This window comes from Dendropsophus ebraccatus, chromosome 2 (assembly GCF_027789765.1).
Source record: "Dendropsophus ebraccatus isolate aDenEbr1 chromosome 2, aDenEbr1.pat, whole genome shotgun sequence".
NCBI lineage: Eukaryota > Metazoa > Chordata > Amphibia > Anura > Hylidae > Dendropsophus > Dendropsophus ebraccatus.
Window position 1 is genome coordinate 93,389,532 of NC_091455.1, and position 68,872 is coordinate 93,458,403.

General features: G+C 44.2%; 2 protein-coding genes across 4 annotated transcripts; one reads left to right on the forward strand and one right to left on the reverse strand.

Moving 5' to 3' along the window:
* Positions 1–228: 228 nt before the first annotated feature.
* On the reverse strand, positions 229–17,832 carry SIRT5 (sirtuin 5). Of its 3 annotated transcripts, none has more exons than XM_069957997.1 (9): positions 16,975–17,832; positions 10,198–10,327; positions 8,661–8,794; positions 6,742–6,967; positions 4,219–4,306; positions 3,986–4,039; positions 3,274–3,397; positions 2,975–3,090; positions 229–913 (listed from the first exon to the last, which is right to left on the reverse strand). In XM_069957997.1, exons 2-9 carry the CDS (start codon positions 10,307–10,309, stop codon positions 838–840), a joined length of 930 nt encoding a protein of 309 aa, XP_069814098.1. In that variant the 5' UTR covers positions 10,310–10,327; positions 16,975–17,832; the 3' UTR covers positions 229–837. The 3 variants fall into 3 exon arrangements, with proteins under 3 accessions (XP_069814098.1, XP_069814097.1, XP_069814099.1); XM_069957996.1 differs by lacking the exon at positions 16,975–17,832 and adding an exon at positions 11,607–11,687; XM_069957998.1 differs by lacking the exon at positions 16,975–17,832 and adding an exon at positions 11,177–11,292.
* A 171-nt stretch (positions 17,833–18,003) lies between these two features.
* GFOD1 (Gfo/Idh/MocA-like oxidoreductase domain containing 1) lies at positions 18,004–59,322 on the forward strand. The gene is made up of 2 exons (XM_069957999.1): positions 18,004–18,472; positions 56,019–59,322. The coding sequence occupies exons 1-2, from the start codon at positions 18,220–18,222 to the stop codon at positions 56,936–56,938; spliced, it is 1,173 nt and encodes a 390-aa protein (XP_069814100.1). The 5' UTR covers positions 18,004–18,219; the 3' UTR covers positions 56,939–59,322.
* Positions 59,323–68,872: the final 9,550 nt, after the last annotated feature.

Below are 68,872 nucleotides of genomic sequence, written 5' to 3' on the forward strand. Positions count from 1 at the left end.
TGTATTAGTACTTGATATTCCATTATTCTATTGGGGGGAGGGAAGAGGTATAGCTTATTCTGTAACAGGTTATCGGTCTCCTGTTTTGAGTGAATATGTATAAAATGACCGATCATGATGTAGTGTCTCTAGTATACATAGCATTTCAAAGAACCCCAACCTTGCCTTTGAAAGGCAGACAGATGACTAGACACAAAGCTTATTAGTGACTATAAAATAACACTCAGATACGTTCATTGTAACTTTTATTAGCTTCAGAAATCATTTCCCAGCTGTAATAGTAATAAAATAAAGCAATTTTTATCATTGGTTCCCAAAATACGGGTGAAGTGTCTTTGCTACTTGTCATTTTCATTGTAACAGTTAAATGCCACGATGGATAAAAGGTAATACAGCAGAAACAACATCTGGAAATACTCCAATCCTCACCATGACTGATGCATAATGTGTCTCAGGAGACAGACATGTGACAAATATACCACTGTATCTGTAACACCAAGAACATACCAGGTTGATACAAGGAACAAGGTAAAATGCAATGAGTGTCAATGGGCAAGGACTATGATATAAACAAAGACACAGCATGGAACACTTACATCTGATCAGTCTCTGGATGCCCTCTGGATCAACCATGAATTACATTTTAGGACTCTTGTACACTATCATGTTTTTGGTGTAATATAACATCCATAATACTGGACTACACTGGAAACATGATCAGGACCAGACAAATGGGCAAGTTATTCTGGATTATTCCGCCACTTTGCAATCCTCATGTGTTCACACACACACCAACTTTACATTGACAACCATTTTGCTCTGCTGTGTAACTCAGATTTAAGAGATAATCTCGGATTCATGCCGAGCAAGTGCAGGAGGCAACGTTGTTCCACACGGTCCTTGGAAGTGAAACCTAAACAGACAAAATACTTGTAGATTAAGGTGTAGGCCATAATATTTGGATATGTCAAAAGCTATAGTAAAGCCAAACATACACATTAGATAACCCAAACCACCTATTTCAAGTGTCTTGGACAAATATATACCCCCCAACACACCCAATCATTTATTCCCAGGGAAAGACTAGTGCCAGTAAGGGTTTGGTACCAGCTTTTTCCCCTCTACCGACTGAAATAAACCTATTGCTCTGCTGTGAACAGTCTGAGGTGTGTGGCCATCTTATAAGCCCTATTCACATCAAGTTTTTCATCTACAGTTAGGGCCCTATTCCACCAGACGATTATCGTTCAGATTATCATTAAATCGTTCGAATCTAAACGATAATCGTTCGGTTGAAATGCAGTTACGATTACCAACCGAACGAGAAATCGTTGATTGCTTTATAAAGGGCCCTATTCCACCGGACGATTATCGTTCGCATAATCGTTAACGATTAACAATCTCAAACAACCGCTATTGCGAAAGACCTAAAAACGTTCTTTTTTCTTCGCTATTGCGTTCGTATCTACTGCGAACGACCGAACGATGTCTTATTTAATGCGATTTATGAAGAGAGGTCAGCTCACCATGTAGACTCGTGCAGAGCAGGCAAATTATCCCAATGGAAGCAGGTGGATATGAAGCGGGCCGCACCCGGCAAGTAGACAATAGTAAACGTAGAAGGTCCACAGCTTCCAAAAAAAGTAGATTCTTTATTTCAGCATATAAAAAGTACAAGGAATAAAAATGCAGGCCTACATGTTTCGGGGAGAATACCCCTTGATCACGGCATCAACATACACAGTGGTTTAGTGAGTATATATGCTCATATCTAAACACGCCCAAGTGACGTGTTTAGATATGAGCATATATACACTCACTAAACCACTGTGTATGTTGATGCCGTGATCAAGGGGTATTCTCCCCGAAACATGTAGGCCTGCATTTTTATTCCTTGTACTTTTTATATGCTGAAATAAAGAATCTACTTTTTTTGGAAGCTGTGGACCTTCTACGTTTCTTATTTAATGCGAACGAGCAACAATAAAAATAGGTCCAGATCTTATAAAGCGATCAACGATTTCTCGTTCGGTCGTTAATCGTTAACTGCATTTCAACCAAACGATTATCGTTTAGATTCGAACGATTTAACGATAATCTGAACGATAATCGTCCGGTGGAATAGGGCCCTAAGACCTGGACCTATTTTTATCGTTGCTCGTTCGCAAAACGTTCGCATTGAATAAGACGTTGTTCAATCGTTCACAGTAGATGCGAACGTAATAGCGAAGAAAACGAAGAAAAAACTATCGCAAATACGATCATAAGTAACGATTATCGTTCCATGGAAATGAGTAAACGTTTTCAGGTCTTTCGCAATAGAGGTCGTTTGAGATCGTTAACGATTATGTGAACGATAATCGTCCGGTGAAATAGGGCCCTTAGTGTGTATACCAGGTAAACATCACACAGCCGGATGGAGGCCAAAAACTGTCTTTTTGCCTCCACTGGGATGGTATGTCAGTATGCTGTGTATTAATTAGCATAGTATACTGCTCTAATAGACGTATAGGATCTTGCAGAAATAGATATTCACGGATGGAGATATTAAACTATGGACAATGCTACTACATTCAACACAAGCATCAATGTAATGTACAGATAAAGAACTTTTCACAATGTATTAACAGATACCCTCTCACCCATCCTGATAGACTATCATAACATCGATTTAATAGATAGGTCATATGATCTATGGCACACTTCTCAGCCTTCCCTTTAACATACTCTATATGTTAGCTTTGGGAGCTTTTTCCTGTATATGCACTAAATAGTCACAAAAAAAAAAAAAAAATTTAAAGCGGTCAAAAGATTTGATTGGTCAGGATTTAGATGCTGTGACCCTTACCACTTAATAAAATTAACAAGAAGCACTCATCTATGCTCAGGATGGATACTTATACTATAGAAATTCTGTTACAGATAACCTATGGAACTTTATTTTGTTTATTAATACAAGACAACTGTTTCGTACATGAAGCCCATAGTTGCTGGGGTGCTTTCCATGTTGAATTCAGCTACAGGTACCCCTCTTGCAGCCACTTGTGGTGCAAACATGGCAGCAGGATAGACAACTGAAGACGTTCCAACCTGTTCAAGAACATGTGATTGGCAATCAGTACATCAGACAACCAATACTTTCATTTTATAACATAAGCTGCATGTAGCATACGCAGGAAAAGCAGATTGTACCAAACCTCTTGCACATTGCCACACATGCTTTTATTATAGAGCTATATACCAGATCTATTATTTAGCTGTTGTAATACGTACCACCAAGCATAAGTCACAGATTTCCAACTCTTTTTCTACCTCTGCTAGAAGATTGGAATCCAAGGTCTCTCCAAACCATACCACATTAGGTCGTAAGAGGCCATTGCAACCATTTTCTTTACATCTGCAAACAAATGTAAAGTTTTTCAGACTAGAAGAGAAACTAAAAGTAAATGTGCAGGTTAAGGAATCCTAATTTACTGATAGAGGCTAATAGTGGATGTTACACTGAGGATTATAACACCATTAATATGGGCCCCTATATGTAAATTCTGTGTACTGTTTAATTAATATGCAAGTTGCATTTTTCAGTGCACTGGGCGAGTTCCTCTTCTCCTAAGTGCACTGATACGACCATCCTCTTATCACGCCTCCTCGTCAGTACTAATTCTATTCTTCTACAGTGGCCTTGAGTTAAGTCTTACTTTACTCACACACTGAGAACATGTCTGTCTGCACACTAGCTTTTAGAGGAAATGACACATGACTAGAGATGAGCAAAGCAGTGGCTGCTGAAGTTGGATAAAGCCCTAAGGCTATGTGGAAAACATGGATATAGTCATTGGCTGTATCCATGTTTTCCAGACAACCTTAGAGCTTTATCCAAGTTCAGCAGCCCCCGCTAATCAAATGCCAAACGTTCGGGTTCGGATGGACTCGAACCCGAACCCGGTTTGCTCATCTCTACACATGACTTCACGTAAGCCCTTACCGTGGTAGATCCTCTACTGGAATAGCAGCATCTTGTACTTCTGGATCAGGTGCTCTAAGTGCAAATAAACATTATCAATAAGAGTTATTAACACTGGCCACATGCTAGCCACACTTATACGTAACCAGCCCCAGCAAAAAATCTACTTAATAAAATAGTAAAAAAAAACAAAAAAAAACAAAACACACAAACAAGTAATACTACATATGTTTACAATATATATAAAAAGTTACCCCTTTCCTTCAAGGGCAGGGCACACAGGGCTCTTGTAGTTTTCTTTTACACTGCCGCAAGTGGTACATCGGGTCTTAAATAAGCTACCTGAAAAAAGCCAAATTCATCTTTACGTAGTGCACTTTTTAAAACACACCATGATGACATGGTAGCAGTGTAATACAGTGATGCCAAGTTAATGTATGTCTCAGTGGATTTATAGCAAAGTTGGGACTGTATTAACTTGATTTGTGTTTACTAATTAAAGCCAGACCCTGGAACACGTTCTTTTTTCGAATCGGTTTCTATTTTATGATTATAGTGTTATTTTATTTTTAGTACATTATTATTCAGGCAGCCATTTTGCCTGGTCTGTTTTTACCATGTTATTGACATGCTTTCAGTCAAGTCTCCTGAACATTGACCCAGGATAGGGGCCAAGTATGAGATCGCAGGTGGTCCAACCATCTACAGGGAATCTCTAGAACAGAGCCCCAGCTCCTTTGTTATGAATGGAGCTGCAGTTCAGTGCGTGACCCCCAGTTCCATTAATTCTCTATGGTGCCCCCAGAGGGAGAGCCGGGAACAGCATTCGGCTCTTTCCAGTGCTGACCTAAAGATTCCAAAAGGGGGCACTAAGATCAGACCCTCCACAATCTCATACTTGTCCTATCTTCTACTTGCTTACATAATATGGAATGTCATGATTATAAAAAGTGGCTGTAAACAACTGTTTATTCCAAGTGGTTGTGGAGTCAAGAATGATCATGCAATAAACCAGGGATGGGGAACCTTCGGCCCTCCAGCTGTTGCAAAATTACAATTCCCATCATGCCTGGACAGCCGAAGCTGCAATAAACAGACAGAGCATTCTACGCTGTGTGGTTGATTTCTCTAATTTGTATTTTCTATACATCTAACTAGCACCCTGATATATACTGCGTGCAGAGTCATAATACTGCTGTAAACACTACTGACCACAGTATATAGGCAGTCAGACATGACTAAAGTGCTCTCTGACCACCCTGGTCCCTGCAGGCGATGTCAGCTGTATAACACAGCCGACACTATACATAAAGCAGGCAGTTTCAAAGCCATATTTTTCCTGTGCATATAATACATGGTGGGATGGCGCTCATGGGTTAAGGAAGAATCCAAACAATTTACAAAGAGCCAATGAAATAAAACTTATCCTCATGTTTATTGCTTCTCTTCTGTCCTTTATCAACAATGCAAAGCACAAAACTAAAATAGAAAAGCAGTATATAATTCTCCTAGAAGGAAGCCTTTTTCCTCCTCTATCTGCTCCTTCTAATGCTAGTACACACGAGCCAAGACACGGAAGAGGAGGGGGCCGAGTTTAAGCTGTCCATACACAAGATAACAAGATACAGCTTAGCTGAAAAGGATGACTTGGGCTAACCATCTTTCATAAATGATGTGAATGATGATTTGCTACGACTGATGGTGGATTAATGTCTGCCAAAAATGTGATCAGGTACAATGCATTTTTTTTGGCCATGGTTGGCTATAAAAAAAAAAAGTATGGAATGATCCAAATTGAGCTGATTATATATTTTTTTAGGCAGGCTTATACACTAAACAATTGTCGGACTTATGGTGCGTTTACACAGGCAGATTTATCTGACAGATTTTGGAAACTAAAGCCAGGATTTGAAAAGAGGAGAAATCTTAGGGGGAGATTTATCAAACATGGTGTAAAGTGAAACTGGCCCAGTTGCCCCTAGCAACCAATCAGCTTCCACCTTTCATTTTCAAAACAGTCTGTGAGGAATGAAAGGTGGAATCTGATTGGTTGCTAGGGGCAACTGAGCCAGTATCACTTCACACCATGTTTGATAAATCTCCCCCTAAGTCTTTCCTTTATGACCCGTTCCATGGTTTTGATCTGTTCCAGGCTTTGGCTTCAAAAATCTGTCAGATAAATCTGCCTGTGTAAAAGCACCATTACTTGGCTGAGTACCGACCATCATTCAGGCCGATTATGATTTAGTTTAATAGGATTTGTTGAAGGCCACGATCAACAGACATGCACAATTCTCAGCTGATCGTGGTCTTTCAACAAATCCTATTAAACTAAATCATTATCAGCCTAAATAAATCCCAATTTGTGAAGTGAAGGTCTGCTGTGCGCCGCTCCGTGTAATAGAAGCTGCAGCAGCAGACCATTGACTTAAATGGGCTTATCTAAGGATTGTATGGGCGGCTCCTCCGCTGCTCCCGCTCGCTATCTGTGCCTGTAAAAACACAGGCAGCAAGCAGGGAACGAGGGGGAAGCATGAGCTGAGCTAACTTGCCCCGGATTATTTGCCCGTGTCATTAGGCCTTATGATATAATCAAAAGATTTTGCTGGTGAAAGTGCCTATTTAATTACTGTGATCTGCCAGTTTAGTCTGACAAGTTGCTGGTGAATTGTTTATATGACTGATCATAGAGACATGTCCCATGTATATTAGAACATAATGGCTTAGTAAATATGATGTAGTTATTTCAGCACAGACAATACTGACTTCCATCCTACCATGAATTTCATACAGATTGCGTGTTCCTGCCTTGCGATGCAGCTCATCAATATTTTGTGTTATCACCACCACTTTCCTCCCCTGTTTGCTGAGCCGAGATTCACACTCTGCGATGGCCAGGTGTGCTGGGTTTGGGCTTTTTGTCAGCATCACTTCTCTACGGTAGTGATAAAATTCCCATACACGCGATGGATTCCGGGCAAAAGCTTCAGGTGTTGCCAAGTGCTATAAAAACAATGCGGTACAGAACAATATAAAGAAAACATTATTCACACAGTAAAAGGTCCTATTATACCAAGAGGTTATCTGCAAAATCAGGCGAATATATCTCCCCATGCAATAGAGCCAGCGATTAGCCAACCTGAAGATCATTGTCATGAAAGGAAAGACTGGTATAATCAACTTTACTCACATGGTACAAAAATGGTGAATCCAAAATTTTATCTACAGTTGGTTGTATAATAGGTTCACCATAACCTACATTTTCCAGCAGAATACAAGTCAAGGACATTACACTACAGGTTGCCAAAAATCTGCAACCTAACAATATTCTTTAAGCTGGAGAGAAAAGTCCTATCAGCAGTCAGGACAAACGTTTAGTCCCAAGAGGAATGGCACATGTAATCTTATTTTACAAATAAAAAACCTTCTTAAATGGTGGATGCTGCAGGTAGGACTGGGTGACGTCACAGGGGCGCATCTAAAGTTTTGATTGTACAGAGTCTTGCTGCTGAAACCCCCACTGATCAGGAAAAGTTGTGAAAAACATGCCGTAGCACATTTCATGCCCGGTCTGCAGCAATGTCTGTCCAGGGTACGTTTACACAGAGATTTATCTGACAGATATTTGAAGCCAAAGCCAGGAATGGATTTGAAAAGAGGGGAAATCTCAGTCTTATCTTTATGACCTGTTCTCTGTTTATAGTCTGTTCCTGGCTTTGGTTTCAAAGATCTGTCAGATAAATCTCTCTGTGTAAACACAGCCTTATGCTGCGTTACATGGAACAATTATCGTTCAAATTTTCACAATAACGATCGCATTTGAGCGAAAATCAACTAGTGTAAACACAGCGAACGATCAAGCGATGAGCGAGAAATTGTTCACTTTGATCTTTCAACATGTTCTCAAACCGTCGTTGGTCGTTCGATAAAAATTCGCAGATCGCATTGTGTTAAAAACCTTTCACCGATCCGCCCTATGTGTGAGATGGGCTTAAGTGATCTTAAAACGATCACAATAACAAATTTTCCAAATAATATATTGTTCCATCTAAACGCTGATCGTTATTAAAAACACATTGTTACTTCAAAATCGTTAATAGTTGGATTGGGCGAATTATCGCTCCGTGTATTGAGGCAGATCATTAACAGCGGGGAAGTAAAGCTTACTAGTGCCTCTCTTCCTGCTTGTTCCCCTCATCAGTAGGGGTCGCAGCAGGTGCATACTCAGTTTTTCAATGGTGTTATATAACACCTACTACATTATCAGTACTTGGTCATCTGCGGTCCTAGGTAACACCACATACAACACAGTGAATATTCTGAGTACAGATAATATAGTATGGATTACTTGCAGTCCTATGTAACACCAGGGCCGCTTGTAGCACTTGGCAGGGGATACAAACACCCAGGCGCTGAATATGTGCAGGCTGCGGGGAGGTGCCTCTGTCAGGCTAGCTGGCAAAAGCACCCCTATTTTTTTAACTGGAAAAGCATCCATAGACCTTCTAGTCCCCTCCAGCCTGTTTGCAACCCTAGAGGTGATCAGAAAGGTGAAATAGAAAAAAAGAGGGAGCATGGCAATGTGCATAACACCTATTGACTTTAATAGAAATTGCACAAACTTCATAGCCCTGTGAGCTATGCTGCATACATAGCTTCTGAAGACCCCCAACTGCAGTTGATGAAAAACACTTACCTGTGCTTGCCATTTCCTCCAGAATCCCCCAGCACCCCTGAAGGTAGGGACGCCACTCTCTGCGCTGACACCAGCTCCGGTTATTACAGCTATATGCTTTGCCTTAGCAAAAGCTTCGCGAAAGTCTGCCAAATCTGACACACAGGGAAAATGATGTGGGTGGTTCATACGTTTTACATCAATCACACACGGAATGATATGGTGCGTTTACACAGACAGATTTACCTGACAGATTTTGATGCCAAAGCAAGAAGTGGATTTGAAAAGAGAACAAATTTCAGTCTTTCCTTTATGACCTGTTCCCTGTTTATAGTCTGTTCCTGGCTTTGGCTTAAATTATCTGTCAGATAAATCTCTGTGTAAACACACAAATATGCTTCTTTACACCTTAAAAACAAGCAATATTCTAGCCACTTAATAGTTTCATTTATAGTCTATCCTTAGGGTGCGTTTACACAGAAAGATTTATCTGACAGATTTTGGAAGCCAAAGCCAGGAATGGATTTAAAAAGAGGATAGATCCCAGTCTTTCCTTTATGACCTGATCCCTGTTTATAGTCTGCTCCTGGTTTTGGCTTCAAAGATCTGTCAGATAAATCTGTCTGTGTAAACGCACCATTACAATTCAACTGCAGAAAAAAGGGCTGAAAAAGGACCCCCAGTTTCATTTTATGACCATAAAAGTTTGGCTGTAAAATTCATACATGTGAGGGCCTTTTATTATCGAGTCCAAGAGAACTGTGTGTGTGAACATAGCCTTATCATCTGAGACATATGCCTGCGCTTTACACGTAAATGAAGGGAACATTTAGACAATCATACTACCTTATACGACCAGCATAAAATAAGGTTAGTATATTATTGCAGCAAGTAAGACAAAAATGTACATGTATGATAGAAAAAACATTGTAATAAATTTTAAATAGAGATAAGCAAACCTTGAGCATGCTGGGGTCCATTCAAACACAAATGTGCAGATTTGCCAGTGGCTGAAGAAATTGGATGCGGCTCTAGGGAGTCCTGGAAAACAGACACAACCTATGGCCTGTGGCTGTGTCCAGGTTTTCCAGGAGTCCCTAGAGTGGCATCCAACTTCTCCAGACACAGGGAGTTCGGCCTCATTCACACATCAAAAATGCATCAGTAGTGCTCCAAGCTTTATGGACCACTACATAGGAGACAGCTATCTGTGCTACAAATTCAGGTCTGCACTTTTTTTTGTGGCACGGACCATGCCATTAAAATCTATTGGCCCTATGTTCTGTCCGCAACTGTGGAAAGAACCACAGACGTGTAAATAGGGCCTTATAAGACGAGTGTTCTGAGAAATTGCAGAACCCATACACTTTCATGAAGTTTGCTCAACACTACAGGGGAGACAGCTAGCACCAAGATGTATTATGGGAAGAAGGAAAGTCGTCATAATGCAGTATAATGCTCTGGGCATATATGTATTGCGCACACGGTTAAATAAAGATGCATAAATAAGAATAGATCTGCAGCAATATTTGTCTGTCTTGCACCATCAAACACTTACTAGAGCTAGGACGTGTCATGACCACATTTATCCCCTTCTGACGTGATGCGGGTTTCAACCCACAGTAAACATGGGTTACCAGCCTTCGGGTGTGCGACGGAAGAAAAATCATTAGGAGCAGCTAGTGCAGCTGAAATACAAAGCATGGAAATAATATGCATCAGTCACAGCATTAGGAAGGAGCACAAATAGATCATCAAAATCTCTATATCTATAGGTAAATGGTAATGAGGGCACATATGATGGGAGGAATAAGAGGTGTGGAAGATAAACATTCAGCTTCAATCTCTGACACTATCTTGAGCAGGTGGTGATGGATTCAGCATCTCACCATCATACAGGAGAAGGATGAATACAGGAGGCGGCTGCAGGGGCGCTCTGATGTGAGTCACAGGCTGGAGACGTGCGATTCCAGCCGTCGCACTCCATAAAGTGCTATGTGAGCACAGAGCAATCTGCTGACAATGGGGCTCCCCCTGCCCACATCCCTCCGCCAAAGCCTGCCTGGCACACAACTGGCGGGGTTTCATTATAAAAGGTATAAAGATACAGGACAGGTCTACAGTCTACGCTTCTCTAGTAAGGAGATCAGTATAGTGTCAGCAGCAGGCTTGGTATACAGCATTTATTCCAGGTCACAAACACAGGGACATATAGATGTGTATGAAGAACTGAGCCAGCTCCATGTGTCCTCCCACTATTAACCCTTCTTATCCAGGAAAGCTGGATAGAAACACGTCATATGGATACACGTCATATACGGATACACGTCATATACGGATACACGTCATATACGGATACACGTCATATACGGATACACGTCATATACGGATACACGTCATACTAAGGGTCACAAAGCTGCGCCTGGATCCCCTTATTGGTGTAGTAGAGGGGTATATAACCGTGCCCACCGCTTCCCCACATACTGAGGGGCATTATAGGGTGGATAGAGGACACCCACAGGGAAGACTCTCCTTACATCTGCCCATGTAGAGTTGGGAACAATGTGATGCCCTCACACCGAGTACAGGTTGACAATTTAACCTTCAAAAGTCCCCCCAAATAAATAGTGGAACTCCCCTCTAAGGCAGTGCATGGCTTCAGTAAGCTGACTTCCTTATAGCAGACGGTAGCCATAGCCACTGCATGCCCGGGTGACAGGCACCATACCCCAGTGTAGGCAGGCGCAGTGTCCCCGCACAGCAGAGCGGAGTGTGCCGCCAGCCCGGACCGTGCACGCCCGCCACCATGACGGAGCCCCGGCGGGACGCGTACAGGACGGGCTGCACATAGGCAGTCCTCCGGCTGTCCGCACACAAGGAGCACACTGCTCCGCACCGTTCTGCACTCAGAGCCCCGGGACATTGTCTCCCACGCCGGGAAGCCCCGTCCTAGGCAGGAACTGTTACCTGCTGGGCAGCCAGGCCTGCAGCAACTTCAATAACCAACTGTGAGGAGGTACAGCTCACAGCGCCACCTACTGTACAGTGAGGAGAATGCAGCCAAATAGGAACAGGAACCAGAGATTAGCACACAGATAACCCCCTGCTTCCAGGGAAACCCACGGATTCCGACTTTCCTGAAGGTCATGTTCACATTGCGCTAAATTTATTCTAAATTGTCTGATTATAAGAGTGTAGCAGTCAGAGCGCAGTATGCGGAGCCCAGGTACACATATTGTACCCATTCATTGGTCCCCCACATCTACGGAGCCCTGCTGGCACATAGGCTGTCATAGTGGGGGCACAGCACAGCGCCTTCATTATAAGTGCATATAAGACCCATGACTTACATACCTAGAGAATCTGATATCCTGTCCTCAGTGACTACTAGGCTCTAGCATTAATCTATGTAAGTCCTCAGGATAACCTCCTGCACTGACTACACAAGCTGCTGTATTTGGCGCAGAACTAAGGGACCTTTTACACACACAGATATCTGACATATTTATCTGACATATTTTTAAAGCCAAAGCCAAGAACAGAATATACAGAGAGCAGGTCACAAAGGAAAGATCTCTCCTCCTTTTAAAAACATTCTTGGCTTTGGCTTCAAAAATCTGTGAGATAAATCTCTGTGTGTGAAAAGACCCTAACACTGGAGACATTGGGAGAGATTTTTTGAAGGGTGTGAAATATAGACTGGCGCAAACTGCCCCCAGTGACCAATCACAGCTCAGCTTTCAGCGCTGGTAAAATGAAAGCTGAGCTGTGATTGGTTGTTGGCAGTTTGCAGCAGTCTATATTTTCCACCCTTCGATAAATCTCCCCCATTGTCCCAAAATTCCCTGATGAACCCATGGACACACATTGGGGGAAATGCATCAAACATGGAACTAAGCTCTGTCTCTAAAAGAAGTCATAAAAGCAACATAGACACAGACTCTACTGTTATCAGTGTGCCTAAAGCCCCTATTACACAGGGCGACTGTAAGGAGCTGTCAGCGCTCGTTTGCTCCTTGTTCCCCGCTTGCTGCCGCCGCTATTACGTGCGGAGGGGTGCGCGGGGGGGGGGGGGGTGTCCTCGTGATCGCTGATCGTCCAGGCAGCCCATAGCATATGGCAGCGATCTGCTGCCGTCGCTCCTGTTCCGCGGAGCGACGCCAGCAGTTCAAAGACAAACAACTACAACGATCAGCCAATGTCGTTCATGTCGGCTGATCATTGTGCTCTATTACACATGGCGATTATCGTCCGTAACGGCCGATAATTGTTCCATGTAAAATGGCCTTAAGTCCTTTGACTGTCCTGCCTACATGTACAGCTATATAAGTGACTTGCACCAAGGGTGACAGAATCTCTCTTTCTTCTGTACGAAAACTCCGTCTTGCTCTATGCTATACTGACTCTCCTACACAATCTGATGGTCTTCCAGAGATGGGGATATTCTGTCTGGTGTAGAGGACACCCAACACAGCAGCTACCTCTTACAATAGGCAGGGTATAACAGGGTCATAACAATTAAAGGGGTACCCCGGGCTGGAGGGCTTTTTTTCACTATGGCCGGGGAGGAGGTGGCTGAAGGCAACGACATCCACTCCCTCCCCGGCTATAGAAAAATAAGCCCTCCAGCCAGGGGTACCCCTTTAAGGACCCTACCTACCTTTGTAGCCTGTTTTGAGTAACCTTTTTTAACTCCTTTTTCTAGGGACGCTTGTTTGTAAATAATAAACTTGTCTCAATAAACAGTTTTCCTGATCCTGTGTCTACCACGGATTTCGCTCCTCTCTACTATACTGTACATAGACAATATCCCTTATATAGTGACCATACAGTGATAGATAGAAGTGCTACTTTCTCTGCAAACTGTACAAATGAGGACAGTGACTCACAGGTGACATCTTCTCTAATCAAAGTTGTTTACTTTTCTATCCAGCACAAGCCCCAACTCTTCAGAATCTGAAGAGTTGGGAAACACTTTAGGTTCCATGCTCCAGGACATATAGTAGGTAGGTCTCCTCTGTGCCCCCATGGAGTTTTAAAGTGTCGGGGACTGCTGCCGGATCAGAGGTGAATTCTATGCTGCGGGCAGAAGATCAGGTCTACATGGCTACGAACACACATGAGACTGTAATGCACCATAGCACTCCCATATAGTAGTTGGGCCCCCTCTGTGCATCCATATAGTAGTTAGGCCTCTTTGTGTATCCATACAGTAGTCAGGTCCTGTCTCTGCATCCATATAGTAGTTAGGCCTCTTTGTGTATGCATACAGTAGTTAGGTCCTGTCTCCGCATCCATATAGTAGTTAGGCCTCTTTGTGTATGCATACAGTAGTTAGGTCCTGTCTCTGCATCCATATAGTAGTTAGGCCTCTGTGTATCCATACAGTAGTTAGGTCCTGTCTCTGCATCCATATAGTAGTTAGGCCTCTTTGTGTATGCATACAGTAGTTAGGTCCTGTCTCTGCATCCATATAGTAGTTAGGCCTCTTTTGTGTATGCATACAGTAGTTAGGTCCTGTCTCTGCATCCATATAGTAGTTAGGCCTCTTTGTGTATGCATACAGTAGTTAGGTCCTGTCTCTGCATCCATATAGTAGTTAGGCCTCTTTGTGTATCCATACAGTAGTTGGGTCTCTCTGTGCAGGAAGGTCCCCTGTAGATAGTTTCTTAGCAACCCCCCTCCTTGGTAGTTAGTCCTCCCTCCAGTAGGTAGTATCCTGATGATACATCAGGAAATATATAGGAGTTGTTGTCACGGGCGGCATCTCCTGATTCATCCCTTACAGGCTAAAAGGCTTACAGGCCCAAAAACAATCAGTATTCAGATCTTATAAGGGAATCCTGCATACAGGCATTCCCAGACATTCACTTTTATAATATAGATAAAAGGGTGAAAAATATATCTATGGCCCATTTTATTGAGAGGCATGAAAGTAATAGGAACTTGTTTCAATTTCATGTGGTAAAGCAGATTCATAGACCACCACCACGGGGCAACATGAGACGCTTCTAGAAAGGCCTTCTGGATTTTTCACTTGGAAACTAAAGTGCCCAGAGATTTAGGGCTTATACCCACGTTCCGCACATCAAAGACTTGCTGTTCCATGGAATATGGGAATAAGCCCTAAATTTTACACCGTGAAATCATGTTTCATTACTGAAAAGTCTGAACTAGTCAGTACTAAGGGAAACAGCTATTTGGTATTTGTGTTAACTAAGCCATTTATGTAGGTGTTTTATACTACAATAGGTGGCAGCGGGGCCAGGCTGGTGAAATTGTATAAGTGATGTACTTGACTATGAATCAGGGATGTGATCATGTATGCATACACCTGTACAGGGGTGTATTACCAGATGTTGTGTGACAACACCTCATATAATGCCTGATACATCATAGGAAATGTAGCAATGACTAAGACAGCATAGCCGCAATTTAAACACTCTGGGTTTTCTATATTGATATTCAGATCAATATTTTTACATAAATTGCACAATGAACATGAGAATTTTTACATGATGCTCCCTAGATGACCTGTCTTTTTATGATCTGTGACAGAGGCCCCTATGGCATACAGCAGCAGGTTCCATTCATTTCTATGGCCTGAACAGATTTGCTGTTCTATTTAAAACAGCAGGGCCCTGTTCCCAAGCTCACAGGGGATCTTAACAGTTGGACCCACCACAATCTGATCTGTGGATTGAGGATAAATTCTTTTAACTAGAATGCCCCTTTAGGCACACCAATTCTTAAAAAGTCATCCCTTGTTCCATCCTCCTTGACCATCTTATTTCTCCTCTTTGCCTCTTCAACTCCTTGAAAAACATGTCTACCTTGAATTGCCCTCACACTTTTCATCCAACTCACTTTTCGACCACCAAGAATTAAAGTGGTCAAAATGATTGCTGACCACCAAAGCTTCTGTACTCTGTCCTTCTCTGTGACCTATCCTTCTCCTTGGTCTTTGGCGCAGTCGATCGTTCCTTCCTCCAGCTTGGCATCACAGGCTCTCCTGGATCTCCTCCTACCTCTTCAACCACACATTCAGCCATGACGGTATGTCATGATTTCTCCTGCGCTTCCCCCATACTCTGGAGCTCACTACCCCAATATATAAAATACAATAAATGCAAAGCTACAGTGATGTGATAGTAATGGAATATCCATGGACTATGAACCTCCCTTAGAAAGTGCAAACAACTATATCCACTAGATGAACAATATCACCAGTCATCAGGAAGAAGATATTACTGTAACAAAACAATGTCTGTCATGACCATGGTGAAACACCCCTGAAATGAAACCAGACCAAATGTGAATCGGCACTCAAAGGCAACTTCATCACCAGGCTTGCAGTGTGTTCAGCCATCAGTATAAAGTGTATCTGGCTCTGTGGGACTCCACCGACATCATCTGGTAGGGGTTGGTCATGGTGGAATTTCACTGACCTACTGTATTTGTTGTCTGAGAGAGCTGTCTGGCTGCAGCTTACCCCTCCCCATAGAGAATGCAAGTACTGCAAGAATGGTCCTGCATGATAGATTTTTTCACCCGACCCTATTGTTCTCAGAGGGATAAGCCAGGGCCAGGGCTGTTTTGCTGTGGCTAATGCCCCTATTCCACGAGTCGTTTGAAGGAGCAAACGAGCGCTATTAGCGCTCGTTTGCTCCTCGTTCCCCGCTCGCTGCCGCCGCTATTCAACGCGGCTGCAGCGAGCGGGTGAGTGCGGGAGGGGGCGGCGGGGAGCTGCCCGGGGGATCGCTGATCGTCCAGGCAGCCCATAGGATACAGCAACGTCTGCTGCCGACGCTCCTATTCAACGGAGCGACGGCAGCAGATCGCTGCTATATCAGTCGCTTGTTTTTCAACATGTTGAAAAACAAGCGACTGCAACGATCAGCCGACATGAACGATGTCGGCTGATCGTTGCACTCTATTCCACGGGACGAATATCGTTCGTAGCGGTCGATATCGGCCGAATACGAACGATATTGCTCCTCTAAACGACCCGTGGAATAGGGCCTTTACCCCTCCACATAGAACTGATGATCCTGACAGTGACATTGATGGGGTCCATCATGGAGGCTCTGACCACCTACTGGCTACTATGTGCCATGTGGGATTGGTGCTCTTCAGGTATTGTGTAAGTGAATAGAGGACTATGGAAATGTGGGTCTTTCCTTTGCTGGGTAAGATGCTTGAGAAAGGCCCATGTTGAATAATATAGGGCCGAAACGCGTTGCAATAAAAGATCATTTAGTTATTACGCCATCTACTCTTTGGATGACTTCTGGATGCACCGCCGTGTGCAAATTGTGTATACTCCTGCGCTTACCGTATTCTGGTGTGGATTTGATCCTTGGTCCTGTAGTCGGTTGACTACACATCTGCCTTTGCTGGGTAAGGGCATAGTGGCCGGGGTCAGCGGGTGTGTACAGGCCTGTCTCTGCTGCTGCATGGTAATGTGGTGTAGCTGAGCTGTCATAGTGTACAGGCCTGTCTCTGCTGCTGCATGGTAATGTGGTGTAGCTGAGCTGTCATAGTGTACAGGCCTGTCTCTGCTGCTGCATGGTAATGTGGTGTAGCTGAGCTGTCATAGTGTACAGGCCTGTCTCTGCTGCTGCATGGTAATGTGGTGTAGCTGAGCTGTCATAGTGTACAGGCCTGTCTCTGCTGCTGCATGGTAATGTGGTGTAGCTGAGCTGTCATAGTGTACAGGCCTGTCTCTGCTGCTGCATGGTAATGTGGTGTAGCTGAGCTGTCATAGTGTACAGGCCTGTCTCCGCTGCTGCATGGTAATGTGGTGTAGCTGAGCTGTCATAGTGTACAGGCCTGTCTCTGCTGCTGCATGGTAATGTGGTGTAGCTGAGCTGTCATAGTGTCCAGGCCTGTCTCTGCTGCTGCATGGTAATGTGGTGTAGCTGAGCTGTCATAGTGTACAGGCCTGTCTCTGCTGCTGCATGGTAATGTGGTGTAGCTGAGCTGTCATAGTGTACAGGCCTGTCTCTGCTGCTGCATGGTAATGTGGTGTAGCTGAGCTGTCATAGTGTACAGGCCTGTCTCTGCTGCTGCATGGTAATGTGGTGTAGCTGAGCTGTCATAGTGTCCAGGCAGAGCTGATACAGACACACCCAGGTGAATCCCCCCACACACACAGACAGACACCACCACTGTGTGGCTGCAGGATCCAGGCGGCCTGTGGACCAATCCAGACATCCTGCTTGAGTCCCGCCATGGCGCTGCAGGGGTTAAGGAGCAGTCACCTTAGCAATAGCCAATGGCGGGCACAGCTGGGGAGGGGGCGGTGCAGGAACACACTGACATTAGGTGACAGCAGCTGACTCCGCCCCCATAGTGTACTGGGGACCATGGCAGGAGGAGGATAAAGCGCTACCATACTGGCCTCACATTGCCCTCTCCCCTGGCATTGCCCTCCTGTGAGAGGGGAGGCGAGAGCCGGGCCCCTGCAGCCGGAGAGGTGAGCAGTGCAGGCAGCAGGCATCGCTGATCCCGGCTGTACCATGCCATTGTGCCCTGCTGGAGGAGGAGGAGAGCTGTGTCGTCTCCAGCAGCAGCAGCCATGCTGCCCGGGGTCGGGGTGTTCGGCACCAGCCTGACGTCCAGGGTGATCATCCCTCTGCTGCAGGACGAGGGCTTCTCGGTGAGGGCGCTATGGGGCAGGACGCAGGAGGAGGCGGAGGAGCTGGCCAAGGAGATGAGCGTCCCCTTCTACACCAGCCGCATCGACGACGTCTTACTGCACCAAGACGTGGACCTGGTGTGCATCAACCTGCCGCCGCCTCTCACCAAGCAGATCGCGGTCAAGACCCTAGGTGAGCCCGGTGCCCAGCTGCATCACCCCGCCTGTGTGCCCTGCAGGCCGGGCATCACTGCATGAGGGTGGCCCAGCTGGGGGAGAGGTCATAGGGGGCCACCACAGTGGGAGATGGACTGTGAGGAGTCAGGGCAATGGCAGCTGTCACATGGCAGGATGGGAGGTCACAGCCTGTGTACACCATGTGCTGATGTCACAGCCTGTATACACTATGCGCTGATGTCACAGCCTGTGTACACCATGTGCTGATGTCACTGCCTGTGTATACACCATGTGCTGATGTCACAGCCTGTATACATCATGCGCTGATGTCACAGCCTGTATACACCATGCGCTGATGTCACAGCCTGTATACACCATGCGCTGATGTCACAGCCTGTATACACCATGCGCTGATGTCACAGCCTGTATACACCATGCGCTGATGTCACAGCCTGTATACACCATGCGCTGATGTCACAGCCTGTGTATACCATGTTCTGATGTCACTGCCTGTGTATACACCATGTGCTGATGTCACAGCCTGTGTACACCATGTGCTGATGTCACAGCCTGTGTACACCATGTGCTGATGTCACAGCCTGTGTACACCATGTGCTGATGTCACAGCCTGTGTATACACCATGTGCTGATGTCACAGCCTGTATACACCATGTGCTGATGTCACAGCCTGTGTATACCATGTGCTGATGTCACAGCCTGTATACACCATGTGCTGATGTCACAGCCTGTGTATACACCATGTGCTGATGTCACAGCCTGTGTATACACCATGTGCTGATGTCACAGCCTGTATACACCATGTGCTGATGTCACAGCCTGTATACACCATGTGCTGATGTCACAGCCTGTGTATACACCATGTGCTGATGTCACAGCCTGTATACACAATGTGCTGATGTCACAGTTTCACTTTACACCATGTTTGATAAATCTGATAAATCGGTGTCTGGATGCAGAATGAGAGTTGTAGTCCTAGAGGTATATGACCTTCACCTGGAATATTTCACCTCAAAAGGCTATATGCAGGCGTCAGACATCTTGTAGGTATCGAAAGGCAGGAAAGTATGACTGAGCATGTCAAAACCCAGAGACCCAAATCTTCAGGTCCAACTTCCCCACCATCTCTGGATCACTGGTTACATTGGCGCCCTTTCTGAGAGCCCAATCCCATACATCAGATGGGTTTCCTCCAGTGGGGTAGTAAGATGCCAGAGGGACACTGAAGCCAGGACTGATCCCAGTTTTATAAGGACCCCTTTCTGACCTCTTGTGACCTCTCGTGTGGACTGGACCAGACGCCAAATAGAAGAAAGCATCTTAAAGCATTTTTCTATGCAGTTCTGAACTTTTTATTAGGAGGGTTGAAAAGGCCAGATGACAACTGATGCAATTTTGCTTCATTTGTGGCATCAGATGTGCTTACATTTGTAGAAAAACATGAGCATATGTGTTCACACAATGTATTTATTCAATTATTAACAACCGTTGTTATTTAAATAAATACATTGCATCTACTTTGATACACACTGTATACACTCCAGCCGGGATCCCTTGCGGCTGCACCGAAAACTGACTTGTCAGTTTTGTGCGGCTGCATTTTATTGAATAGCTGGCGCACAAGACTGAAAGAGAAGACAATGTAAAGTGCAGCTCCAGCCACACTTTACGTTGTTGAAACGTGGGCACACCAGAATGCACCTGCATTCCAAATCAGAAGAAGTGAAGTTCATCTGGATGGTACTGCAGTACAGGCAAGGATGAACTTCACTGACAGTGTCTGTTCTGTGACACGGCCGGGTCACAGAACGGCTGCTGGCTTACATAGTGTGAACCTGGTCTAAATGAGCATGTTACATGTGTATTTCTGCATCTCGATTATGGACACAAGCAGGGCCGTCTTACCCATTGGGCAGGGTAGGCGGCTGCCCGGGGGCCCTTGCGTCCTAGGGGGCCCCTGCCCTCTGGGACACACCTGTATTTTTTGCTTTATAAGACGCACTTATAAAACTAAGTGCGTCCTATAAAGAGAAGACGGCTTCCAAGCAGTGCTGAGCACCGCAAGAAAGCCGTCCTGCCCGCCCCCTGTATTGCCGCTCACTGTGCATATGCATAGTGAGCGGCCCTGAGCGACCCCCTCCGCCCGCCCCTTCTATCGCTTCTTAGCTGAGCCGATCAGAAGCCCAGGAAAGTGCAATGAGCAGCACTTTCCTGGGCTTCTGATCGGCTCAGCTGAGAAGCGATAGAAGGGGCGGGCGGTCCAGGAACTCACCCGTCCGCCGGCCCCAGCAGCTGATGTCTCCCGTCAGCGCATCACTCCCGTCATCCTCCGGGAACAGGCAGCGGGGTACAGAGACTCTGCCTGTGTCCTGGATGTGTCATGCAGCAGGTCACTTCCGGCACAGGCAGTCTCTCTGTACCCCGCTGCCTGTGCCGGAGGATGTCGGGAGTGCGCGCTGCCGGGAGAGGAGCTGCTGGGGCCGGCGGAAGGGTGAGTAACTGGTTTGTTGTTTTGGGGGTCACTGGCTACTATGGGGGCACTGGCTACTATGGGGGGCACTGGCTACTATGGGGGCACTGGCTACTATGGGGGACACTGGCTACTATGGGGGGCACTGGCTACTATGGGGGGCACTGGCTACTATAGGGGTACTGGCTACTATGGGGAGCACTGGCTACTATGGGTGCACTGGCTACTATGGGGGGCACTGGCTACTATGGGGGGCACTGGCTACTATGGGGGGCACTGGCTACTATAGGGGTACTGGCTACTATGGGGGGCACTGGCTACTATAGGGGTACTGGCTACTGTGGGGGGCACTGGCTACTATGGGGGGCACTGGCTACTATGGGGGCACTGGCTACTATGGGGGGCACTGTCTACTATGGGGGGCACTGGCTACTATAGGGGTGCTGGCTACTATGTGGGGCACTGGCTACTATAGGGGTACTGGCTACTATGGGGGGCACTGGCTACTATAGGGGTACTGGCTACTATGGGGGGCACTGGCTACTATGGGGGGCACTGGCTACTATGGGGGGCACTGGCTACTATAGGGGTGCTGGCTACTATGGGGGGCACTGGCTACTATGGGGGCACTGGCTACTATGGGGGGCACTGGCTACTATAGGGGTGCTGGCTACTATGGGGGGCACTGGCTACTATGGGGGCACTGGCTACTATGGGGGGCACTGGCTACTATAGGGGCGCTGGCTACTATGGGGGGCACTGGCTACTATGGGGGGAACTGACTACTATGGGGGGCACTGGCTACTATGGGGGGCACTGGCTACTATAGGGGTACTGGCTACTATGGGGGCACTGGCTACTATGGGGGGCACTGGCTACTATGGGGGTACTGGCTACTATGGGGGGCACTGGCTTCTATGGGGGGTACTGGCTACTATGGGGGGTACTGGCTACTATGGGGGGCACTGGCTACTATGGGGGGTACTGGCTACTATCGGGGGTACTGGCTACTATGGGGGGCACTGGCTACTATGGGGGGCACTATATGGGGGAATTGGCTACTATGGGGGGCACTATATGCAAAGATGTGGGGGATTTGATGGCGGCGGTTGGGGGGGGGGGCCTATTCGCACCTCTGCCCAGGGGCCCATAATGCTGTTAAGACGGCCCTGGACACAAGTCCAGGCCTGACCACATTTTGATGACTTAGACTGCCAGGTCATGCTGATAACTGTGCCGGTAATGTAGACGCAAAATGTACATGTAACACACACACATACGAAAGCTTTACAAGATGTGGACCAGAGTGCTCATTAATAGAGGCAGACATCTTTCTTTACACCTGTGCCATGGAGCCAACAGATAAACCATAAGCCTAGTGAAAGACTGTCTGCAAATCTTCGCCCACACGTTGCATCAAAATAATAAAATAATAATAAAAATCAGTTTAGTAGTCATAAGTGAGGAACGCAGAGATTTCTTAGTCTGTAGATTGGTATGGTCATTCTAAACACTTGCTTCAGTAGTTTGACCAAATATGGCACTTAGTGTCCGAGCACCACACACAAGAAGCACTAGGAAAATCTGACTAGGAAAGTCACTTGCACTATTGTGAATACACTATATATTAGCTGGTCACAAGCTGCCACACATTTTCTTGTACCCTATATATTGGGATAGATTGTGACCACAAACACAACTTCCCTACAGGGTAGTTTGGACCTGCGGTCTGATCATGGGATCTTTTTCAGATACAAAGGATCCACATTTTAACATATATGCTGCATGGCGAAGGCCCCCTAGCCTTCTGTTCTAAAGGAATCTAATAGATAAATACTGAGATTATATAAGAAGTCATAACACAGCATGCAGGTGGGTGCAGTTCCATCCAGTGTAGATGCAATAGGTCAGCTATATAGATATTGTAATAGACGTGACAATAAAACATATTTAATTTATTATGTGTTAGACATAGTGGTGAATGCATTGCTTGGAATTGGAGAAGTATTTGATCCACTGCCGCTTTTGCAGGTTTTTTCCACCTACAAAGAATGTAGGGTTCTGTAATTTTTATTGTAGGTACACTTCAACTGTGAGAGACAGAATCTATAAAAAAAAATCCAGAAAATCAGATTGTATGATTTTTTAAATTAATTAATTACCATTTTATTCCATGAAATAAGTACTTGATCGCTTACAAAGCAGCAAAAATTCTGGCTCTCACAGAACTGTTAGTTTTTTTAAAGAAGCTCCTCCTACTCTGCACTTATTACCTAAATTATTGCACCTGTTTGAACTCGTTACTTGTATAAAAAAAACACCTGTCCACACACAATCAATCACACTCCAACCTCTCCACCATGGCCAAGACCAAAGAGCTGTATAAGGACACAGGGACAAAATTGTAGGACTGCACAAGGCTGGTATGGGCTACAGGACAATACGCAAGCAGCTTGGGGAGAAGGCAGCTGTTGGTGCAATTATTAGAAAATTGAAGAAACACAAGATGACTAAGGTCAGGAATAGCCCCAGAACTACACAGGAGGACCCGGTAAATGACCTGAGGAGACCACAGTCTCAAAGATTATCATCGTTGAGGATTTTCTATGTGGATTTGCTTATAGAGAATCCACATCGAAATACATTTGCAGTCTAATGGACAAGATCCTATCAAATCTCCACGCTTTGTGGAAAATGACCAGTAGAGCAAATGTTTGAATCTTCAGCATGCCAGATTGTGTTAGGGAGAAAACATGGACTTGTTTCAGATTTTTCTAATTGAATTTACTACGAAAGAAATCTGCAATCTGATTCTTGTGTGGCAAATTTTGCTGTCGATTGCCCACGGGTCTCCAGCAAGATCTGCAGGTGTGGATGGTGATTTAAAAAAGACCCACTAAGGCTTCCCATACACAAACTATAATGGTAAAGGGATGTTCCTAAGCCTACAAGGGATTTCAGTCTAAAAATATTAAATATTGTTGGGCCTAGGGTAGGTATCACTTAACAACATATAATACATGTAAACCACTTGCCTAATATTGTTTAGATTCCAATTCTCCCATCAGACATAGTTTTCTTAAAGGGGTATTCCAGGAAAAATTCACTTTTCCCCTATCCACAGTATGTAGCGTTTTTTCTCTGGGAGAAGATTGTGTGTTTTTCTTCAGTGTGCTATGGCTGCAGCTGGCTGTGTGTGCTATGGCTGCAGCATGCTGTGTGTGTGTGTTTGTGTGTGCTATGGCTGCAGCTGGCTGTGTGTGTGCTATGGCTGCAGCTGGCTGTGTGTGTGCTATGGCTGCAGCTGGCTGTGTGTGTGCTATGGCTGCAGCTGGCTGTGTGTGTGCTATGGCTGCAGCTGGCTGTGTGTGTGTGTGCTATGGCTGCAGCATGCTGTGTGTGTGTGTGTGTGTATGTGCGCTATGGCTGCAGCTGCAGCTGGCTGTGTGTGTGCTATGGCTGCAGCTGGCTGTGTGTGTGCTATGGCTGCAGCTGGCTGTGTGTGTGCTATGGCTGCAGCTGGCTTAGTGTGTGTGTGTGTGTGCTATGGCTGCAGCTGGCTGTGTGTGTGTGTGCTATGGCTGCAGCAGGCTGTGTGTGTGTGTGCTATGGCTGCAGCAGGCTGTGTGTGTGAGAGAGAGGCAGAAATTAAAGGTGTATTCTGGGCAATAGTGAAAAATCCAGGGGGGATGGGATCATAATAAAGAAGTCCTATTTACCTGTGCCCCGCAGTGCAGCATCGCGGCTCATGGTCCCCCGCCGGGCTCCCAATCCTGTGATATCATGGCTCCGCTCAGCAATACCCACTCAGCCAATCAGTGAATGAGGTGGGTTACAGCTGCAGTCACTGACTGGGTGGGCAGGTAGTTTCTGAGGGGCCATGATGATTCAGGAGTGCGGACGGTGACAGAGTTGATAAATCTGAACCTATGGCTGACCCCTCCACATCATTATAGCTGACCCCTCTATAACAATATGTCTGACCCCTCTATATCACTATGTCTGACCCCTCTATATCACTATGTCTGACCCCTCTATATCACTATGGCTGACCCCTCTATATCACTATGGATGACCCTTCTATACCACTATGTGTGATCCCTCTATACCACTATGTGTGATCCCTCTATACCACTATGTGTGACACTTCTATATCACTATGGCTGACTCCTCTATATCACTATATAGTTTGCCATAGTTTATAATCAGGGAAAACGAGAAATGCAGTATAATAGGTCTGAATTTCTGGGTGGTGGTTATAGCAGGTATAGCATGTATTGAAGTCTGGCATATTCACTAATATATTATGTAAATCTACACAGCCATAATATTGTTGTTGTGAGTTGTTGTGTGGATACTTGTTCCATGGCCCTGTCCTGTGTGCAGATTATTCTCAGGGTAATGAAGAATACTGGAGTAGGCCTTAGTTTATGGCTATACACATGTCAGGTAGCAGGTTTGTATGAGATCTTCACCAGAAATTCCAGCTTGTCCACATTGTGTCAAGGAGATTGTGACCGAGCTGAGTTATTCTGTAGGTGAGAGAACTATTTACATTTGCACATGACCTTTTTGTGCTTTTGTCTTTAGTTGTCACTTATACTTAGCAGAAATGTTTACATTCCTTCCCAGGGCTCCTGAGATCTCAAAGGGGTAGACGTTTTGTCATCAGAGTTATGCAGAGCTCTGGTCTGTGCTGATCTTTAAGTATTATCACACCTTCTCCATTGTACGATTATATAGGTCGCGGCTTTAGGATGCCTGCCAATGTGGTTTTCCCGCATGTAACTGCCAATGTGCCAATGTGGTCTTCTCACATGTTACTAATTAGTAGATATGTTAAAGCGAATGTACCACTAGGTACACCGCTTAGTGTTTTTACATGAACAGATTGGCGCCGGTGGAGGAATGCCAGTGATGCGGTCCTATTTTTGAACCACCACCCAGTTCCCGTGCATGGCACTGGTCTTTTCCTGAGCACTGGCTGGGCATGAAGCACAGGAGGCGGGCCCACCCGCCCCCAGTGTGACCATCTCCCATCCCCTGTGTGACGCGGCTCCATTGATGCACGGGAATCAGGCGATGAAAAGGACCGCAGCACCGGCATTCCTGCGCCGTTGCCAGTCTGTTCATGTTAAAAACACAAAGCGATGTACCTAGTGGTACATTGACTTTAAAGGGAACCTGTCACCCCCCGTGCCGGAGTGACAGGCTCCCGACCCCCAGTTAGAGCCCCCTATACTTACCTAATCCCGCCGGGTCCCGCTTCTGGAGATGGTCGGGTGATGAAGATCTCAGCGGCTGCAGCCCGGCGCGCGCGCTGACAGATGAGTCCAACACCCATAGAGAATGACAGGAGAGTCCAGCGCTCCGTCATTCTCTATGAGTGTTGGACTCATCTCTCAGCGCGCGCGCCGGGCTGCAGCCGCTGAGATCTTCATCACCCGACCATCTCCAGAAGCGGGACCCGGCGGGATTAGGTGAGTATAGGGGGCTCTAACGGGGGGTCGGGAGCCTGTCACCCCGGCACGGGGGGTGACAGGTTCCCTTTAAGGGTATAAACCCACACACCGTATACGCAGCAGATATGCAACAAATACGCAGCAGATTTGTTGGTACAGATTTGATGCTGTGTTCAGTTATTTAGATCTAATCTGCTGCGAGTTTGCTGCGTATCGCAGCAGTAAATACGCTGCATATACGGTGTGTGGGTTTATACCCTAAAGATATGTTAAAGTGAGACCTATTGTGATCAATAACTATTGACATGGTAAAACATATTTTTAATGACAGTGACTCTTTAAGCTGACATTGTGCATTTGTTAGCGGTCAATAGATCTAGGTACATGTGTATAGGGAACATATAGCTATCTATATACAGCTGTTGCATGTTTTAGGCAGAATCCGCATGACTATAAGACCTGGCCCAACCACAGATCTAATACCCTGAACTGACAGCATCATAGGGATCAGAGTCAATGGACCCATGGCGATGCTAGAGCTTACAGCCTTAGGCCATGTTCACATGACGTATGAGACCAGCCGCTCTGTGACCCGGCCTTGTCACAGAACAGCTGGTTTTAGAGAAGATCATTGCCGTACCGGCCGGATGATCTTCATTTCTGGTGAATTCGGATGCGGGCGCATTCGTGTGCACCCAAATCCTAATTCACTATAGCACACAATGGAGAGTGCAGCCGGAGCCGCACGCTTCATTATGTGAACTGACATGTATGTTCAGCCGCTATTTAATGACTAGTGGCCACACAAAACTGACATGTCATGTCAGATTCCAACCGGCCGGAGCATATACTGTGTGTATACACTCCGGCTGGAATTCCATTCATTCCAATACAATGTGTTATCTGCATAAATCACATCCGTTGTTGCACATTGCAACAACGGCCGTGATTTATGCAAAACATATGTTGTGTGAACATGGCCTTAATACGGATACAAATATTATGCTTGTGAGGATCCACCTCTAGGCAGGTTTCACATGTAGAACTGTATTTTAATCAGTTTTTGATAAGTAATTTTAGACAAAAAGTGGAACAGATGGAGAAAACGATAATGGAAAGACTTGCATCTTTTTCTATGTTGGTTCCCCTTTTCATTTTGGCTAAGAATACAGATCAGAATATTGACCAAAATATCACTTCAACCCAGCCTTAGACATTAGATATTAGATAATTCTTTGTGGACCCCCACCATTCTTGACAATTTGATGTCCGTTGACTGAATAAGAGCAGTTTGGATTTATCTTTTTCATATTTTTCCTATAGATAAATGCAATCAGAGATGCTTGATGGCCACTAGAGATGAGCGAACCGGGTTCAGGTTCGAGTTGACCTGAACCCTAACGTTCGGCATTTGATTAGCTGGGGGCTGCTGAACTTGGATAAAGCTCTAAGGTTGTCTGGAAAACATGGATACAGCCAATGACTATATCCATGATTTCCACATAGCCTTAGGGCTTTATCCAAGTGCAGCAGCCACCGCTAATCAAATGCCGAACGTTCGGGTTCGGATGGACTTGAGGTTCGCTCATTTCTAGTGGCCACATATATCCCCTTTGCCTGCTGGCCATCTCCCATCTCCCATCTGCATTTTTCTGCTGAATTTAATCATTTATTTTCCAGTATTCTCACACTCTAGTCTGCACGTATAATGGTTACTATTAGATTACTATTATTATAATGGTTTTTCATCCAGAAACCTGAAGATGATGAGTGACAGTAGTAATGTTGGTAAGGAAAAATTCTGTGTAACCAGCAGGAAACTTGATGCATAAAGGAAACACTTCCTCACTGGAGGTAAATGACCCTGTTATTTTAGTATGAAAGCTTCCTGTAGATCATTTTGGAGCATGTCATTTGGCCATAGACATATGCACAGAATACTTGCAGTTTAGCAGACACACGCCGGTTGATAAATCCCCCAGTTAATGTGTCCCCCTTTTTAATAAGTGACTATTTAGTGGATGCTATTTTTTTATTCTGTATTATTGACTGAGAAAAGGGAGATGATTGTTTGCTATTTTGTTTAGCTCACGGAGGACTATTTCTTTATTTTGTTTCATCAGCAGAGGCATACATATATTATTCCATATTGGCCTTTGACTGTGTTCACACCTATGTTTGGTGTCTTCATTGTAGGTTTATTTAAAAATACAGGAAAAAATTACACAGCATGCTTTTCTATTGTGTCTGGTAATATGCTGGACGCCATGCTGAACTTGACTGACCCAAAAACAGTAAAGTGAGTGGTGTCTGTCAGCCACCATTTGTGCCTGGCATCTAAAAGATACTATGGCGCCACTTTTTTCATTGTTCTGCTTTGTGTCAAAGCAAAACAGCAGAAATTACAATGCAGGTGTGAACCCGGCCTTAACAGTTATTTAGACTAAGGGCCCTATTACACCAACAGATTATCTGAAAGAATTTTGTAAGCCAAAGCCAGGAGTGGATTTGAAAAAACAAGGAATCTCAGTCTTTGCATTGTTACCTGTTCTCTGTTTATTGTCCATTTCTGGCTTTGGCTCAAAAAATCTGTCAGATAATCTGTTGGTGTAATAGGGCCCTTAGGGTCCATTTACACATAAAGATTATCTGGCGGATTATCTGCCAAAGATTTGAAGCCAAAGCCAGGAACAGACTATAAACAGAGATAAGGTCATAAAGGAAAGCCTGAGATTTCTCCTGTTTTCAAAACAATTTCTGGCTTTGGCTTCAAATCTTTAGCAGATAATCTGTCAGATAATCTTTCTGTGTAAATGGACCCTAACCATTAATCATTAGTGACACTGGGAAAAGTTTATGGGACTGATAAAGATTGATGAACACAGCACGCAACTGTCTTCTCTTCCTCAGTCCCGTAAGCTCTAAATGGAGCTGTAGAAGGCATGATCGACCGTGGGGGTCCCAGCAGTCAGACTCCCACACTGATCTATCAATTATCATCTATCCTGTGGGTAGGTGAGAACTTATTTATACTGAAATATATATCGCCAGACTTAAAAACATCTCTGTGGGCAGGACTACATAAGGTCAATTAGTTTTAAGCTTTTGTGAGGTTTACTGAGGCCATCTTGGAAGTAGGGTACATCTCAGACATATTTTTAAGCACAACATGTTTTATGTCCATTGGTGGGTGTGAAAACTGTTGTGCAACAGGCCAGTTGGCAAAGAGGATGGCATGTCTGTGCGGCCAGCCCTTCTGTGCCTGGACTTTACTGTGATATACTGTAAAGAGAGTTTTGCCAAGAATTATGTGTTGGTGTGCTTTGATAGAGGAGGAGCAGGGTCACCTTTTTAAAAGGACACATTGTAAATGCTATATTACATGCTTCATATGTGGTCATGTGAAGTTTTACCTTTTTTTGCTGAGCTATTGGAGAGGGATGAAAACATAGAAAATGAGAATACCAAATAGAAAGCAAGTGCAAAGATATATTAGTAATTCCTAATCATACAGAAACTTCTGAAAAATCCTATTCCTTCACAGTGAGTATAGTATTCCGTTGGTGATGTACGGTCTTTTGAAATTATGGCCAAAAAGTTTAACCTTGGTTTCATCAGACCGTAACACGTTTCCCCACATTCTTTTGGCAGACTTTGTAAAACATAGCTGGGCTTGGATGTTTCTCTTTGTAAGAATAGATTTCTGACTTGCCACCCTACCCCACAGCCCAGACATATTAAGAATATGGGAGATTGTTGCCACGTGCAGTACACAAACAGTACCTGACAGAAATTTCTGCAGCTCCTGATCTCTTTTCTTCTTGTGTTTAAGGCGGGGTTTACATATGTCCGGCGGTGCGGCGGCGTTTCCCTCCGGCGCAGGAGAAAAGCGCCGGAGGGAAACGCATCTTTGAACTGATCCCATTGTTTTCAATGGGATCGTTCAAAATGTGCGGCGGTGAACTAGTGGCCGCCGCATCGCCGGACCGTCGGTGCGTTAGGACGCATCTTGCAGCGTCCTGGCGGACCGCCGCTCCAATTCAATCGAATAGAGCGCCGGATGCCTCGCCGGGCAGGACGCATGCCGTTCGGCTCTGGCATCCGGCGTTCAGGCAAATAGTACACAAAATAAACATATATCTCCCCCTGTGTGCTCTCCCCCTCCCCTATAGTCCCCCCCTTGGTCCCCCAGTAGTATATCACCCCCCCTGTTTCTCCTCCAGTAGTATATAGCCCCCCTGTTGCCCCCCCAGTAATATTTAGCTTCCCTGTGTGCTCTCCCCCAATTAGTATACAGCATTGCTGTGCGCTCTCCCCCAATAGTATATAGCCCCCCATGTGCGCTCTCCCCCTCCCATATAGCCCCCCTGTGCGCTCTCCCCCTCCCATATAGCCCCCCTGTGCGCTCTCCCCTTGTAGTATATAGCCCCCCCTGTGAGCTCCCCCAATTTAGTATATAGCCCCCGTGCGCTCCCCCGCAAATCCCATTGAAAATGACAGGAAAACATACTGGGGAAAAAAATGTCAACTGATGAGCGCAACTTGTGACAACTGATGACAACTGATGGAAACTGATGGCAACTGATGGTTTTTAATGAAAAGACGGATAGAAAAACTGATCACAACTGATGCATTTTTGGCATCAGTTGTGACATCAGTTGTGGCAACTGATGCCAACTTATATATGTAAACCCAGCCTTAATCAATTTTTTAGGGACATCCAGTGCATTGATACTTTTTGTAACCTTCTCCTGGCTGATATATTTTAACAATAAGATCCCTTTGAGGTTGGTTAAGTGTTTATGTTTATGGCTTTTGCTGTAAAATGCAACAGAAAGTTCTACTAGAACAACTGAAATTTATATGACGTTAATCAGAATCACTTTTAGGGTGTGTTCACATTTACCACATTCACAGCAGATTTCACGCTACTCGGTACAATTGTAGTCTATGGCCCTGCATTCTCGCAGGGCCGCTGCGAAAGTGTAGTGCAAGCCATGTTTAACTAATTAGGCTATGTTTTTGCAATCTGTTTCTTTTCATCCATTTTTGCAAAAAAATGGACGGAAAAATGGTTACATTTGTGTGCATCCATTTGCCTTTCCTTTTTCCAAGGATCATTTTTTTTAACTTACACAAAAATTTGGTCGACTAGGTTTTTTGTGTATGTTTGCGTGCGTTTTGATCTTTTTTTTTTTTTCTTTTTTTTTTTATAATGTAAGTCAATGGAAAAACAGATTAAAATGGATGCACACAAATGTATCCTTTTTTTTCATCCATTGTTTGCAAAAATGGATGAAAAAAAGGAATTGCAAAAACAGTGTGAACCAAGCCTTAGCTGCTGGGCTGGTAAAAAGAATAAAAAAAACCTCTCCTGCTCTGGACAGTTCCTGTCTCGGTCAGAGATGTCAGCAGAGAGCACTGTGTCAGACTAAAAAGAAAACATTTCCTGCAGGACATACAGCAGCTAATAAGTATGGGAAGACTTGAGATTTTTTAATAAAAGTAAATTACAAATATAACTTTCTGACACCAGTTGATTTGAAAGAAAAATATTTTTGCTGGACAACCCCTTTAACTACACCTACTCCTACGCCTATGGAGATCTAATGGTGGAATACATTTGGAAATTATCTCAATGTATACCTTTGACACTGCAAAAAGCTATGTGAAAACTAAGTAATTACATGTTTCCTTTGTAAACCAGCAGAATTGTGAATGTAGCTCTGGAACCAGTACAAGAAGTTTATATACATATACACAGAGTTACTTTACACTTTATATGGATAACACCTATTGTAACCAATGAATGTTGTTCACATGCTTCTTAGGATCAATTTTTAGATGCAATTTCTATGGTTTTATAATTTGCTAAATTTCAAGATATTTGTCACAGAGAAAGAAGTTGATGTGGTTTGTAATTTTAGATATGTAAAATGAGGTACTTGTGCTGCAGAAGTAGCTTGTTCTTATTTCATTCATTCATGTACAGAACCATTGTTATGTTCAGCTACTAGTATTGCAGCGTGGCAGTAAATTGCTTTCAGAATGAAGGAAGTCATAGCTGTGTTTCCTTAAAAGGAAGCTAATGTATGGTGTGTATGCGGCATGCCAGATATGTGCATATTTGTGTATATGGAGCCGACATAAGACACTCACTTACCAAGTCCACATAAATATTATTCTTAGGAATTTTTGGATCATTTTTATATAGTATAAGTTTTGAAAGCCAAAAGGGATATTTTAAAAAGGTAAACAGTTATGCTATTCTTATACATGACTGGTAAAACAGTGTTCATGCCTTATGGATTTTATTTAGATTTAGGTGTTGATTCTACCAGGGCTGCTGGCGGTACAATGCTGAGTTTTCTGCAGCTGCCCAGTGAGTTTAAAGAGAACATTATTCAACCAAAGGGACAAAGGACCCCTTTTTTTGTGGATGGTGCTGGTCACATGCTCCTCCATTATGGACAGAATCACCACAGAGCAGGACAGCACAGCCTGGAGGAGGGGAGTGTGATTTTAGTTCTATGAGGTACACAGGGAGCTGCTGTCAGTATATACAGTGAGTAACTAATACTGTACACTGAGCAATTTTACTATAAAGTGGTCAACCCTTTTAAAGTGGAGGTTCCCTTTAATTAAAGGGGTATTCCAGAAAACAACATTTAAAAGTGCCTGGGTGTCAGTCTAATATAAAAAAGGCCTGTACTCATCTTCTGCCATGTACTTTCTGGTGCCGCTTAGACGGTGCAAGTCCCAGCTGTCCTAGTTTCCCCTTCTTCATCCTGACACGCAGGAAATGTCACCTCGGCCACCGATTGGCTGAACAGGCATTTCTTGTATGTCAGGACAGAGTAGCGGATAGCATGGCTGGTGGCAGGGACTGGGACCTTTTTAATGGCATCAGAGGCCAAACAGTACAGGGTTTTGTTTATAATAATATTAGATGTGTGAAAAGTTTAGATCAGTCGGGGGCCCCGCCTGGGTGTTTAAACTCCCACCGATTTTAGAAAGAGCCAGGAGAAACGCCCAACTTGTTTGATGCATAAGATGGGCTCCATAGACTGAGAGGGAACTAGCTAAGCTTATCTCCCGGCTTGTTCTAGCAGTAAGTGAGGGGCTGAACACCCAGCCACCGACCCGTCAAACTATGTGGAAGAGGTTATATGCATACTGTGGGTCCCAATGATATCATTGTCTCATAGGATTTCTGTTTACAGGCTGTATACTTCTACAGCTTGTATGTTTAGACCTCCATATTGGCAGGCACTGGACTGTCACTTATGACTGCTGGGAAAATAGTTACATCATGGTCCATTAATCTCCTGATGAAAGTAGCTCAGTTCAATATACCGTGGACGTAAATTGTTCATGAATGTGTGTTTCTAGTAAAGTGCATTCGTCCCCATTGGCCTACTTCACATGCAGTAACCCTGCGTGACCTTGTAGTGATGAGATACTCATTGATGGGAGAAGACCCATAAAAATGAGAGTATTGGAGACACTTGTGAAAGTATTGTCCAGCGACTTGATCACATGATTCTTCTCTTTTCTTCTATCAATGGATGTAAATAGTATGACTAAAGATACATCACACAACTTGTTGACCAGTGCTATGACACTGGTATCTACAGTGTGAACGATACCTGATGACTGGTGGTGGAAATGTGTGAGTATTGTCCCCAGCCTCATACTGACGACTGCAGATTATACAGGGATACAGATTGTGACCTAATGCAGGAACAGGGTATTATGGTGGGACATCCTATACAGCCATTAACCCTTTGATGACCAGGCAAATTTTCGTCTTTTTTCCTCCTCGTGTACTTTGTATTGACAGACTTAGTTTTTCCATAACACATGCAGAAAACTTGGGAAAAAATTATTTGTGTGGGGAAATTGAGAAAAACACACAATTTTTTTTATTTCATTTCATTTCGTGTTTACGCCGTTTGCCCTATGGTAAAACTAGCATAGTATATATGTTTCTTAAGTCAGTAGATTACAACAATAGGCAACTTTTATTTTGTTTGACTGCTTTTAAAAAATTAAAACCTTTTAAAAAATGAATGTTTTTAAAATTTCTCTATTGTCATCCTTATAACACTTTTATCTTTTGGTCTATAGGGATGTGTGAGGTGTCATTTTATTGTGCCATGATCTCTACTTTCTATCAGTAGCTTGTTTGTGTAAATGCTTTTTGATTGCTTTTATTACAACTTTTCTGGATTTGGTGTGACCGAAAATCAACAATTTAGCATTTTTGCAATTTTTTTTATTGATAAAAATGTATTTATTTAATTAAGTAATTTGTAGTCCCTCTGGGGGACTTCTATAATAGCACCACTGATCTCTCATATGTACTGCATTGATCAATGAGTTCAGTGCTTGATTACCATGGGCTGCTGGAGACCATTGTAATCAAGCACCGAGCCAGGATCGGCGTCATTGTGGGGCAGGGCCAAGGCAGAAGTAGGAAAGGAGGCCAGAAGCAAGGGGGGGGCATCCTGCCACTAGACCACCATGGATGGGGATTAAAAGCCAATTAAATGCAGCTATCAGTTTTGACAGCTGCATTTAAGTGGCTAATTAGCCAGGCATGGGGATTGGACCGCGTCTGCTAATAGCCGTGATCACTGTCTGCTGATAGCAGCCAGGAGCCATGTGGTTTATAGCTGGGTCACATCCTTGGGTTAACATAGATCTTGTATATTTTATTTAGTGATGCCCAGTACAGTGAAAACCAGAATTTTGTGCAAATAACATGAAAATTTCAAATACTTAACTTGTTAAGTGCCAAAAGGTGCCAGAGATTTGTAATTTATTTCTATTAAAAAGTCTCAAGTCTTCCAGTAGTTATCAGCTGGTGTATGTCCTGCAGGAAGTGGTGTATTCTTTCTAGTCTGGAGAACAGGAAAGGTTTTCTATGGGGATTTTCTACTACTCTGGACAGTTCCTGACATGGACAGAGTAGAAAGCACAGCATTCATGTCATGAAGAAAAGAAGTAGGGGATACATAGTATCATTTGACCCTCCTGGGAACGGCTGCTTAGTAGGCACACTTTACGTTTCTGCCTCAGTATTATTGGGGTATATTATACCTAAGATGCCTCAAGGTGATGGGGCTTGGACAGGTACATAATGAAATGAACATTTAGCAGATGATTGTGTCTTATTTCGGAGGTTGGGTATTGTTTCCGCATCTGAGATATTGTGTGACGGATAGGCTAAGGCTTACTTTGGCAGCTTAGCATGCTATTGTTTATAGAGCTTGGGCCAGACAAATAGAATATGTACCTGAGTAATCTCTCTCATACCTACATTAAAAATTAACTAGTGATGTCAAACACTTCATTTTCTTTTTCTCCATGGACTTCTGGTGTCTGGTGCTTTCTTTCAAGGGAAACTGGAAAAATCTATTTTGGGCATAGTTCAGTTTGTCTTATTGATTCCTCTAAATGAAATAAGGATGATGCAATGAGCTAAGCTCTTCCACCCATAAGAAGAACTGATAGATGATTTCTAGCCAAATGGTTTTACCAGACATGCTTGTAGGTTTCTAATCTTATTTAAAACCTCCAAGACGGAACGCCTGCTCTGCTCTAATGCTCTAAAGAGGTTTCTGCTGAATAAGTTTAATGGCTTAGCGGAAGTAAGTGGTACCAGAACTCGCCTTGCCATTCACTTTGTGTGTGGCCAGATCTCCACCATTAATAGTGGCCTTGCTTACTGTTGAACTGGCATATGGCATATATGCCATAAACATTTTCAGGAGGAAATTACCATAAAGATGGCCATGGTTTGTTACTGTGAAATGTGGTCAGAAAAATCCAGCTATGTCTGAATTAGAAGCAGAGGAAGCCATAAAATGAGGACAGCCGCAGCATACCTAATTTCTAATCTGCATGGTGTCAGACAACAGTGCTGTGTCATTTATCATGGGCATAAGGCCAAAGAAATGTCTGCCAGACTATGGTGATTGCCGAGCGCCTCTCCTAGTTCTGCAGCTGCTTGGCATTACAGTGCATTTTCTTAGGTAAAGCTTCATTTCAAAAGTACAGCCTGCTCATTCTCCAGTCTTATCCACAGCACAATCTTTGATAAAAAGAACAATGGAAAATAGGTCTATTGACTTAATATCAAATGACCTGCTACTGTAGAATAGGTTGAAACCTATTTTTCCCCTTTAATAGTATGAACAGCTTAAAGTGTCACTGTCGTATTTTTTTTTTTCAGAAATCAATAGTCCAGGCGATTTTAAGAAACTTGTAATTGGGTTTATTAGCCGAAAAATGCATTTTTATCATGAAAAAGCAGTTTGAAGCTCTCCCCCCTGTCTTCATTGTTCTCCTATGGAGAGAGCTAAATAAAATACCAAAACAGGACAACAAAGAGTTAATTTACAAATACCTCACCCTTTATCTCCTCTGACAGTCACCACTGACCTCTTTGAGCTCTGATTACAGCTGTCACCCAGCTCTGTGCCTGTAATCCTCTGTTATCTGCTTTCTGCTGCCGGCTAACTCCCTCTTCCCCCCACCCCTCTCCCTAGAACAGACTGGGTACGTCTGATGCAACAAGTCACAATTTCCTGATTTTTTGCAGTGGATGGAAAAGAGGAGGGAGGGACCTGGGAAAAGGCTTTTTAAATGCAGATAATGGCATATTTGGTCAATAAACCCAATTACAAAGTTTCTTAAAATCGCCTGGACTATTAATTTCTGCCCAAAAAAAAAATACGACAGTGACTCTAGGTCCGAATACACCTTATACTTTTTGCTTCCCTAAATAATAACTCTGAAATCTTGCAGTTTCTACTCAGTAAATTAGGCCTAAAACTAAGTTAAAAATTCCTGTTCTGTACAAATCATTTCCCAGCAGCGAAAGTTGCCACCATTATCTCAGCCCCCCCCCCCCCTCCCCTTAGAATTACCTCTAGAAAGTTCACTAAGCATGACCGGGAACTTTTTTCATTCATCTCAAAGGGACAATTCCTGTCTATTGTAGCTGTAAAATATATATCTAAATGCTCTTAAAACAGTTTGGGCAAGACGGCAGCCAATATAATAATGTACAAAAAAATGTAATAAAAACAGAAAATAAAAGCAGCAATCAGAAAAAAAATTAAAACAGATTAGAAGGAAAGACCATGTTTAAAGGGGTATTCCCCCCCCAAAACATTTTTGCATTAACTAATAGTCCACCCAACGCATTCTATCTTTGTAAAATGAACTTATTATGGCTTCTGCACCATGTTGCTGCTTTCTGTGTGACCTCACTCCCTCTGGATGCATTACATCATCTGAACTGAGTCCTCTCAGACACTGCTCCCTGCTCCTGGCCCCCACCCTCCGTGCCGGGGGATCGAATGTCCTCCGTCTCTTCAATGGGCAGGGTTATAGCTCTTCTAGTTAGTTCTATTTTTGCATGAAATAAAGAGAAGATTCTCCAGAATGTTGAGTGCCACTTGTTGCATCTTTTTTTCTTTATACTTGAGAATTTATAGCTCTTCTAACCCTGCCCACTGAAGAGAGGGAGAACATGTGAGATTTTCCAAGATTTTCCTCCACTAAGGGGGACATTTATCATTTGCACCTTTTTTTGCGAATATTTTTAGCACTGTGCACTGGCTTATATGTTTGCAGCCTAGTAAGGTATTTATGAACATTCACATGTTGGTTCATAAATCACCTGCTATAGCTTCCCTGGCGCTGTGCATTTTACTGCAGGTATTCATGAATTGACCCTGGTTAAAAAAGTTCCGCTACCCTGGGACTGGAGTACAGATGCGAACGAAAATGCGAAAATTTCAAAATTCTCACATGATAAATCCCGGCTGAGAATATTCTTACGGATAACCACGCCCACAAATGTCAAGAAGGCAAAAAACTGGAGTAAGCTGTCATATTCACACATACACCGAGCTACACTGTTTAGTAAATCTGACGAAGGGCTGTGCACATCACACTTACGCCAAAAAATACTAAGGAGCACAAGGTACACTGCTTGATACATGTCCCCCTATGAGTTCTCTGCGGCTCATGTCAAGTGATAATTCACTGTGTGGTGCACCTAAACACTGTCCTACCCATTCTCTCCTTCATCCTCTGCACATCACTTATCTGCCCTCAGCTCCCCCATCTCCTTCTCACACACTGCCTCCTCCATCTCCTGCTTGTGAGCTGGCATCCTCACTTATCAGCTGTAGTTTGTGCTGTACTTACAGCATTGTGGTCCCCGTACCCCCCCCCCCCCACTGTCGGCTCACTGCACAGTTGTGCTTAGCAGAGCTGAGCAGGCGCACAGTGAGTCATTGTTATTGGTTGAGTGCATCTGAAGCACCAGTCACTACAGGTGTTTACTATAGTGGGTTTGCTCAATAATAATTACAAGTTGTTTTAGTCTAAAATATATATTTTTTAAAGTCATTTGTGTACTGGTTTCTTGGGTGTTGCGTGAGTTATGCCTGGAGGTGTAACAGGAGTATAATGCCAGGAGGTCTTTGAGGACTTATAATGCTATATTTTATAATGATTTTACTTATTCCTATTGTCAGGGATTGGTCTGCTCTGTCAGGGCTGCTTTCAATTGCAAGCGGGCAGTTACAAATGGACCAATCAGGGAGAAGCACTGCATGATGGGAAATGTAGTGTCCTGGCTGGCGCCATCTTGGACATACACCGGCTTGGGAGACGGCTCAAAATACTCAGAGACTTGGTGAGTCTAGGTTTGGGAGCATTTAATTTTTTAGCTCTTAAGAAGGAATACCCCTTTAAGCACCTGGCTCTGATCAGTAAAGAAAAGATCTATGTGATGCATTCTCTTTAACTATACATGTTGTTATGTTAGTATAAATGACCCTTGTGTAATCCTTCGGCTTTTAGTAAGTGGCCATTTACTGCTCCTTGCGACCTTTAGGATCAGTCAGTAAGCCAGGATCTATAGTCAGTAATGTTTTACTGTGAGAGGATGTACAGCTGAATATTACAAGCAAACAGCATAATAGTATATGACTGCCTCTAAGATATAGAGGAACCTTTTATTTGCAGAATAGTTTAGACTCCTAATCACTGGAGTATAAAGAGAATCTGTCACCAGACGGACGCTTTTATATTGTACCATGTAATCTGTCTCCAGTAAAAGCTCTACCCAGCTAGAAGTGCCAAGAGGGCCCATGTGCCCCTACCCCATTGATCAGTACATATATTCTCTTGTTTTGGGTGACTATGAAGAGACACATGGTGGACATGGGGAGGGAGGCAGGGTTAGCGCTCAATAAATATGGATTACCAGACCATTTGTCTACCACTCTACTGCATTTCAGATAAAGCAGTTGGGAAAAACAACTGTAAAATGCATGTGGTGTAGTAGTGTCATTACTGGTGCATGTAGGTTGTCACAACATTAGACCACTGTTATTTGGGTACCACACAGATAGTAGTATTATTTAGTAACTGTAATGTACTATTTATGCACCATGTGGTGGTATTATTGTATATTGGATAAACATTGTTTTTATGGCTGTATTATTTCCAAGAAAAAAGGGGGAATGGTCCCTGCACTGGGGGCTCACTCATAACTGTACAGAATTACTAATCCGACATCTGAAACATTGTACATAGGACTCTGACAAATGTGTATTTCTCCATTCATGCTAAATATATAAAGCTCACAGAATGACACCGGTAGCAATTGCAGTCCTGATATATCACGGCTTCTGTAAATAGTCTTGTACTATGAGAATTTCTATGAAACCTACAATCCGTATAAGATCAGGATATGTGGCTGCATTTTTTGCTGTGTAAATTAGAATTATGTTACATATGGAGGAAACTGAAGAGGGACCACCTTCCTCCACCTATTTCCTAACCAATTGTTCCCATGTTTATAACAGGGGCTGGGTTGCTTCAAGTGGAAACAATAGTGCAACATGCATATGCATCAAACTGAGATTCCTGCATGCCACATCTGTTGTTTGGCAGCACAAATTCAAGCTGAGCAGTCACATTTCCCCCTAAAGTCTACAGCAATTTTCAATGTGAATATTCATATTATATTATATTTAACATACAGACTGTGTGCAAATGTACTGCTACATTTACTTGTAAAACAAGTAAAAAATATATATTTTATTTATAAATATATTTTATTTTTCTATTTTACTTAACTGAAAAGTAGAGACCATGAGTAATTTTAGTTTGCCCAGTTTGATTGGTGTCCTCTTGTTAATTGCTGTATGGTTTGTGCGGTCATATAATGCATTGCTTCCCAACCTTTTCCACCTCGGGGCACACCTTGGAAAATTTTTTTTCCTCGGGGCACCCCTACTAAATAATGTTCTACAAAATAAGAAAACCGTCATACAGTGACTCACAGGTGACGTCTTCTTTGATCTGAGGAGTCGCTTTCCCTTTTCCTCTCCATCCGCCATGATGATTTCTTCCAGCTACTTTTCATCTCTTCAGAACCTGCGAGACAAACAATTTAGGCTCCGCACATTTCTAGCAACTTCCTATCATTTCTCCCTCCTGTCGGCTCCCAAAGTAACTGCGCTGTTTGGTGTTATGTGCAGTAAAGTGACTAGGAATGTGGGATGCCCCCTGTATGTAGGACCCCCTGCTGTGCCCCCTGTATGTAGGATCCCCTGCTGTGATGAACTAATAATGCCCCCAGAGGTGCCCCCATAAACTAATAATGCCCCCAGAGGTACCCCCATGAACTAATAATGCCCCCAGAGGTGGCCCCCATATACTAATAATGCCCCTAGAGGTACCCCCATACACTAATAATGCCCCCCAGAGGTGGCCCCCATATACTAATAATGCCCCCAGAGGTGGCCCCCATATACCAATAATGCCCCCAGAGGTGCCCCCATGAACTAATAATGCCCCCAGAGGTGGCCCCCATATACTAATAATGCCCCCAGAGGTGGCCCCCATATACTAATAATGCCCCCAGAGGTGCCCCCATGAACTAATAATGCCCCCAGAGGTGCCCCTATATACTAATAATGCCCCCAGAGGTGCCCGCATGAGCTAATAATGCCCCCAGAGGTGCCCCCATGAACTAATAATGCCCCCAGAGGTGGCCCCCATATACTAATAATGCCCCCAGAGGTGCCCCCATATACTAATAATGCCCCCAGAGGTGCCCCCATATACTAATAATGCCCCCAGAGGTGCCCCCATATACTAATAATGCCCCCAGAGGTGCCCCCATATACTAATAATGCCCCCAAAGGTGCCCCCATATACTAATAATGCCCCCAGAGGTGCCCCCATATTCTAATAATGCCCCCAGAGGTGCCCCCATGAGCTAATAATGCCCCAGAGGTGCCCCCATATACTAATAATGCCCCCAGAGGTGCCCCCATGAACTAATAATGCCCCCAGAGGTGCCCCCATATACTAATAATGCCCCCAGAGGTGCCCCCATATACTAATAATGCCCCCAGAGGTGCCCCCATGAACTAATAATGCCCCCAGAGGTGCCCCCATATACTAATAATGCCCCCAGAGGTGCCCCCCATGAACTAATAATGCCCCCTGCTCTGCCCCTTAAAAAAAACAAACCTCATACTCACCTAATCCGCGCTGTGGCTGCAGGAAGCAGCTCTTCCTCCTCTTCTGGCTCCATCTTGCGAGCCGCGGGGACGGGACTTCCGGCAGGCGTGATGACGTCACATCATCACGCCTGCCGGAGAGGTCATGTCCCGGCCTCCCATAGGCTGCTGGTATGAAGTGCCGGCGGCCTATGGGAGTGAATATAGGAGCAGGATGCTGACACTTTCTGCTCCTATATTCTGCTTACTTTAATGTTCCAGCCGCTCACAGTGCGGGCGGAACCTGAAAGTGATCTGTGCATCCCGAGAAGCTGCGCGGCCGCAGCTTCTCGGGATGCTTAAAGAGACAGCGTGCATTTCCCACCAGGATCCCGCGGCACCCCTGGTGGGTTCTCCCGGCACACCAGTGTGCCGCGGCACCCCGGTTGGGAAACGCTGATATAATGCACTGTTATTTTATTGGAATAAAATCCATTTATGTGTACTGTGCATTTCTGTGTTTAACTAACCCCTTATAGGGGTTATCCAGCACTACAAAAACATGGCCACTTTTGCCCCACTCTTGTCGCCAGGTCAGGTGCGGTTTGCAATTAAGCTTCATTTACTTTAATGGAACTGAGTTCAAACCCCACCTAAACTGGAGACAAGAGTGGTGCAAAAGTGGCCATGTTTTTGTAGGGCGTGATAACCCCTTTAAGGACCCATGATGTACATGGCACATCATGGCATCCATAAGGGGGTAAACCCCCCTCTGTACCTTGCCGCTCCCAGCTGCTTTTAGCGGCAGGGGACTGTGGCTCATAGCTGGCCTGGACTGATCCTCTGTGCCAGCTATTCAACCAATTAGATGGCACTTAAAATGGCATCAAAACGGATTCATTGGTGGTCCAGTAGGCGGAATGGCTCACTGCGATATGATCCCATGAAGCCTATCTGTTTTACTTATAGCCCGTGGCCTCTGCGACCCTCCGATGCTGTCCTGGCTCGGTAATTGCTACAGGCTGCTTTGAGTAGTATGTCCTCCATGAAATGGTATATTCTTTCTAGTCTGAAAAGTCATCCTTGCTGCCACCTCTCTATAGAGCAGGAGAGGTTTGCTATGGGGATTTGCCACTGCTCTAGTTGCTGCCATAGACAGGGGGTCCAAGGATCCCCCAGCTACACTCATATTAATGACTTAGGGCCCGTTCACACTACGGATTTGGCGCAGAGATTCCGAAGAGAATATCCGTCCGTGCCGAATCTCTCCTGCTATGTCTTTGAATGGGAGGGCTTTCGCACCTCCACTCTCTGCTCAAAGAATTGACGTGTTATTTCTTTGAGCGGAGAGGCACGGAGAGCGGAGGTTTGCAAGCCCTCCTATTCAAAGACATAGCAGGAAAGATTTGTCGTGGACGGATATTCCCTGTGGAATCTGTGCACTGAATCTGTAGTGTGAACAGGCCCTTATAGTAACCTAACTGAAATCATCTGTGTCACTATCATGCTGTTAAATGCATAGACCATACAGTTAGTGCCAATCCTACTAAATCAGAATGAGCCACTTAAGCCAAGCTCACATATTTCTGGTGACCAGCTTAGTTGCCATCCCGCATGTTTACCCAGGTCATTCATGCAACATTTTCTAATCTAATTCAGCCAAGTTGGGGAGTAGCTATACTGACTGTCCATATATCCAGCAGCGTTCCCCAGCCTATTGTGCTGCAGAGCCAGCTTGTTGCATCCAGTGTTGCTATCCAGGATAGCCACAGATTGCTGGATTGATGACAAAGCCCAGTCTGACATTTGTCAAAGGAGGGCAATTGCCTCATTGATTACAATGGTTTATTGCGAGTAGGAGTAGATTATCTTCACTGTTGTCATGAGTGCTAAATCATCAGCATGAATTATTACTTTCTGGTCTAAGACTAAATGCTATTTCCCTAATGTAGATAAGCCGAAGGACATGGAGAGGGCTGAATGTCAAAGTGCTACAAAGGAGAACAAGAGCTGCTATCCCATTAAACACACAAGCAAAGCCCTAAGGATTTCTAGATTCTATAGTCTCTGTACACACTTTAGGCAAACAGTGTGAAGGGCACATTAGGAAAACAGACAGCCCTACTAGGTTACCAAAAAGCCTGAACTGCAAGAACCCTATGACCACCATGTTTAGTTACAGGTTAGGATGGACCAAGCAGGACATTTAGTCTGGTAGTCTGCTAGAAAACTTGTGTACCTGTAGTGGTGAGCTGTATATTTAGTGCTGGGGATGGGGTTGGATCCCAAGGACGTGGCGGCACACCTGAGCCTTGTCGCAGAATGTTTGGGTGCAATCACCCCGGTGTAGTAGTCCAGTGCTCTGGCACAAAAAGGTGTAAAGTGACGCATACTAACCTTTAGTATCTGTCTTTTCTTTGTTTTTAATGCTATTAGGATATTTCTTTACAAACTTCAGTTTTTTTTAAATCTGTTTTAAACAGATGTTAATTGATCCAAAGATTTTCTGGGAGACTTCTGTCCTGGATAAAAGTGTCTGGCAAGTTTCCATCAGGATCTGAGTATTGTACGCAATCTAGGTTTCCACCAATCTTACAAATCACCTTATCACTATTTTATCTCAATGTTGGCTTTAGATGAAGCAAACCAGCTCTAAGGACTTTAAAGGGGTTATTCAGCGCTACAAAAACATGGCCACTTTTTTCAGAGACAACACAACTCTTGTCTCCAGTTCAGGTGCGGTTTGCAATTAAGCTCCATTCACTTCAATGGAACTGAGCAGCAAAACCCAGCCCAAGCTGGTTTGGGGTGGGTCTGTCTCTGGAAGAAAGTGGCCATGTTTTTGTAGCACTGGAAAAACCCTTTAAAGGTGTTATCCAGCTCTTCAAAAACATGGCTACTTTCCCCCTACTGTTGTCTCCAGTTTGAAGTTCCATTGAAGTAAATGGAGCTTAATTGCAAACCACACCTGAACTGGAGACAACAGTAGGGGGAAAAGTGGCCATGATTTTGTAGCGCTGGATAACCCCTTTAAGGTGTCTGATACAATCGATGTTTCAAACTGCTGACAGGTCAAGGAGCCACATGGTACCTTTCATATACCTGTCTGTGCTTCCAGAATGTAAAAAATGGGGGGAAAGCGTCTTGTATTTTCTCTTTCACTGATAGCCAACAAATCTTTTGAAAATGGCCGATGAATTGAGAACTAAGGAGTTCTCAACCTCATCAGTTTTCTGGCATATAATTGTTGCTAATTTTTGTACAAGCTTTATTTTGCAAGTCTTTTGTGCAGCTCATACCATGGGACTTGGTGGATTTGTATATATTATCAACTATGTAGCTTGTGTTAATGTGTCACATGGACAGTAAAAGGTGTGTCAAGGACAGTATATAAAGGGTAATTAGATTTAGAGTTAGATTTGAGGGAAGTGTGTTTGTTGGGGGGGGCAGTGACCTTATTTGTGCATACATACACAGCCCCTTTAAGCTGTCTTTACTTATTAGACAGTATATAGACCTGTGTACAAGACCTTTTCAGTGCACTTGTCCATTTTAGTCAGACAGTGGTCCTATTAATATACTCAGGATTGGCCTTAGGGCTGTGTCACTTTTTTTTGCTACTGAAAAGGGTAACTGGCTCTTGTTGTCTATGCCCCCCAGGATGCACTCCTTACTATTTTTCTTATTTCTGCCAGTATCTTCCTGCAGAAGAAGAATATCTATCAGATGTGAAGAAATAGGCGTTACTATATTACTTATTTATATAACTTTTCCAAATCACCACTGTTCAAAGTCACGTTGAGCAATATGGGAGACTTGTGTATTTCAGGCTGAGAACCAGTTGATTTCAGTGTTTGGGATTACTGAGATGGATAGTACTAGCCTGCCACCATGTTCCTGGCTTTTTTTTACCAACCTCTGTCACAGGAAACCTTAGAGAAATTTAGAGACAATTTAGAGACAATCTTTAAATGAGCCAGATCTCTCACACTTAAAGACTGTCTAGTTTTTTTTGTGCAAAGTTTATACCACCTATTACTTGCCCTGGGGTCCACCAGAACTTTCAGACAGATTCAGGTACATTCTTTTTGTGCAAAGTAGGCCACGCTCCCTTTGAATAAACTAAGCAAATTTTTCATATCAGGCGGAAAAGTGTCTAAAAGTGGCGCAAAAGTATCTAAAATGCATAATAAGGCTATGTTCACACTGCGTATGATTCCGTCCGTAGTTCATACGCCACCGTACATGCGCGGCTGAAACTACGGGCGTGGGAAAAATCGACATGCGGCCGGATGCGTACGAACCGCGAACATACGCCCGCAGTACAGTTATGCTTCCCTAGCTTGATTCGAAGCGATCTGAAACAGGTCATTTACTTGGAAATCTTCGCCCAGCCCCGTAAACCACACAGAACCTTTTGGATCGAAAAATCAAGTTCAATTTGGCTGAAATAAGTACTTCGTACGGGACCGCATGGAAATCCACGGCCGAGAGTTTCAACATTTCCATCCTCAAACAATGGTCTTGCTAATTTTTCACGGCACCGTATACGATCCGGCCGTAAGCTCATACGTAGTGTGCACTGTGCGGGTGCATATCGTATACTTTCAAGCGAGCGCATCAACCTCAAAACTACGTGCTTATATTCGCGGTTCGCACTACAGACGGATTCATACGCAGCCTAAATGTGAAGAAAAGTCCTGTACATTACTCTTTTAGCCAAAATTCAGGTGGAGCAAAGCTGGGCCATTGTCTTCAGAAATAAACCTTTGTCTCTCGCCTCCCATATGAGTGGAATAAGGGGTATTGGTAGAATCTACCTATTGTATTGAATTATCAGACATGTTACTTAGTTACTGAACTTTACAGAGCACCCATAAAAGTGAGAATTGGGGGGGTCTTCTTATTAGTAGTTGTGTTTAATGTGGTTTCTTGGATTACCAGGCAAAATCCCTAAGCAAGTGTTTGGAAGAACCTGACTCCAGAATGGGAGTCTTGTCTGTCTCCCATTAGTTCCCACCAGAAAATTCACCTGTAAAGACAAATATACATGGTCAGAAAATACAACCAAATGCTATGTGGATCTCTCTTTATCACAGTTGAAATAAATACAGAAAAAGTGTATACTTTTTTGCATTTATTTTTATAGTCTACTAATAATTCATATGGCACAAAAGGTATAGAACCCTGTATGATATGAGCACCATTTTGAGGACCAGATAGTACATATTGCTCAAGATGTTTTCTAGCTGAAGAGTAAGGGTCTTTAAAATGCTGTCGGCATGATATGAGAAGCCTCCTCATGCGTCATCCGTGATCACGCTCTCTGACATAAAGGGCAGTGACATACATTAATATTCATTGAGAGCTGTCAGACTAAGCCTCCTGCTTTGTGGATCTGCAGCTCAGGCCTATAGACTGCGCTTTGTAGGTTGTGTTCACGTGGAAATATTCACAAGGCTGCAGATGTTGATGTAGATTTGTGGTGAATTCACCCCTCTAGATTAAAAGGAGGGCAGGTTTTTGGCTAAAGTTTACAACAGAAATGGACATGCCGCAAATCTTTCTCCACAGTATGTGAATGAGATTAGTCAGAATGTCACCCGCTTTGCTGCTACTGTGTCCTGCTGTGGATTATCTTCTCACTTGTGGCAGTGACGGACAGCTAGTAGTGATGTGAAAGGGTCATACTTTGCATATCAGAACCTTACATACTTTGGCTTTATTTTTAGAATGTTTATATGTAAGAAGCTGAGCTGTGCCAAACCCCATTCCAGAGAACATTGTCCACGATCTGTTCTATGGCAGCCCACAATGCCAGTCCGTGTGGCTACTACAGCAGTGTTAGATATAGTGCCCTATTATTATTATTTATTTATTTATTTATTTTTAGAAAGGATGCAAACTAGTTGCCATGTTTTTCTTTCTTTTTTTTTTTAAACTAATTTTTTATTAAAGTTTTTAAATACAATTTTAGCAAACATACCCATTGCGTGAACATAAGTGCTATAAGCAACTAAATCAATTCAAGCTCATGGCCCGCTTAAACAGTTGTGGGATAATGGATGTAGATAATGTTCACCATTCTATTGCACCTTTTTAGACTTACAATGTCATAAAACTGGTATGTAAGAAAACAATTGAAGCTTGTCATGTCCGCTTATGTCCCTGGCCGTGGGCACATACCACTCCTGCGCACCTGGCCGCATCTCCTGCACGGCCCTGCCTCCTCGTGCTCACTCTCAGGCCAGCACATATGTCCCCGCCTCCTAGGGGGCTCTACTTTGGTTTAAAGGGCCAGTACCCTAATTGGTCTTTTCTTGCATATTTATATATACCCGCCTCTTCCTGTCCCTCTCTGACGGATCTTTATTGCTCTTTGTCTATTGAAAAAGCATTCCTTGTCTGATTACCCTTACAGTGTACCAGTTTCCTTGCTTACGTTATTTGACTCTGTATTGCCTGCCGCCTGCCCTGACTGTTTTGACTGTCCCCGACTATGTGCTTGTCTCATCCTTCTGTACTGCGCTACACATCAGCTACCTTCACAAACAAGTCATGCGAGGGGTAGCAACCTGGGGCACGTCTGCCGCAGCAAGCCTATCCTGCTTTGCAGCGCTCCCTGGTACAGCTTACTGCCATCTATTGTGTAGGTTCATTCATATTAAAACAGTAACATAAAGAGAATTAGATGGGACAAAGGGTAAAACGGGTAAGGGAAGGATAATAAAGGGGGAGTAAGAATCAGGTAGCAAGTTAGGAATACCCATGAACTGTGCAATAGGAATCCCAAGGAGACCTTATAGTATCAAAAAGCTCTAGCTCTAATTTATTATTTAAGGATGCAGCCAAGTAATCCAAGGACCTCAAGTGTAACACTTTATATCTACTCAACTACTGGTCATAGTCAGTTACACCCCAAGTTTTAAATCACTCATCGCACAGTTCTTAAAGCATATTAATAAAAGTTAAGTTTTGTAATTATAGTCTTTACGGTTCATAAAGAAAAATTGTTGGTATATTCTTGTCGGCACTGACAGGGTTCTACAAACAGTAAAATCAGTGTAAAGTGTCCTCACCTAACAGCCAAGGTCAAAGACAAGACTGCACTGTAAAGTGCTTTTCACCAGGTATAGCAGTCAGTGGGAAATGTTCCAGCAGCATTGCAGCTTTTACAAGACCCCAAAGGAATGATAACAATGACTTGTTATAGCAGACTCTCCTGCCAGCAGATCTTGTTGACGCTGCATCTCCGCCAGTTATTGAATTGATGAAAAGCCGTCTCAATGATCGACGAACATCTGTAAAGTGTATTTGTCAGTGATAGGCAGGGCTATTGGCACAGGCTAACAAAACTGTCTTTGGGATTGATCGCTCACAGTTAGGCTTAACAAATTGTATATTTTTCATTGCCTTTTGTCATATAGCCACCTCTATACCTATATATATATATATATATATATATATATATATTTGATATCGCCACATGCAGATTTGCCCGAACTATTAAATTATGGCATTCCTGATGTCGCACAGCATGAGCATAAAAAAATGCCAAAGTGCAAACTTACATATTATTAGTCACATCACATCCAGAAAAATTGTAATAAAAAGTTATCAAAAAGTCGCATATTTGCAAGCAAGCTACCAATGGAAAGTACAGATCATGGCACAAAAAAAGACACAGCCCCACAGACCAAAAAATAAAAGTGTTACAAGGATGGTAATAGAGCAGTTTTAAACATATTTAGTTTTAATTCAGGGGGGAATTTGATAACAAGTAAAAACTTACCTCACCCTGTGCACACGGTGAGCAACGGGACCTGCCTCGGGACCCCCTGCCGGCTGCCAGATTCTCAGAACGGTCAGACTTCTCCTTTAAGGAACATGGATAACATGTCAGTTTAACAAATAATTTTCAGTTTTGCAGCATATTTTATGGAAGTCTGTCATTGCTAAAGACAATCGGTATCGCAAAAAAAAGGGTGTCTGTAGGTGATAAAATGTAAGCGCTATGGCCTTTTAAACACAAGAAGGTAATAACGAAAGCAAAAAATGAAAATTAGCCCAGTCCTGAAGGGGTTAATAGCTGTTATTTGCCCTTATTGTGGGAACATACCCAACAAGTGCTGCAAACAATGAATAATAATAATAACATTGTTCTGTTATTTTTATGTCTGTTGTAAGGCCTACCTAAATATTCAGGTCTTAAAGGTGTGTTCCCATCTCAGATTTAAAAGACGTGTTCCTGGGTAACAAGCTAACATGGAAATACCCCTTTATTAGGCTGGGTTCACACGCTGTAACTGTGCGGCTGTATTTTTTATGCGGCTGTAAATGTGCGGGTGAAACTCCGGCCGTGGGAAAAAAATAGACATGCGGCTCAAAACATACGGTCATTTACTTGGAAATCTGGTTCAACTAAAAATAACAAATAAAATGTTAAGAAAGTGATGCAAACACCTCTGGATGCATCTGGGAAAGCAGGGAACACAGTTTACATGAATCGCTATTACCGGGGTTTGCGATCCTCTGCACTATAGCCGATGTCTCTCATGGTTAATATATTGAATTAATAAAACACATTTTCTGTCTAATAAAGTCCCTTTTATTGTTCAATAATTAAATGTAAACGATTCGATCATTTTGCAATTAAATATACTGTTAAAATAAATATATATATAAATAAATGTATATTTATATATATATTTATTTTTTGACAGTATATTTAATTGCACAATGATGGATTCGTTAGAATTAAATTATTGAACAACGAAACTGATTTTATTTCAACGAAAATGTGTTTTATTAATTAAATATTAATTAGTACAGGAAGCTCCATTAAGCCGTTAATTCATATGCCGGCAATAGAGCTTTCTGTACTAATCATCACTTTACTTTAATTAAAACATCAAATGTTTCTTCTAATTATGTTATCACAATAGCATTATTAGAAGAAACATTTAGAATTATATGTGCGCTCAGCTGATTGGCTGATCGGCTGAGCGCACATATAATGAGCCGGTCCGCAGTACAGTGACTTCATTGTGCTGCGGACCAGCGAAGAGGACACATCGGGGTGAGTATAGAGCTCTCCCCACCCCCTCCCCAGCACTGCACCCCTCCCAGCAAGGAAGGGGGGTCACTTAACCCCTTCCTTGCTGGGATGGGTGCAGTCTGACATCAGTCTGGCCCCCAAGGGGTTAAGGGGGATGCAATACATCCTCCCTTAACCCCTTGTAGGCCAGACTGTAAGCAGCGATCTGTAAAGATGCTGCATACTGTAAGGAGCACAACACCGCTCACAATGATGGGTGTTGTGCTCCTGTTTGTGTGTTTTTTGTGTGTTTCTCCCTTTTTGTTTTTCAGATATCGGTATCCTGTGGATTACGTCGGATTCGGTGGACTACGTCGATGAACAGCGTTTTTTTTTTTTTTTTTTTTTTTTTTTTTTATAAAATGGTCAATGAGGGGTGTGGGGGTGTTTTTATTTGAATAAAAAAATTTTTTAACTTGTGTCTTCTCTTTATTTCTTTACTTTATAGACTTAGTAGTGGAAGCCGTCTAATAGACGGAATCCATTACTAAGTTGGGGCCTAGTGTTAGCCGGTATAAAATGGCTAACACTAACCCCCTATTATTACCCCAGTACCCAATGCCACCAGGGGTACTGGGAAGAGCCGGGTGCCAGTGGTCCCGGAGTGTCAAAATTGGCGCTCCTGGACCGGGTGGCAGCAGGCTGGTAAGATTTAGGCTGGGGAGGGCCTAAACCAATGGCTCTTCCCACCCTGGTGTTACCAGGCTGCTGTTGTTTGGTTTTTAACCCGGCTGGTTATAAAAATGGGGACCCTATGCGTTTTTTAAAAAAAATAAATAATAATAAAAAAAAAAAACGCATAGGGTCCCCCCTATTTTTATAACCAGCCGGGTTAAAAACCAAGCGACAGCAGCCTGGTAACACCAGGGTGGGAAGAGCCATTGGTTTAGGCCCTCCCCAGCCTAAATCTTACCAGTCTGCTGCGGTCCAGGAGCGGCAATTTTGAAGCTCCGGGACCACTGGCACCCGGCTTTTCCCAGTACCCCTGGTGGCATTGGGTACTGGGGTAATAATAGGGGGTTAGTGTTAGCCATTTTATACCGGCTAACACTAGGCCCCAACTTAGTAATGGATTCCGTCTATTAGAGTAAAGTAAAGAAATAAAGACAAGACACAAGTTAAAAAAAATTTTTATTCAAATAAAAACACCCCCACACCCCTCATTGACCATTTTATTAAAAAAATACAACAAACAACCGCTGGTCATCGACGTAGTCCACGGAATCCGACGTAATCCCCAGGATACCGATATCTGAAAAACAAAAAGGGAGAAACACACAAAAAACACACAAACAGGAGCACAACACCCATCATTGTGAGCGGTGTTGTGATCCTTACAGTATGCAGCATCTTTACAGATCGCTGCTTACAGTCTGGCCCACAAGGGGTTAAGGGAGGATGTATTGCATCCCCCTTAACCCCTTGGGGGCCAGACTGATGCCAGACTGCACCCATCCCAGCAAGGAAGGGGTTAAGTGACCCCCCTTCCTTGCTGGGAGGGGTGCAGTGCTGGGGAGGGGGTGGGGAGAGCTCTATACTCACCCCTATGTGTCCTCTTCGCTGGTCCGCAGCACAATGAAGTCACTGTGCTGTGGACCCGCTAATTATATGTGCGCTCAGCCGATCAGCCAATCAGCTGAGCGCACATATAATTCTAAATGTTTCTTCTAATAATGCTATTGTGATAACATAATTAGAAGAAACATTTGATGTTTTCATTAAAGTAAAGTGATGATTAGTACAGAATGCTCTTTTGCCGGCAATATGAATTAACGGCTTACTGGAGCTTCCTGTACTAATTAATATTTAATTAATTAAACACATTTTCATTGAAATAAAATCAGTTTCGTTGTTCAATAATTTAATTCTAACGAATCCATCATTGTGCAATTAAATATACTGTCAAAAAATAAATATATATATAAATATACATTTATTTATATATATCTATTTTAACAGTATATTTAATTGCAAAATGATGGATTCGTTAGAATTAAATTATTGAACAATGAAAGGGACTTTATTACAAAGAAAATGTGTTTTATTAATTCAATATATTAACCATGAGAGACATCGGCATTCGGCATACTGCAGAGGCTCGCAAACCCCGGTAATAGCAATTCATGTAAACTGTTCCCCTGCTTTCCCAGATGCATCCAGAGGTGTTTGCATCACTTTCTTAAGATTTTATTTGTTATTTTTAGTTGAACCAGATTTCCAAGTAAATGACCGTATGTTTTCAGCCGCATGTCTATTTTTTCCCACGGCCGTAGTTTCATCCGCACATTTACAGCCGCATAAAAAATACAGCCGCACAGTTACATAGTATGAACCTAGCCTTAAAGGACAACTCCCACGAAAATTTTTTTTACCTTATTTAGCACACATTACAAAGTTATATAACTTTGTAATGTGGTTAAATACCCGGTCTGGCCCCCTTCCCCCACTTTCGGACCCCCGACCCCCCCGCCCGGAAGTTAAAGAATATATACATTACCTATTACGATCGTCACGGTCCTCTTCTCCCGGGCGGAATCTGGTGACAACGACGTCAGAGCCGGGGGGCGGTCCGGGTCTTCTTCCTCCTCGGCGTCTTCATAGAGAGTGAATGGGACGGAAAAGGCTGCTGGTGCACATGCGCACCAGCAGCCTTTTCATTGGCTGGAGCGCATCACATGGCTTCCAGCTTCGTCAGCCCTGATTGGCTGAGGTTGCTGGAAGCCATGTGATGTGCTCCAGCCAATGAAAAGGCTGCCGGTGCGCAAGCGCACTGGCAGCCTTTTCCATCCCCAGGACCCGGAAATCAGAGACATCGCTGGACGGCGGACGGCGGTGACGGTGAGGCGGACGGCGGGCGAATGGAGTGGCGATCGTCACCGGAGGGATGGTGAGTATGGTGTCTGTGTGTGTCTGTGTTTTTTTTTGGGGGGGGGTCCCGCGGGAGTTGTCCTTTAAGGTGTACATACACATTAGGGTGCGTGCACACTACGGAATCCGCGCGGATAACCTACCGCAAATCCCCCCGCTCGCCTCCTGACATCTCTGTCCGAGACAGGAACTGTCCAGAGCAGCAGCAAATTCCCATAGATAACCTTACCTGCTCTGGACAGTTCCTGTCTGGGACAGAGATGTCAGTAGAGAGCACTGTGTCTGCCTGAAAACAAAACATCTATATCTATATTACAAATCTATATAACTTTCTAAAACAAGTTGATTTCAAAGTAAAAGATTTTTGCTGGATAACCCCTTTAAAGTCTGACATAAGTAATTCCTGTTTTTGCACATACATAGGGACTGACAGGCTGCCCCTGTACACATTACATATCCAGTCTGTATGGCCGGCATAAACATTTTGCTTATCTTCCCTTTAAACATTTGTTTATTTATTGGTTTAGTCATTGACGTCTTTAAATACAATGGTAGGTCCAGTATATTTCCACATGTAACATGCTTGGAGTGCAAGGGCCTTGTTCCTACTTTGTGTTAGCTTTGTGCAGAGGGCCAGGTGGCAGCTTGGGAACTAATAGAGTGTATTGATGTCTGTGCCTTCTTATTGTGCTAATACCCTGTTATACTGCTTCATTCATGCTGTCTCCTCCTGCCAAGGGAATTTATAATGTTTGCCTTTAACTCTGGCCTGTGACCTACATACCCGAACAAGCCTAATAGAAGCACAGCTTGTACATTATTTGGTAGAGCTTTGGAGGCATGTTTTTGCTTTCTTGCCAGTAGTTTGCAGATTTCTGTCATCTAGACAGGGCTATGGGGGAAATTTATCAAGAGCTTTGCACCTATTTTGGGGTAAATAATTGGATTTTTCACCCATTTTTGGTCTAAGTTCCATTTATTTTCGATGGGTGAATATATTATAGATTCATTTTTTTTTTAATCTGCTTGTTTTGAGTATTCACCCAAAAGTTTGCATAATCTGGGATTTGTTCCCAATTTATAATTTGCACATTTTAAAAAAATCGTACAAACTGGTGCAGGCTTACATCTGGTCAGTACCAGGTGAATATGTTTGTGCAATATTGTTTGCAAACATTCTGAGAATATTCTATTCACAAATTTATGAATATTTTGGTAATTTATTCCTATTTGGAGTAAAAAACAGACAAAGACTCTGTAGATAAATTGCACGTTTTAGACTGAGTAGTAAATGTCCCCCTATAAGCTTTCATCAGTGCGTATGAGAGAAAGAGGAGAGGAGGAATAGATGTAAAATGGAAATGGATTGTTAGATCCTAAACAAAGCGGCATCCTGAAAGTGATCAGGGATAGAAGAACATGCATTTCTTTTCTTTGTTGCTAATGTTGAGCAGTTAGCCATAACTCCCACATTGACTCTGTTATTTCAAACAAAGGTTTCTGGAACAGATATTACAGCATAACTGTCATTTAAATGTAATTTTTCAGAAATCAATAAATATCAATAGTACAAGGGATTTTAAGAAACTCTGTGTAATAGTTTTAAGTAAGCAAAAGAGAAGTAGCTTTTCTATGTCCATTATGCTCTATGGAGAGAAGAGGGACCGAGGGGGGTGAGGGAGCATGGAGAGGAGAAAAGGGAGCCCTGAAAAACACAACTTGCTGCAATCTTCTCTCACCAAGTTCCCAGATAAGCACTGACCTTTCTGTCCTGTGAATTCTGCATTTTATGTGTAGAGACAGTCTGTAAACTGTACAGCTGCTTCTCTGCTCCCCCTCTCCATAGGTTATAATGGGACTCAGCAAACCCGTCTTCACTTTGCTCCTCTGTAATGAAGACCGCTTTGCCTGATAATGCACAGATAAGAAGTGAGAAGGGGAGGCTGGAAAACAGCTTTTTGAATTCAGAAAGAGGCTTTTTTGCCTAATAAAACCTATTATGGATTTTCTTTAATATTTACATGCTACCACTATAAAAAAAAATATATATATATTTCATTTTTATTAAATAAATTGCTAATGTGTTCCTTATTGTCCTGCAGGGATTGGTAAGAATGTCATCTGTGACAGAACAGCGACTCCTCTTGATGCTTTCCGAATGATGTCTGCTGCTCACTATTATCCCAAGCTTATGAGCATCATGGGGAATGTCTTGCGATTCCTGCCAGCATTTGTGAAGATGAAGCAGCTCATTCAAGAAGGATATGTGGGAGAACTTCAGATGTGCGAGGTCCAGGTCCACAGTGGAAGTCTGCTGGGAAAGAAATACAACTGGAGCTGTGATGATCTTATGGGTGGCGGGGGGCTGCATTCTGTTGGTAGCTACATAATAGACCTCTTGACTTTTCTAACCAACCAGAAAGCGGTGAAGGTCCATGGACTTCTTAAAACCTTTGTAAAGCAGACAGACCACATAAAAGGAATCCGACAGATAACCAGTGACGATTTCTGCACATTTCAGATGGTCCTTGAAGGTGGAGTCTGCTGTACAGTTACCCTGAATTTCAATGTCCCTGGGGAGTTTAAACAAGATGTCATAGTTGTTGGATCATTTGGTAGACTAATAGTAATGGGGACAGATCTCTATGGACAGAGGAACAGCTCCTCCGAGAGGGAATTACTTCTAAATGACTCCACACTTGTCAGCAATTCCCTCTTGCCTGAAAAGGCTTTTAGCGACATCCCCTCTCCATACCTGAGAGGGACTATCAAAATGATACAGGCTGTGCGGCAGGCGTTTCAAGACCAGGAAGACAGGAGAACGTGGGATGGCAGGCCGCTGACAATGGCAGCTACTTTTGATGACTGTCTTTATGCTCTTTGTGTAGTGGACATGATAAAAAAATCTAACCAGACTGGTGAATGGCAGAATATAGTGATTATGACGGAGGAGCCCGAGTTAAGCCCTGCTTACTTAATAAGCGAAGCAATGCGCAGGAGCCGCATGTCTTTATACTGCTAGCAGTGTCACCATATGTGGCCTGATGGGGAGATGTTAGCATTTGTAAATGTATGCTGCTATGCACAGGATACAGGTCTATGGTATAACTCATGCATCTTTCTGCTCTACTAGGGAAGGAAGTGGTTCTTTCTGTTCCACAGCAGACAAGCTGTGAACATGTATCACAGTGTATATTGGTGTTGACTAAATATCCATGGGTATGTAACATTATTTACCTTTGTGCTATGGAAATCGGTCATCATTGTACATTTCCAAGGTGATAGTTTTACATTTGGAAAGCCAGAATGCTAGTTCTATGCTAAAAGTGTTGGCTGTTGTTTTTGTCTGCTACCCAAGCACATGGTCGGCTTTGGCTTATTTTTCCAAGCACATTGCACCAAAATCCCCTTTGAACTTCCTTCTGTTCTTTGTAGTAGTATACAATGCAGGATGTGAAGTTTTGTCATGATTTGGCTTGCCAGTCAGGTCATCCCAACATAGTGACCACCATAACTTGTTGTTAGAACCTTCATCCATGCAAAGTTACATATTGACTGTAATATACAAATTGTAGGTGATCTACACTAAACTCTGTCTCCTATCTATTTCTTCTGGCTTGCCTAAATTGCATTGCCATATAGTCTGTTTGTATTGAATGTGATAGCATCATAAGTGCTAGCCTACCACGAGTTGGGAGCTTTTGCTCCCACCATGAATACATGGGCTTCCCTATTGCATTAAAGGTTGGTCATTTACTTTAGTGCAATTCAAGAGCTGCGTTCACAGACGAACATGATTCCCAAAAGATTGTGTCAAGCAACATAGGGGGACTTAGAATTACATCAGATGACATCCATGTGACACCATTGTCTATATGATGTCAGGAGGCTGGTCTCACATATGTCCGTAGCTTCAGGCTCAGGTTTTTCATTCAAACACTAAACACATAATATGCCACAAGCGATGCAAAAATGCCTCAGTTGTCATCCTGCCTTCATGTCAACCTGCTTTTTGTAGTAAAAAGTTTTGAAACAAATAGAAAATTCTGCAAGACACATTCTCCAATCCAGGTCTGGACCAGTCCGGCATAAAATAGCAAGAAACAATCTCATTGACAGCAATAGGATCAGTTGTGGCATCAGTTTTCCTCAAATGTTTTTCCACCATGCCACTAAGATGTGCTGTAGAGTCAAGCACGATTCCACACACTTCTCCCAGCTCCAAACTAGAGATCAGTGAGGGTCTGCATTTTTATAAATGACAGTAATGCTTTAAATTCTGTGCATCAATCTCTTGCACTTTATAGTGTTTGTTCCATGACTATGTCCTTTGTCAAAATATAGTGAAGGCAACACTTGAAGTGAAAAAAAAAAACGGTGACTTTATTCGCACCCTCTTGCGCAACGTTTCAGGTATCTAGGTTTCTCAAGGCTATAACTTACCCTTTCTTGGTCACACTGGAGAAAGGCTAAGTTATAGCCGAAATGTTGTGCAAGAGGATGTGAATAAAGTTACTGTTTTTTTCACTTCAAGTTCTGTCTCCACTATCTTCATTTGTATTTTATCCGGTCATCAGTCCCAATTTTTGCTTCATTTTTTTTTTGCTTCATTTTTGCTTCAAATTCTTGCCTTCTTCCTGGTGTACACTAACCATAACATCTATTCGGCTGAAGTGAAGGCGGGGGAGGGGGGGGGGAGAGGCAAGGCGGGAAGGAGGTGTGGCCTCCCCCCGCAACTAACTTATCAAGGTATATGCCAGCAATAAACCAGGCAAAAATCTACACCTTCACCAGAGCAAGTGTACATTTCTGAGCCTGGCGCGTGCCTCTTAGTAAATCCGGCTGGGGAAAAGGGTGTGGAGCTTTATTTAAGACTGGCGTACTCATGTGCCAGTCTTGATAAATGTCCCCCATATTGTATAAATTTATACAAATGTATGCCCATACATTTGGATCTGTCTTCTATATCAGATGTAATATGACTTGTTAACTCATCAGGAACTTATGTATAGATATGGAATTTATTGAAACCCCCTTTTCAAGTGTTTTTTGATTTGAGGTGCACACATGATAAATCTAGGGCAGAATTTGTATATCTATTCCATTGGCCAGCTCTACTTTTCACCTAAACTTTCATTGTTTTATAGTGGATAAACTAGGGAGAAAAAACATAGCTGTCCTGTAGGAAATAGCTCATTGCATTTTATAACCTACTGCTAGTACATGTGGATCCGCCTAGGGCGTATTCATGTGAAACATGTTTAGCTTTATTCATTGGGGCCCTCCTTTAGTGACTCTTGTAGAGTGAATCTGTGGTGTAAAAATTTGCTTTTTTGTTACCTAAATTAGAATTATAATTTAGAGAGAATACTAATTTGCTAAGTAATAGTAAAAAAACAACAAAAACATTTTTCTGTAGACGTTTGGATGAAGTTATACTGTTCATAAACAGTTCTTTAGTTTCATCTGAAATTATTCTTAATGTAAGACTGAGTTTTACCCTAAGTATAGCCTGCACTGTATGCCAGGAAGGTTCCTGACGTACATGCTGAACATCTTCATCCATTAGTTAGACAGAGGCCAAAGGGTGTTCTTTAGCCTCTGGTGGGCCAGTGTATGTAAGTATATAGCAGATAATTAAAGGGAATCTGTGAGCTCTAATTCAAGTTCCAAACCGTTGACATTAGATAGCCGTTAGGTCAAGGAGAGGCATGTCACCTATTTATGTCTGTGCTTCAGGAAACTTTGGAGTCGCAGAGGCTTTTCCAAGCTCCTCACATACTGCAAGCTGGAATGTCTTGGTGCACTTCAGGAGCTCGGGAAAGCCTCTGACTTGGATCTGCAATTACGGACAAATTTATGGAACATGTAAATAAGGCCTAATGGTGTAGAAGCTCTTTCAGTCTTGTTCAGTAGGTTGTCTGACACTACAATTTGTTTCCTATAAACACAGGCTCGTTTAAACATAAAGCATAAGGTATACTCAACCTACATAATTTTTGTAGTTTGAGAAAAATGGATCAGGATTTCTTTATTGGTTGTTACCTAAAGAATTCAAATCCTGGGACTGCCCTTTGGAATTAGTGGCCTTAGTAATAGTTTTTTATGTATTTTGCGCTGGGTTCATACATTGCTGATAGTGGAAAGCATCATGATTAATCTTTAGTATTTACATGGTTGGGAAGGGCTTCTTCTTTTATTACAGACCATGGCCTCATAAAATGCAGAAAAACCACAAAGAAGAAGGATGCAGTGTGTGAGAGACAATTTATACATTTGCAAAAATTACTACAAAAATGCCTGATGCTTACCTTGCCTTCTTATAGTTAGTCTAGAACAATTTTCAGAGGACATACTGAATCAACTAGTGACCTATATGTGGTAGGAGTGTGAAGAGTTGTCAGGGTTCAGAGATTGCTACAGGTAAGGCCTTCAGATATGTTTCAAATCACATGGATGCTTGCATACACTAAGCAAGGACCTGTATGATTTGGATCACATTTGACTTGTGCTATGCTTTTAAAGGGGAACTCCTGGTAGAGGTTAAAAAAATTAAAGGGGTACTCCGCCGGGGGCTATTTTGGGATCTGGCCGGGGAGGAGGTGGCTGAGGGAAAAGACGTCCACTCACCTCCCCGGTTCCAGCGGCGGGTTCCATATAGCAGCGCTCCGGTCCCCGGCCCCTTCCTGATGTCTGACGCGGGCTCTGCTCAGCCAGTCAGTGACAGAGGCGGGATCCGTCTCAAGTCCGCTCAGATATCACCTCCGTCACTGACTGGCTGAGCAGACTTGAGATGTCACGTCTCGGGCCAGCGTCAGACACCAGGAAGCGGCCGGGCACCGGAGCGCCGCGATACGGGGCCCAACTCTGGAATCGGGGAGGCGAGTGGACGTCGTCTCCTCAGCCAACTCCTCCCCGGCAACATCCCAAAATATCCCCCCGCCGGAGTACCCCTTTAAACTTCTGCAGAAGCATATAGCATTACTTACCTATCTATCCCAGTTTTGAACTACCAAAATCCATTTGTTTTGTTTTTTTTTTGTTCTTTATTGTGTTTCTGTACTTCCTGGTTGAGCAGTTTTCAGAATGCAGTACTGCTTCCAGAATGCATTGCTTTCCCTCAGCTGTTCATCACAGTTCTCCACCCTGCCCATTCCCCGCCCAAATCTGCTGCAGAACTTCTAGGCTGTGTTTACACATTGCAGTTTCATTGTGTTACTGAATTATTTGCAGTACTTAATCATTTCATTGTGGTCCCACCCGTACAGCACACAGTTACTACCTGTAACACCGCACAGCACACCATATTCTCTACCTGTACCGCTGATTTTGGAATAAAATAAAGAACTTTTTGAATTTTTTTTTTCTTTTAATTTCCACGCACATATTATGATCAAACATCTTTTATATTTGAAGTTGAGCCCCACAATAAGCATCGCATATATGGGATATCCCATATTATCTCACATGAGATATACTGTTTATGCCTCGTTTTTTTCTCCAGATGGGATTGGCAGTGGCGGCTCTGATCCGCTGTGCCGTTTAGCATAATTTACTTGTGTTACTGCATCATTTTTGTAAATATGCTGCAGTAATGCAAAGAAACTCCAACATGTGTGAACATAGACCTAATTTTGACTGCAGACTTCTGTAGCACAATTGGTGAAATCAGTGCAGCAGCTGCTTCTCGCCGGTCAGAGATGGTGAATCACTTAGGAAATTGGGGGATCCAGCCAAGCCTCCTGTGACATTACGCCCTCCCCCTGTCTGCATCATCAGCCTGTGCTCAGCAAAAACACATAATGTGAGACAGAGGCATGGAAGATTTGTCTTCTAAGGGGGGAGAGCAGTGGGAGCAGGAGACAATATGAATTGGCACAGAGGCCATTTTTCTTCATTTCCTGGATTTCTATTAGCTACCAGTGTGGCAGAACCGCACAGATACGGTAATACATTGTATAGACATATCTATATAACTTTTAATGTACGTTTAATAGAGAACAAATTTTCCTTATGTGGAATTCCCCTTTAATGACAAGGATAAAGCTATGATGATTTTATGAACACTAACAACTCTGTATGTTGAGCGTAACTTGGGCATTTTTGAGTCTGATCATTCAGTATTTAAGTACTAGTGGCTGAAGAAGTTAGATGCAGCCCTAGGAAGTCAAAGAAAAAATGGATACAGCCTATGGTATCCATGTTTTCCTGTACACCCTAGGGCTGAATCCAACTTCTTGAGACACCGGTATTCAAATGCAGCACAATTGGACTCGAATGCACATCTCTAGTTATAACCTTTATTTCTTCACCGGAGTGGGACTCCAGCAGTTTGGTTTTCTAGTTTTAATATAATCTGGGTTAACAGGATGTAGTTAAATAGTGGGGAGCAATATTTATTGCTATTGTATAATGCATGGGCAAAAGGCTTTATGCATTTAGCATCCAATGTAGCATGTCTTTTTTTTTTTATTTTTTTCGTATAAAATCCATCAGAAAAAGGAACCTCTGTATGCCTCTATATCAAACCTGAGCAATATGGAGGTAAAGGCCCCATACACTTCTGAATGAACTAGAATGCACAAAAGTATGTGCATGAGACCTAATAGGGCAGGTAAATGCACCCATAATTCGGTTGCCTATAAGTAGCCTATCTTTTATGATTCATGTATAATACTTTTAAATACTTTATACTTTTAAATGCAGTAGAAATCAAACAAAACTGTAACCCTTAGCACATGGAGGAGCGTGAGAAGACCATACAGTTGTAAAATCTCATTCAAAACAATGTATCATGTGACATCAGAGGTGGTTTACTGTATTGCCTACTAATAAAGCAGCACATGTTATTGCAACACAAATCTTGTTGGTCCAAGTCACATTACTGCAGAAATTAGATGTCCTTTTCATGGCTTCACCAAATAAGGATTTAGGGTACAAACCCACACACCGTATACACAGCAGATACGCAACAAATACGCAGTAGATTTGTTGGTACAGATTTGATGCTGTGTTCAGTTATTTAGATCTAATCTGCTGCGTTTTTGCTGCGTTTTTGCTGCGTGTTTGCTGCGTATTTGCTGCGTATCGCAGCAGTAAATACGCTGCATATACGGTGTGTGGGTTTATACCCTTAACCAGCGAAAATGTAATTATATTAAAATGAGGACATTTCATTATACAATTTGTTTTCCGCTGAACGGATCATGCTGCCGCCCACAGACAAGCCAGCATTTCTTGTGCTATTGGGTTCTGTTTCATTCTTTTTAATTAGTGGCTATCTACAAAGAATTAATGAATGTATTATAATTATGTGATCGCAATCAAGCCTTTGCAGAACCGATAATTTAAGGCCTTGTTCACATCCAGCACTGTGCCTACACTATATCTGAAGAGCAGCAAAAGGGTATTCAGACAAATACTGTGATGTACCCTTATTCATAGGGCCAAACATAGTCTACATGAGAATATGTTTCATCTGCTGTATGGTGCTATACTTTTTTTTGTGGGACTGAATAGCATGGTAGGCTGTGAGCACAAGACTGAATGCCTCTTTGTTGGCATGTAGACGTATACCTGCAGCACATTGTTACATGTGAATAAGGCTTTTTTTTACCAAATAAAGGTGTGTTCTGCTTGTAATATATTACAGAAACGTTTGGTAAGGTATGAGGTATATTTTGTATCATTTTTGTGAATGCCTGTTTTATTGCCACATGTGTGGTTACAGATTAATTCGACTGACATAATAAATTCTCTTCTTGTCTGGTGTGGAGGTCCAAGGCTTCTGGAAGATTGTGTCTTACATCTTCAATATTGTTATGTACTGTTCATTGCCTGTATGTTACCTATGGAGTTACACCAGAAAAATCTAAATAAACAGAATGTGACATGAAGCTGCTGTTTTGGCGTTCTAGTTTACTACAGAATTACCAGCTCAATAGTAAGACCAGTCCTGACCTAGAAGAAGTGATGGTAAAAGAATGACCCGATCACAAAAATGTTTTGTCAGTGGCATAGCTACCATGGAGGCCGACTACGCAGCTGCTATGGGGCATGGGGGCCTCCACGTGGGCTGCCCCTTTTGGGTGTGAGTGAAAACTATTCAAACCTACTCACTAGATGACTATATTCAAGCCATAGGGCTCATTTCCATTAGATGTCCCATAGCAATTCACCCTTGTGTTTATTATTGTTATTATTACTACTAGTAGTAAAAGTAGACTGAAAAAAATATAAACAAATACAAAGATTTCCATAAAAATTTGAATGTACATCTACCTTGTCACCACTGTGAAAGGTCAAACTAAAAAAAAAAAACAGACCCACCCCTGGACAGGTCCCCGCATACATACTTGCTCCTGTGTCTCCCGGTCCCGCCGTGGTGATCTGGCCGGCGGCTCATCTGCACACTCAATATGCCAGTAAGCTGAGATGAGTCCAATTGCAATAGGAAATGAATGCTCTGGTGATTTTATATGGCTGTCGGACTCATCTCTGCTCATTTGCATATTTATTCTCTGGCACAAAAAACCAAAGAGGCCTTTTCCAAGCTCCAGACATGCTGCAAGCTGGAATGTCTCTTCCCCACAGATTGACACCTAGAAGCTGTGTTCCAGCTGCGATCCGGGGCTGAAGAGGCATGGGGACATGTCAGTTACAAGGGTTGTCCGGCGAAATTTTTCTCAAATCAACTGGTGTCAGAAAGTAATTTCTTTTTACTTTTTAATTTACTTCTATTTAAAAATCTCAAGAGCTCAATGTCAGCTCAAAGACATGTCCAAAACTATTCATTCCCTTATTGTAATAGTCTTAGGGTACTATTACACGGAATGATAATTGGCCGAATCAGCCCGATTCGGCCGATTATCGCTCCATGTAATAAATACAACGATCAGCCGATGACAACGATCATCGGCTGATCGTTGATATAGGTTTGGACATATTTTCGTCGGGCGCTGACCGTGCACCGCTACGTGTAATAGCGGTGTGCGGCCGGTGACTGACGATATACATTACCTATCCACGTTCCAGGGCTGCTGCTGCCTTCTTCTTCTTCCCGGGCCCTGCTCTCTCTAGCTTCAGAGTTGCCTGTCAGCTGACAGGCCACCCAGCCAATCACAGACCGCGGCCAACACTACTTAGCCAGCTCTGCTATACACTACTTAGTCAGCTCTGCTATACACTACTTAGTCAGCTCTGCTATACACTAGTGAGCCAGCTCTGCTATACACTACTTATGCTGATGTCGGCTCCTCACAGCCCTGGCCCACCTCCCCCACCTGCCAGCCGGCTGGATCCTCACATGTGCTGCAGGGCTCCCTTCTCCTCCGTCCTCCTCTCCCGGATCTCCCGCTCTCCCTCTTCAGCCTTCTCCGTCCGTCCTCCTCTCCCGGACCTCCCGCTCTCCCTCTCCAGCTGCGGATACCTCCGTGCAGCTCCGGCTCCTCTGCATAAATCATTTCCCTGATAACAGAGTCTGGCAAAGCCAGACTCTATTATCAGAGAGACACCGGCAGCGGGGGTCTGTTACACACAGTAGCCGACCCCTGCTGCGTATGGAGTGGGCTCAGGAGGGGTAAATGCCGCTGTCAGTTGTGACAGCGGCATCTACACAGTTACATAGCCGGCACTAGCGATCGCAAAGTGCCAGCTATTTGAAATTGGCGTTAATGGGAGCAGAGGAAGGGAGAGCAGCAGAGGTGACTGCAGGGGGCAGTGAGAGGCATACAGAGAACACGGCCGGCGCTCAGATAGCCGCCGGCCGTGTTCTCTGCGCTATACTTTGTTAAGCTGCCTAATAGTGCAGCTTTAACATAAAGTATCGATACCAGGAAATCCTGATACCGAACCGTTTTTTTGGCCGAAATATCGATAGTAGTATCGATATTTCGGTGCATTGTGCATCCCTAGTTCAGGTGCGGTTTGCAATTAGGCTCCATTCACTTAAATGGAACTGAGCAGCAAAACCCAGCCTAAGCAGGAGACAAAAGTGGGACTGTCTCTGGAGGAAAGTGGCCATGTTTTTGTAGCACTGGATAAACCCTTTAAGAATATGCTTCACTAGACTATCACTGACTCTTTCATGTCTGTCATATGCCCAGTGTGAACCTGCTGCCATCAGTAAAGAGATCAGGGTGCCCCCAGCAAACCTATCAGTTCTGGTGTTTTCTGGCGAGACAAGCTGCTCTGTGTTGGGCTGTGAGCACAGGTCCCACTATAGCAGTGTTTCTCAACCTGCGGTACGCGTACCCCAGGGGGTACGCGCCGCAGGCTGAAGGGATACGCCGGGAGGTGGGGGAAAAAAATATTTTGGGTGCCGGGACACTGCTATCACCCAGCAATGTCCCGGCACCTGTCCCCGCCGCTGCTCTCATATCCTTCCCTCAGCAGCAACCTTACCAGCTTTCTGTGGGGTACAGGACATGGTGAGGCTGCTGGGGGAAGGATGAAGTCCGAGGATACAAACCAGCAGCCTCTCAACTCACTGTCTCTGAGGCCCTGCTGGTCCGGCCGCCTGTGGGGACATCAGCCTGCCGCCGCCGCATCTCCTCTCCGCCAGGTCACCTCAGGCAGCCTGTTCGGGATTCGTCCCCAGGCTGCCGCATATCCTCCTGGAGCCCCCGGCTGGACGCTGCAACCCGATCCGGCAGCCTCACGCTCTTTCCCCGCGGCTCCCGGATCGGGCTGCAGCGTCCAGCCGGGGGCTCCAGGAGGATATGCGGCAGCCTGGGGGCGAATCCCGAACAGGCTGCCTGAGGTGACCCGGCGGAGAGGAGAGGAGATGCGGCGGTGGCAGGCTGATGTCCCCGCAGGCGGCCGGACCAGCAGGGCCTCAGAGACAGTGAGTTGCGAGGGGGTAGTGGTGCTACCCCGCCCGCGGCTCCTGCAGTAGATTGTGGACCAGGATATGGGGCGCCCCCCATGTCCACCTGCCGCCGCTTCTCCCCGGTCTCCCCTACGGCTGACGCTGCTTCTCTCCGGTCAATCAGTGGTTTGTAGACCGGGAGATGGGGCCCCAATCGTCCTACGGTTGACGCTGCTGCCTGTGGAAGTGGGGTGCCCCATCTCCCGGTCCACAATCCACTGCAGCAGAAGCCCCCGGCGCACCACTACATCATCACCTCTCTCCCCCCTCCACCTCCTCTCTACCCCCATCATCACCTCTCTCCCCCCTCCACCTCCTTTCTACCCCCATCATCACCTCTCTCCCCCCTCCACCTCCTCTCTACCCCCATCATCACCTCTCTACCCCCATAATCACCTCTCTCCCCCCTCCACCTCTTTTCCCTCCATAATCACCTCTCTCCCCCTCCACCTCCTTTCTACCCTCATCATCACCTCTCTCCCCCCTCCATCTTCTCTCTACCCCCATCATCACCTCTCTACCCCCATCACCTCTCTACCCCCATCATCACCTCTCTACCCCCTCCACCTCCTCTGTACCCCCATCATCACCTCTCTACCCCCATCATCACCTCTCTACCCCCATCATCACCTCTCTACCCTATCATCACCTCTCTACCCCCATCATCATCTCTGTACCCCCATAATCACCTCTCTCCCCCCTCCACCTCCTCTCTACCCTCATCATCACCTCTGTACCCCCTCCACCTCCTCTCTACCCCCATCATCACCTCTCTACCCCCATCATCACCTCTCTACCCCATCTTAACCTCTGTACCCCCATCATCACCTCTCTCCCCCCTCCACCTCCTCTGTACCCCCATCATCACCTCTTACCCCCCCTCCACCTCCTCTCTACCCCCATCATCACCTCTCTACCCCCATCATCACCTCTGTCCCCCTCCACTTCCTCTCTACCCCCATCATTACCTCTGTACCCCCATCATCACCTCTCTACCCCCATCATCACCTCCCTACCCCCATCATCACCTCTCTACCCCCATCATCACCTCTCTACCCCCATCATCACCTCTCTACCCCCATCACCTCTCTACCCCCATCATCACCTCTCTACCCCCTCCACCTCCTCTGTACCCCCATCATCACCTCTCTACCCCCATCATCACCTCTCTACCCCCATCATCACCTCTCTACCCCATCATCACCTCTCTACCCCCATCATCATCTCTGTACCCCCATAATCACCTCTCTCCCCCCTCCACCTCCTCTCTACCCTCATCATCACCTCTGTACCCCCTCCACCTCCTCTCTACCCCCATCATCACCTCTCTACCCCCATCATCACCTCTCTACCCCATCTTAACCTCTGTACCCCCATCATCACCTCTCTCCCCCCTCCACCTCCTCTGTACCCCCATCATCACCTCTTACCCCCCCTCCACCTCCTCTCTACCCCCATCATCACCTCTCTACCCCCATCATCACCTCTGTCCCCCTCCACTTCCTCTCTACCCCCATCATTACCTCTGTACCCCCATCATCACCTCTCTACCCCCATCATCACCTCCCTACCCCCATCATCTCCTCTGTACCCCCATCATCTCCTCTGTACCCCCATCATCTCCTCTGTACCCCCTCCACCTCCTCCCTACCCCCACCACCTCCTCTCACCCCTCATCACCCATCACCTTCTCTCACCCCCATCACCGCTCTCCTTCTCTGTCCTCCTCTCTCCCCTGTCTTCCTCTCCCCCCTTCACCTCCTCTCTCTTCCTCTACCTTCTTCACCTCCTCTCTCCCCTGTCTTCCTCTCCCCCATCACCTCCTCTCTCCCCTGTCTTCCTCTCCCCCATCACCTCCTCTCTCCCCTGTCTTCCTCTTCCCCATCACCTCCTCTCTCCCCTGTCTTCCTCTCCCCCATTCACCTCGTCTCTCTTCCTCTCTCCCCTTCACCTCCTCTCTCTTCCTCTCCCTTCTTCACCTCCTCTCTCTTCCTCTCCCTTCTTCGCCTCCTCTCTCTTCCTCTCCCATTTCACCTCCTCTCTCTTCCTCTCCCCCCCTTCACCTTCTCTCTCTTCCACTCCCCCTTC

What these genes read in the sequence shown, in the direction of transcription:
- SIRT5 (XM_069957997.1), bottom strand. Translation starts at nt 10,309, where the DNA reads ATGATTTTTCTTCCGTCGCACACCCGAAGGCTGGTAACCCATGTTTAC. An exon ending in GGAGGAAATGGCAAGCACAG is followed by an intron (nt 6,968 to 8,660) that starts GTAAGTGTTTTT and finishes TTGTTTTTATAG; the next exon opens with CACTTGGCAACACCTGAAGC. An exon ending in CCAGCAACTATGGGCTTCAT is followed by an intron (nt 914 to 2,974) that starts GTACGAAACAGT and finishes TTGTCTGTTTAG; the next exon opens with GTTTCACTTCCAAGGACCGT.
- GFOD1 (XM_069957999.1), top strand. Translation starts at nt 18,220, where the DNA reads ATGCTGCCCGGGGTCGGGGTGTTCGGCACCAGCCTGACGTCCAGGGTG. An exon ending in GATCGCGGTCAAGACCCTAG is followed by an intron (nt 18,473 to 56,018) that starts GTGAGCCCGGTG and finishes ATTGTCCTGCAG; the next exon opens with GGATTGGTAAGAATGTCATC.